Source organism: Homo sapiens, chromosome 4 (assembly GCF_000001405.40).
Source record: "Homo sapiens chromosome 4, GRCh38.p14 Primary Assembly".
Classification (NCBI taxonomy): Eukaryota; Metazoa; Chordata; class Mammalia; order Primates; family Hominidae; genus Homo; species Homo sapiens.
In genome coordinates, this window is record NC_000004.12 from 160,638,787 (window position 1) to 160,710,875 (window position 72,089).

At 35.6% G+C, this 72,089-nt stretch overlaps 2 annotated features.

The window, feature by feature from the left end:
• Positions 46,771 to 47,272: an enhancer, noted in NCBI's record as "H3K4me1 hESC enhancer chr4:161606709-161607210 (GRCh37/hg19 assembly coordinates)". NCBI's record gives its function as "activates a minimal SCP1, AML or CMV promoter by ChIP-STARR-seq in primed H9 embryonic stem cells {active_cell/tissue: H9 hESC(primed)}" and the evidence as "EXISTENCE:reporter gene assay evidence [ECO:0000049][PMID:30033119]".
• Positions 47,273 to 47,772: an enhancer, noted in NCBI's record as "H3K4me1 hESC enhancer chr4:161607211-161607710 (GRCh37/hg19 assembly coordinates)". NCBI's record gives its function as "activates a minimal SCP1, AML or CMV promoter by ChIP-STARR-seq in primed H9 embryonic stem cells {active_cell/tissue: H9 hESC(primed)}" and the evidence as "EXISTENCE:reporter gene assay evidence [ECO:0000049][PMID:30033119]".

The window sequence follows — 72,089 nt, forward strand, 5'->3', positions numbered from 1 at the left end:
TTATTTTAATTATGATGTTAGGGTGTCAATTTTAGATCTTTCCTGCTTCCTCCTGTGGGCATTTAGTGCTATAAATTTCTCTCTAAACACTGCTTTAGCTGTGTCCCAGAGATTCTGGCACATTGTCTCTTTGTTCTCATTGGTTTCAAATAACTTACTTATTTCTGCCTTAATTTCGTTATTTACCCAGTAGTCATTCAGGAGCATGTTGTTCAGTTTCCATGTAGTTATGTAGTTAAGAAACTCTGAGTGAGTTTCTTAACCCTGAGGTACAAACAGAATAAAATACCTAGGAATACCTAGGGATGTGAAGGACCTCTGCAAGGAGAACTACAAACCACAGCTCAAGGAAATAAAAGAGGACACAAACAAATGGAAAAACATTCCATGCTCATGGATAGGAAGAATCAATATCGTGAAATGGCCATACTGCCCAAAGTAATCTATAGATTCAATGCTATCCCAATCGTGCTACCATTGACTTTCTTCACAGAACTAGAAAAAACTACTTTAAATTTTATATGGAACCAAAAAAGAGCCCATATAGCCAAACCAATCCTAAACAAAAAGAACAAAGCTGGAGGCATCATGCTACCTGACTTCAAACTATACTACAAGGATATAGTAACAAAAACAGCATGGTACTGGTACCAAAACAGATATATAGATGAATGGAACAGAACAGAGGCCTCAGAAATAACACCACACATCTACAACCATCTGATCTTTGACAAACCTGACAAAAGCAAGCAATGGGGAAAGGATAAATGGTGTTGGGAAAACTCACTAGCCATATGAAGAAAAATGAAACTGGACCCCTTCCTTACATCTTATACAAAAATTAACTCAAGATGGATTAAAGACTTAAATGTTAGACCTAAAACCATAAAAACCCTAGAAGAAAACCTAGGCAATACCATTCGGGGCATAGGCATGGGCAAAGACTTCATGACTCAAACACCAAAGCAATGGCAACAAAAGCCAATACTGACAAATGGGATGTAGCTAAACTAAAGAACTTCTGCACAGCCAAAGAAACTATCAACAGAGTGAACAGGCAACCTACATAATGGGAGAAAATTTTTGCAATCTATCCATCTGACAAAGAACTAATATCTGGAATCTACAAAGAACTTAAACAAATATACAAGAAAAAAACAAACAACCCCATCGAAAAGTCAGTGAAGGTTATGAACAGACACTTCTCAAAAGAAGACATTTATACAGCAACAAACATATGAAAAAAAGCTCATCATCACTGGTCGTTAGAGAAATGCAAATCAAAACCATAGTGAAATACCATCTCCCTCTAGTTAGAATGGCGATCATTGAAAAGTCAGGAAACAGCAGCTGCTGGAGAGGATGTGGAGAAACAGGAACACTTTTACACTGTTGGTAGGAGTGTAAATTAGTTCAGCCATTGTGGAAGACAGTGTGCCCATTCCTCAAGGATCTACAGCCAGAAATACCATTTGACCCAGCGATCCCATTACTGGGTATATACCCAAAGGATTATAAATCATTCTACTATAAAGACACATGCACATGTATGTTTATTGAAGCACCCTTCACAATAGCAAAGACTTGAAACCAACCCAAATGCCCATCAGTGATAGACTGGATAAAGAATATGTGGCAGATATACACTATGGAATGCTATGCAGCCATAAAAAAGGATGAGTTCATGTCCTTTGCAAGGACATGGATGAAGCTGGAAACTATCATTCTCAGAAAACTAACACAGGAACAGAAAACCAAACACCGCATGTTCTCACTCATAAGTGGGAGTTGAACAATGAGAACACACGGACACGGGGAGGGGAATATCACACACTGAGGCCTGTTGGGGAGTAGGGGTCTAGGGGAGGGATAGCATTAGGAAAAATACCTAATGTAGATGACGGATTGTTGGGTATAGCAAACCACCACAGCACATGTATACCTATATGACAAACCTGCATGTTGTGCAAATGTATCCCAGAAAGTACAATAAAAAATTTAAATTTAAATTTAAATTTAAAAAAAGGTAAAAAAGTACTTTTTGTGTGTGTGTGTGTGACAGAGAGTATCTCTGTATTGCCCAGGGTGAATTGTGATGGCTCATTCTCTCATTGCAACCTCCGCCTCCTGGGTTCAAGTGACTCTCCTGCCTCAGCCTCCTGAGTGGCTGGGATTACAAGCGTGAGCCACCATGCCCAGCTAATTTTTGTATTTTCAGTAGAGAAGAGATTTCACCATGTTGGCGAGGCTGGTCTCAAACTCCTGGTCTCAAGTGATCCACCCGCCTTGGCCTCTCAAAGTGCTGGGATTACAAGTGTGAGCCACCATGCCCAGCCAAAAATAGCATTTTGTTGATATTTTTTACATAGTTAAAATAGTCACAGAAATACTCATTCTTATTTAATACACACAATTAGTCTTTAGGGTTTTCTTGAATATGTACTCATGATTCAATTAAATGTTGAGTTGATTCATGCACACACACGTGTGTAGGTGTGGGTATGTTTTGTGTTTTATTTAACCATTTTAATGCTATTATTGATAGGCTATTCAGTGAATTAAAAAAAATTATCCTAATACAGGTTCTCAAACATTTATAAAGGTATTTTTAAACACAAATGCATTTTTTCAATAATTATATTAAATATTTTATTTGTTCATTAATTTATTTAGCAAATTTTATTGAGTATAATTTGGCACTAGGATGATCAACAGGCAGATAATACAATTAGTAAATAAAACAGATAACAATTTCCTGAACTTCTGGTGATTATAGTCTAGTTCAGCAAGACAGATGCTAATACAATAAGTAATAAAATACACAGTATATTAGAAGCAATGGATACCAAAAATAAATAAATAAAGCTAAGAAGGATAACATTAAATATTGAGGGCTATTTGCAATTTAATAGAATGTTTCCCTGAGAAATTGTCAGTTCACCAAAAATGTAGTAAGGATGAGAACAGGGGCCAAACAGAAGGATATGAAAAGCACTGTTTAGTGAGTCAATCAGTATTGTACTTACAGTGAGGGAAGAACAAAAAGAAGGCAAGAGGTACTGGGATGGATGTAAGCAACAGAGAGGGAGAAGCTGATGTCCATGAGGTAATGCTGTGTGTTGAGGAATCTGATTGTGACAACCTTTTAAGGAAATGTTAAGGGGATTTGACTGTCATTCCAAGGGAGGTAGAAAGCTATGGGAATATTTTAAGAAGCCATGTACCTCTGGCTTCTGATGAGTTTGTACTTTGTTATTCTGGCATTGAGAAAACATATAGATGTGAGCATTGTTTTCTAGCGATTTACAGTAAGTATCCATAAGGACAATGAACCAACCTTAGTCATCATGCTGCACACCATACAAAAACAGCATGCCCTTAACCCATTTTATATCCACATTGGCCAGGGTTTCTTTGAAGAAATCCCCAGAATTACTGAAATTGATTATTTCACACTAAGAAGAAGAAGAAAAAAACTTCAAAATTCTAGCATGAATTTTGTCCAAACCATAAGGAAATTTATCTGCAGATATATGTGCCTAAGCAGAAATTTCTTCCTTTAAAAATAATTTTACCAGCTTTTTTAAACCCAAAAGATGCCGTATTAATGTGGATTAATTTATTGGCTGAATTTTGTAGTAGCTCCTCTACTACTGTATTTTTGAGTCACTGTACATTCTTCTTAAAAGGAAACTGTGAATTGTACTTTGGGATATTATCTGGACCAACTCTCATGTCAAGGAGACAGTGCTTGATATTTCTAAGCTGTCCATGGAACTGCTCTAAGTTCACAGCAGTGACAGATGTTTTTGCTTTTCCATATTTTTATGGCTCATTTATTATTTCAAAGGCCATATAAGAGTAAAGGCTATTTATGAGTGAAGAGGGAAAACATATTAATTTGTAATGTATGTTCACATTGTTATCTTTTTCCAAGTGTTTTCATGACCTAAGAACATTCTGAATCATAGAATAACCTCCTTAAGTCATCTAATGTATATAGTTGCATTTTCACTTTTTTCCTCTAAAATATACATATTTTTCTCCATAAATCTACTAATAGAGAGATAGGAAACTTTATTCATTATATAATCTAATCATATTTTTAACAGAAAAGTATGCTACTCCATAAAGTAACATGATACTTATAAAAGCATGAATGAACTATTGTTTGAAAGATAATAAAACTTTCAGAATGTCCAAGACATTCTTGATAATCTCAAGAGAACTGCCAAATAAAAGAAGTTCTTTGAAGGTGAAAATGTTTTAATATTTCATTACCATCTACTATATGACACTAAACTGAGCTTAGAGACTGAAAAATATTTAGAAATTTCTAAAACAACTCAACTAATGATATCAACATGTTACAAATGTATTTTCATAAATCTCCAAACACGGGGACATGTTTACCTAGACACATTTATGTGTTTGAAGATACACACACACACACATACACACTCACACACAAAATTCTTCTAATCTATAAACAAGCCATGATTTGAACATATATGCTATTATTTCATCCTTGACTCCCTATCCTCCCTAAAGTCACCTGTCCTCTATATCAAATTAATCAAAAGTACAGCAAATGGTAAAGTGGACAGCAATCCAGGCTTGCCACTGAACAAATTGTGCAATCTCAAGTAATTTATTTATATTCCATCCCTCAGTTTCCTCATAAAGTGGAGATAATAATAGCATCTCTCACCCTGGTCTTTTGTGATTGTTAATTACTAGTGTACAGAGAGAATTTGGAATTATACCTGGCACACAGTAAGCTTTTGTAATGATTAACTGTTATTATAATTACCTCTGTTGAGCTAAAATAATGAACAAAAGGAAGAGTTAAAAGGGACATTTTTTTTTGTATTGGTGGTGGGCAACCCATTAGGGATTGAGTCAGTAAATTCAAAGGAAACTACACAGAGCTGCTAGATCCTGTGGAAGTGAGAGACAAAACTAGTATAATTTTATAGAAATAATTTTAATTTTAGATGCAAGGATGAATGTAGCTAAGAACAATGAAATTCTTACCAATTAGTGATTTAGTCTAAAGGGAGCTTCATGACACAGAAAAAAGACTAGAGATTTTATGAATATTTCTGGGCTCTCTATTTTGTGCCCTTGATATATGTGTCAATTCTTTTACCATTACCACACTGTCTTGATTACTGTAGCTTTGTAGTAAGTTTTGAAGTCAACTTGTGCCAAGTGCTCTGACTTTGTTCTTTTTCAACACTGTTTTGAATATTCTGGGTCTTTTGCCTTCCCCTATATTTAAAATCAATTTCTCAATATCCTCAAAATAGCATAGTAGGGTAATCAGAAAACAACTGTAAAATGCAATAAACAGTGTTATATCTAGGATCTATCAGTCATGCATACTACAGGGATGTGGGTAGCCTCACTGAAAAATCTTTCATCTTGTAGATCATGTTTCTGCAACTCCTTGACCACAAGGATTTACAGAAAATGTTTTACTATAAACATTTTCTATAAAAAAGTTTATTTTCTAGGAATATTTTAGAAAATATTAATTAATTAATTAATGCATTAAATAATGAATTATTGATTAGTGGATAAATCCTTGCAATGAATTATGCAAAGCCATTTTGTAAGAATCAAAAGCAAAGCAATTTCTCTAATAGTTCATTTTATAACATATTGTTGATGACACATGTAAATATTGTTTATATATTTTCCAAATCTATTTCCTTAGTTTCTTTAACATGTTTTTTAAGAGAAGTATTAAAACTCTCAATACTTTTCATTTGAAACAAAAATGTTTCAATCTTACCCATTGATAAGGAATCATTATATTCCATCTAACACTCTGTTTCTATGAATTTCATCATTCAAAATTAAGGTTGTCATTGGTTTCACATTTTAAACTCTACTTTCCTCAGCTAAAAACTTCAGGCATTTAAATACTGATAGTGAATGTTATATTCTCTCCCAGCTTTAAACAATTGTTTCTTTTTTCAGCATGTTTATTTCAGTAAATGTTTAAAAAACTATCTTTAGAATTTGAAGTGTATTTTTTTTAACTGCTCATACTCTCAACTATTTGTTTTGTTGTTCTTTCTCCATTTTCTGGTACAAGATAAAAACGAACAGTATAAATGAACATATATATATGTGTGAATGTATATATGTATATATACATTCACATACATACAGACAAAAGAAAGAGTTAAGAAGGCAATTTTTGGTATGGATAGTGGGCATAACATTATGGAATACAGTCAGAAAATTCAAAAGAAGCTGCATAGAGCAGCTGGATTCTGTGGAAGTAAAAGACGAAACAAACATAAAAACTTCATGAAAATAATTTTAATTTTTGATATAGGGATGAATGTAGCAAAGAACAATAAAAATTCTTACCAAGTAGCGATTACACAGCTTTGACTGCATTGTAAATTGTTCACACTATAGTTCTAATTAATCTTTAACTTAACGTTTATACTGATATTTTTTACAAATTTCTTGAGTGATTGTATCTTCTTGGTTCTCTTTTTGTTGATTTTCAGTTGTATTATATATATTAAAATTTATTGAATTTTATTGAGATTTTGTGACATTATGTAATTATGTTTTTTCTAGGCTGTTAAGCATAGTAAAAAAAAAACCCAGTATATTATTTGTTTGCAAAATCCCAATAGAATCTAAGCCCTAAAATATAAATAAATAGTAAAAAAATGTTGTAGGTCTCTAAGATTTTTTTTAATGAAAATCATAATAGCGTCTGTGCTTTAAAAGCTTAATTGGGCCAGGCGCTGTGGCTCACGCCTGTAATCCCAGCAGTTTGGGAGGCTGAGGAGGGTTGGTCACCCAAGGTCAGGAGTTCAAGACCAGCCTGGCCAACATGATGAAACTCCATCTCTACTAAAAATACAAAAATTAGTCTGGCTTAGTGGTGCATGTAAACCTAGCTACTCAGGAGGCTGAGGCAGGAGAATTTCTTGAACCCAGGAAGCAGAGGTTGCAGTGAGCCGAGATCATGCCATTGCATTCCAGCCTGGGAGACAGAGTGAGATTCCGTCTCAAAAAAAAAAAAAAAAAAAGCTCAATTCTATTGCCTTCTTCTAATAGATAATAATGAAGTGACAGTCTGAATGTAATTTTGCTGAAAATATCTGCATTTAGATAATTTGTAAAGAACTAAAATTTAGGAACTAAGATTAGAGAGAGGATTACTTGAGTCTCACCACTGATTGTTTAATTATGTTTTATGTCTATTGATTGATTATATGGTTGTTTTTTCTGGCAAAATATTCATTTTTTAGGATTATTTTCTGAAGATTTATTTTATGGCTTTGTTTTGGCTGTTTTTGTTTCTTTATGTGCCTTGTTAGTTTGAGTTGAGATCCATGAATCTGAAAAAACAACCACATCTCCTGGTCTTTGTGAACTGACTTTATAGAAGGAAAGATCTTCACCAGCCAGTCCAGCTGGAGATGCTGGGGGCCTCCCACACTTTTCTCTCAATGTGCTTTCCCTAGACGTGTATATGTAAATTCTCCACTATAGTGAATTTGCTTCTTTCTTTTTTCAGGTGCTTATATTTCTTGCTCCCTCGGGTGTGTGTCTATGGTCCTGTAGGTTCTCTGGGTCCGCTATATGCCTCCCAATTCATTTTCTTTCTCATCAGTCCCCAGGCATGTAGAGTCCTGTCGATGCTCTAAGACAGGTGAGACAGAGACCAATCCCTCAGGAATCTCTCTAAAAAGATAGAATTTTGAACAAACACTCCATTCTTGTTTTGTTTTGTTTTTTTCCCCATTCCTCCCATTGCCCCTTGAGGGAGAAGCTGTCATGCTCTAACAGCTTTGCCTGCTGTACAGCAGGGCCTCTGAGCACAGCAGGTCATCTAGCTCTGTTTTGTTCTCAGTGGTCCCCAGGCATCTAGCGTATGTTGGGTCTCATCAGCACTCGGAGACAGCTGAGACAAAAAAGAGTCCCTTGGGTGATTTTCAAGAAACTAGAATGTTTGTCTCATGCTACATTCTTTCCTTCTCCTCCAAGAGAAGCCGTTGAGAGCTGGATTTTCTCCCCTGGCTCAATTCTGAGCCAGAGGGAGGGGCGATGGCCAGTGAGTGCCATGAAATTTCCTACAAACATGTATACAGCTAGTTTGTACCTGCCTGTGGTGGTGCAGAATCCTCTCCCTCATTCCCAGAATTTTCACAAAGGGAATTGGTCCACATATTGTTGAATCCGTGTCTCTCTGTGGAATAAATGATCTGAGTCTCCCAATTCTATCATCTTTCTGACATCATCTCTAATCAATGGCTATTCTTGACTTGGACTTTGCACGTTATATTTTCTTCTAGCTTATATAGTGTGGAGAAAAACACAGCCTGTGTCTGTAGCTATGTTAAACAATAAAAAGATGATGAATGGGCTACAAGAGGGAGGGAGAGGAGACAGGCAGAGGGAAAGAAAATGGGAGCAGGGCGGGGGGGTAGAGAGAGAGAGAGATCTCACTTTGTAAAGCAAGGCAGGATATTTCTGGCATCCATATCAAGAGGTTGAAAATTAGGCAGATTTTTTTGTCTGGAAAATAATTGAAGGACACGTTAAGACCTTGTGCAGTTGCCGAAGAATGACATTTATTTATGAGCATAAACACACTGTGTTTTTCAGTGGTGTTCCACCATGAATTAAAAACAGAAAGGCTAAAAGCAGATACCTGTGAATCAGAGCCTAAAATTATGGTATATTCTCTGATCAGAAATATTTCAATAGGCACAGAAGACCTACAGATTAACATTTTATTATATTTGTAATTGAGCATAACTGTCAGATTTTGCCATTATTATAACCAATTTAACATCAGTTCTTAATTTTTAGGCAGAAATATGTAATTATAAAAGTTTCCCTAAGTAGAAATATATGAGCAACTGCAGTAGATATAACAAGAATCTAGACATAAGAAAATGAAATAATAATAGTAAAATTATTGAGAAAGGAAAGATTTTTTAAGATTCTAATGTCTTCCCAGAAGTTAAGACTCTAAAAGTCATGGTGCTGTTACTTGAAAATAAAATATAATGAGATTAACCTTTATCTTCTAAAAGAGATTGCCTTTTAAAGAGGAAAGATTGTAGTTGAATTTTGGACTGTTTAGTCATAACTTTTACTTATTGTGATCTGGAAGGCAAAATGGGACACAAGGATTTGAGATTATATGATACGTTTATCTCATCTTCGTGTTTGCTGCAAAATTTTCTTAAAATCTCTAAACCCAATGATGTCTGTCTCAAAGTTTAGGTAGATTTTAGTGGTTGTCAGAATGTGGTCTATGAATCAAATGTATTTCTGATGAGAAGCCCAGAGATTACTTTAAAATGTAGTAATCTGAGTTTTCAAACTGGCCATCTACATTGTGGGTTGTTGTTCAGGTGGGGCGGGGGGCAAGTCAGGCTTTAAAAGTTGACGTCAAAAAGTTCACTGAATGAGAAATTTGACTTCCAGGTGAAATAAAATAGTATAGCATGGTGCATTCTAGTCATCAATAATAGAAATGCTGAAAAAAATATGAATATATTAGCTTAAAGTCTTCCTTAAGTGCTAAGTCATTAGATATTGTAGATGCTATAAAACTAGAGAAGAAAGACCCTCATAGGCAATCTGACTTCTGCAGCCATTTTACCCTGGGGACAATTGCTTATTTGGGCATGGGCAGGAGGGTGAGGCTGTGAGCACAAAACTATATATGAACAATGCAGGGGAACAGAAAAACCAGCAGAGTTCTGTCCAAACAATTTGAGATCTTGGAGAATTTGACTAGCTTTACTCTCAGGATATTTGGTGAATTCTGGCCAAGAATGCAGCCTACACTTAAATTAGCAAAATCCCTGATGGAATTAAAGTGTTCAGAAACCATATCATCTGACTAGCAGAATGACTTTCTTTCATTAGGGAGGAAGATATTATCATTTAAGACTCTATAATTTTTCTACACAATGATATCTAGATAATAAAATCACCCGGTATGCCAAAATACAATGCAACATGATTTCTTAAAATCGACAGTATAGACAAACACTATAAAAAATTCTTAAGGGATCCAGACCTTGATGGTAACTAACAAAGCTTCTAAGGGCACTATGGTAATGTGTTCAAAATATATAGAAAAAAATAAAGAAAACAGAAGAAATAATGAAGAAGGTAACCAGATAATGAGAATCTACAAAATTATTAAACAGAAGTTTTAGAAATTAAAATTACAATAACTAAAACTAAGATCCCATTAAAGCAATTTAAGAACACAGTATACATAACAGAAGGTGTGCTATTAAACTAGAAGACAGGTCAATGGTAAATGTAATGCAAAGCACTGGAGTAGGGGCAGGGGTGGGACAATGGAGTGCCACATCCTGAAAAGAGGGAGGGGAGGTAGGAGAGAGAGAGGTAAAAGAGTGAAGAGATCAATCATTCTTGGAACTGGAGCCACACAGAAAAGAGTATGAAAAATGCAGAAGAACACTTAAATGATAATGACCAATAATGTTTCAAAAATGGGTGCAACATTAACAGATTTCAGAAGCACAGTAAATGCCTAGCTGAATACCACGCCTAGACACATCACAGTAATAGTGTTGAACACTAAAGACAAAATAAACAAGTAAAAGCAGTAAGGGAGGAAAAAAACATTTTCTTCAAGGGATAAGTGATAATAATAACCATTGTATTATAATATAGCAAAGATGCATGTTGTAATTTACAGGGTCCTTTCAAAAGGAATATTAGACATATGGTATGAGCTAAAATTTAATAGAGAGTAAAAATGGAGCAATAGGAAATTATAGATTAATCCAAGGGCAGGCAAAGGAGAAGAGAAAAAAAAGCATTAAAAAATAAATAAAACAAATGAACAGAAAATTAAGATGGTAGTCACATTACATATGTAGATGTACACACACACACAAACACACACACACACACGTGACTGTAATTATATGGTCGCAGGTAGCAGTGACTACCTAAGGCTGGGGCATGAGAATAAGAAGAACTTACCAAACAGTTGTAGGTAAAGAAAGGCAGATTTATTAGAGAAAGTATGAAAATATGTTGCAAGGTTACAACCGGCAGGCCAGCAGAAAGAATCTGACTGCAAGGAAACAAAGGCTTGCTGAGGATTTTATAGAATAGTGCTTAGGCTATATGTTGAACTTTGTGTGGTACTGATAACACCAAGATTTCAGTGAGCTAACTTGCAAGTGTCTTGTAATAAGTTGGGCACAGGAAGATTGTGAGTTATTTGTGTAGGAGGGCTATATTTCCTGGATCATGAAGAAAGGCGGACTTAGAGCTTATCTGCCTTCTCTTTTTGCTTTGCCTCAGTACTGCCAGCCAGACTCCTTTTCTCTAATTAGGACTCCACATATATGAGCTATAACTGAACTAAATACCATAAGTAAAAGAGTGAGAATGTCATATTGGGTTTATAAAGCCAACTTTGGAAAATAAAATACACTTTAAATATAAAAACAGAGAACTTGTAAATGAAAGAAGAGTAAATGAAAGAAAAGAGACACCATGTAAATATAAATCAAAGAACAAAAATGCTAACAAATACTGCGGAACTATATTCAATTAAAGGGCACACAGGGTCTGGCTCCTGTAACAAAACCTATATATGATTTTTCAGGTCCTACCATAGGCAAGTCCTCACTTAACATTGTAGATAAATTCTTGGAAGCTTCAACTTTAAGTGACACAATGTACAACAGGCCCTCAAATAACTCTGCTTCCTTCAATGCTGTTGTTTTCTTATAACATTGATGAGAAAAAAAAAAGTTGGTTTGGTGATATGTCTTTTCCTTTAAAGTTGTAATTTCCAATAACCTGTTGACATTTGGAAGCCTGTTTATCCGGGGCCTTTGGCTGAAGCCTTCCTCAGGTCCTTCTGCTGAGATTTCTTTATGAGGGAGAAAGTGGGCTTGAGGACATTTCTTTATTATGAGTCAGTACCACATTTCAATGTACTTCACTTCATTGTGCTTTGCAGATATTGCATTTTTACTAATTGAAAGTTTGGAGTAATTCTGCCTCAAAGAAATCTACCAGCACAATTTTTCCAACAGCATGTGCTCACTTGGCATCTCTATCACATTTTAGTAATTCTTGCAATATTTCAAAATTTTCAATTATTGTTGTATCTGTTATGGTGATCTGTAATTAGCAGTCTTTGGTTTTACTATTGCAATTGTGGGGGATGCCACAAACTGTACCCATATAAGACACAACTTAATTGATAAATGTTGTGTGTCTTCTGACTACTCCACTGAACAAGCATTCCCCTATCATCTCTCTTTTTCTCCTCAGGTCTTCCTCTTGGCAGAAATAAAAAATAATAAAATTAAGTCAATTAACCACTACAATGGTCTTTAAATGTTGAAGTGAAAGAAAAAGTTGCGTTTCTCCCACTTTAAATCAAAAGCTTGAGATTATTAAGCTAAATGAGGAAGGCACATGGAAAGCAAGACGGAACAAAAGTTAGGCATCTTGCCCCCAACAGTTAGCCAAGCTGTGAATGCAAAGGAAATGTGCTCAAAGGAAATTAGTATTGCCACTCCAGTGAACACACAAATGATAAGAAAGAAAGGCAGCTTTATTGTTGATATGGAGAAAGCTTTAGAAATCTGGATAGAGGATCAAACCAGCCACAACATTGCCTAGAGGCAAAACCTAATTCAGAAAAAGGCCCTACTTCTCTTCAATTGTATGAAAGCTGAGAGAAGTAAGGAAGTTGAATATGAAGAGTTTGAAGCTAGCATAGGTTGGTTCATGAGATTTAAGGAAAGAAATTGTTTCCATAACTTATAAGTGCAAGGTGAAGCAGCAAGGTCTGATGGAGAAGCTGCAGCACCTTATCCAGAAGACGTAGCTAAGATAATTGATGAGGTGGCTACACTAAACAACAGATTTCCAATGTAGACAACACAGCCTTCTATTGGAAAAGAATGCCATCTTGAACTTTGATACCTAAAGAAGAAAAGTCAATGTCTGGCTTCAGAACTATGAAGAACCAGCTGACTCTCTTGTTAGGAGCTAATGCAACTGTGGAATTTAAGTTGAAACAAATGTTCATCTATCACTCTGAAAATCCTAGGGCCCTTAAGAATTACGCTAAATCTACTCTGCCTTTGCTCTAGAGATTAAATAACAAAGCCTGGATGATTGCAACAATCATCAACAAAGGCTAGATGATTGCTAGCATGTTTTAGCCATAATGTGTTTTAATTAAGTAATGTACATTGTCTTTTAGACATAATGCTATAGCACAGAAAATAGACTACAGTATCATGTAAACATACTTTTATGTGCACTGGTTAACTGAAGTATTTTAAGTCCACAGTTGAGACCTACTGCTCAGAAAGTAAAAGATTCCTTTCAAAATATTACTGCTTATTGGCGATGCTCAAGAGCTCTGACAGAGATGTACAAGAAGATTAATGTTTTCATGCCTGCTATCACAATATCTATTAGAAAGCCCATAGATCAAGGCATAACTTTGACTTTCAAGTCTTATTATTTAAGAAATACATTTTATAAGGCTGCCATACATAGTGCTTTTGCTGGTGGATCTAGGGAAAGTGAATTGAAAATCTTCTGGAAATGATCCACCATTCTTGATGCCATTAAGGACATCTGTGACTTATAGGAGCAGTCAGTGTACCAATATTAACAGGAATTGGAAGAAGTTGATTTAAACCTTCATAAATGGCTTTGAGGGGTTCACAAATGTCATAAAGTATGGAACTGCAGATGTGGTAGAAATAGCAAGAGAACTAGGATTAAAAGTAGAGCCTGAAGGTGTGACTGAATCGCTGAAATCTCATAACCAAACTTGATTGGATGAGGAGTTGCTTTTTATGGATGGGCAAAGAAAGTGATTTGTTGAGATGGAATCTACTCCTGGTGAAGGTGCTTTGAATATTGTTGAAACGACAATAAAGGATTTAGAATGTTATGTAAACCTAGTTGATAAAGCAGCTGCAGGGCTTGAGAAGATTGACTGCAATTTTGAAAGAAGTTTTACTATGGGTAAACTGCTATTAAATAGCATTGCCTTCTACAGATAAATCTTTCATGAAGAGTCGATTACTGTGGCAAACTTCATTGTTATCTTATTTTAAGAAATTACTACAATCACCGCAACCTTCAGCAACCACCATTATGATGATTCAGCATCAATCAACATCGAGGCAAGATCCTCCACCAGCAAAAAGTTTGCAACTACTTGAAGGTTTAGATGATTGTTAGCATGTTTTAATAATGATGTATGTTAATTAAGTTATGTGCATTGTCTTTTAGACATCATGCTATTGCACACATGATAGACTACAGTATCATGTAAACATAACTTTTATATGCACTGGAAAACCAAAAACATTGAGTGGCTCATTTTATTGTGATATTCACTGTATTGTGGTCCTCTGGAACCAAACCTATGATATTTCCAAGGTATGTCTGTACTAAGTTCTTTCCTACTCCTAGACTTTCCTTCTCCAACTCAACAACCCCCAGGTCTGTAAAGCTACAGATGCCTTTACTTTATGGCTCCCTTGGAAGTAAAACAACCCCTGTGTCTGTGCAGATCTAACTGCACCACTCAGTGGGGAAAAATTGGAGCTGGTCAGGAATGGAGAGGGAATGGGGACCAGTGCTTTCTCAGGCTTAGCCTCTTGCTTATTTATACTATCACAGTAAGTGGTTAAAGGCTTGACTGTTACATTCTTTTGCTTGTTTTCTCAATTGGCTACTCCAACATCTGGCAGCTCAGCTCTCTTGAATCCAGCTGAGCTTCTGACATTGTGCATTAAGGAAAGAGGCATTCTAGAGATAAGGAGGGACTGTCATAATGATAAAATCCTCCCTGAAGAAATCCTTATTCCAAATCTGTAAGCACATTCTATGTAAAGTAAAAATTAAAAAAAAAACATATAGAGATAATGGGGGCCATCTTCATACCTTTCTCAACAGCTAATAGAACGAGCTTTGGGACAAAGTGTCAGTAAGGATATAGTACATCTAAAGAACACAATTTACCAACTTTACCTAACTGGTATAAATGGAACACAGTACAAATCAATTTCATAAATGATTTTACAGTAGTAACTACAGCTCAATGTATGAATGGCCTATGACCTAGCTATTCCACTCATAGAAAAATACTCTACAGAATATGTACACATTTTCACCAAAGATACGCGCTAGAATGTTCGTAAGTCTGTGGTAGCAAAAGCATGAAAATTAGTAAATTCTTAAGAGTAGAAAAATGGAAAAATGATTGTAATACATGTTTATGCAATTGATTATAATTCAGCAAAGAAAATAAATACAGCCACTCAACAATTTGAATAACTTGCAAATATGATGTTAAGTGAAAGAAGACAGATATTAAAGCACATACACTTTATGATGTCACTGATATGAAGACCAAAAACTGGAAGAATGAATCTCTGCTGTTACAAGGCAGGATAGTTGTTATCCATTAGCAGAGGATGCTAAAGGGGGCACATGTGTAGCTCTCTTGAGCAGGAATGTTCTTTTTGCTATGTGTGCTGATTGCAAGTGAGGAAAAATATTGAGCTCTTGATAGGTACCTTTTTTCTGTGTTCATATTATACTTCAATGAAAAATTTGAAAATAATAATATTGGAGTTTAGAATTTAAAGAGTTTTTAAAAATTAATACATTACAAATAATTACAGGAGAAAAGTTATTGTGTAGCCCTCAGTGTCCATCTAAGATCCATAGATGGGGCTTTAATCTCTCAGTGAGAGCTGGTTACATGAAGATAACACTGTTACTGGATACAGATACAGCAAGTTGTATTTCTACTGCTATAAACAAGAAACTCTTGACAATAAAAAATCTTGATATAATCATTGCTACTGCTGCATATAGAAAAGTAATGCAGTTGTCAATGCCTCATTCAACCATTTCCTCCCTCTCTCCTCCCATCCACTTCTACTAGAAAAAATTTACTCAGTTCTTAGTCTTTCATGCCACTGAGTTCTGATTCAATGTGCTGGAGGGTGATTCATAGCCTCACTTTCTATCTTTAAGGGAATCTTGCACAGAGAGTCCAGAGCATCTGTGTAGGGATATTTGCTCTGCCTTATGGAGACAGAACTTGCCCATTTATAGGTACTGGGGCCTGAGGAATTGTTAAATAGAGAGTTTCATCCTCACAAATGTTGACAAATGTCCATACCTTAATGTATCTATGATGGATTTAATTTCAATTTGGTTATGCTAAGACTACATTTCCCAGAATCCTTTTCCTCATATACTTCTGGGTTGCAGTTCACTAAAACTGAAGTTGAGAAAAACAGGAGGGTTAGGGAAGCAGCAAAAACTATGCTCTATTGGTTACTGGTGCTGAGAGACAGAACTGTAGAACACACAGAAGCAATAACCATGAAGAGCCAGCAGCTTTCTGTAGGCTTCTACTCCTTCTCCAGCAGCAATAACTTTTTTTTTTTTTTTTTTTTTTTTTTTTTTTTTTTTGAGACAGGGTCTCCCTCTGTCGCTCAGGCTGGAGTGCAGTGGTGCACTCTTGGCTCACTGCAACCTCCCCCTCTCAGGTTCAAGTGATTCTCCTGCTGCAGCCTCCCAAGTAGCTAGGATTACAGGCACCCACCACCACGCATGCCCGGCTAATTTTTGTATTTTTAGTAGAAATGGGGTTTCACCATGTTGGCCATGCTGTTCTCAAACTCCTGACCTTAAGTGATCCGCCCACTTCAGCCTTCCAGAGTGCTGGGATTACAGGCTTAAGCCACTGCGCCCGATCAGCAATCACTATTCTAACAGGGCATTGCTAGCTTCCAGATTTGCAACAAACCCAGGGAAAACTAGTTTAGATGCACCAGGGTGAAAGAATGTTGCATTATCAAATCTAACTAATGCTATGGCATTCATTGATTAAAAACCTGTTTAATTCTTTTATATTAAATGGTTTATATTTAGTGATAACAAATATTTATAGTTTTAAAAACAAATTTTCATTCTTAACTGAAGTAGTTTAGAAAAAAAATAGGTTAAGAGTTACATTACCATTTGTTAAAGGTAATGAGTTTTAATTTGAAAAATAAAATTCAGACACTTGCTAGTCTTGACAAAAAGAATAAATAAATATGAAGCATAACATATTTTGAACAAACAATTTCTAAATGAATTCCATTTTGAGAACAATTTTAAGACAATAACCTTTTGTCCTCTCTAAAAATGGGAGTTGATATTTAAAATATTTAGATGTATCTAATGCATGGAATATGGGAGAATGTTTATTACTGTCTCAATTACAAAAACACTATATTAAATTATTGTTTAAGCTGATTATATAAGTAAGTGTAGCCCTTAATTATTTCATTGTTCCTCTGTAGCATCTTTATTACATTCTGAAAATGCAGTCACAGAATATGACATTTACCTGAGGGCAATGGTTCTATTCCATTTTATGGCTACAGCTTAGGTGTCCAAGAGTGAATATGAGAATCATAAAGCATTTCTCACCCAAAAAGGAAGGTCAAATTTATGATCCAGTGTAAATCCTCAATCAATTGGAAATATCAAGAAATATGCTTCTTACATTTTTTAAACCTAAATACAAAACAAGACTACAACAAAAGATTAAAATCATTTGGTGAGTTTATATTTTTAATTATAATGTTGGATTTTTTTAAAGAACATGTATGGTCAATAACATTGGTATTTTCTGAAACAATTTATTGTTATATTTTCTTAATTATTTTTATTGTGCATATTATTATGACTAACTATTATTCAAGGTTTCATATGATTGAAATATTAAACCACTTTGTTTTATTATCTCTTTTAGTTCTACTTGGATGTATAATGTCTCAAGATAGTATTCTGTTATTACTCCAAGTATTATAAAAATGATTTTGAAATTATTTTGAAGATTAAAATGGATTTTCACTTAAACACAATAAATAATTACTGTGCAAATACCAAGACAATGTGTTGTAAGGTAAGGTATTGTGAGCATTACAAATTTGAATAAGGCACTGCCTTCCCATATTTTCATTTTAATTCATTAATAAAATATCTATAGTTGGTATGCAGTGAGTTTCATCCATACATTATTTTAATAACACATGTAAAGCTTTTTGTAACTTAATGTGTTATAAAAGACCTTGAGTTACCCTGTCTCCTAACCCCTTTTTTCCATGATTTAGAATTAAGTACATATCCTTGAAGGAGGTGGTGTGGGGTTAACAAATGGGTAATTTTCTTTTCTTTTGGGAAAAAAACAGTTTGGTTTCATAAAGACAGTGTTTATGTTAAAAGAAAAAAAATTACGTTGTTTTCTAAATCCATACCATATTTAAATAATATTACTCTATTCCTGAAACATTGGAAAGAAAACGAGCTAAAACTTAATGGCAAATATTTCCAAGATAACTTTGTGATGTAGTGCAAATTGTAGGGAGTAGGGGAGATTTAAAATCCAACAAGTTCTTGAAATTGAGGTACAAACAGCTAACAAAATACAGTCCTTCAGGCTTCAAAACATTGCACACTCTCTGAAATGCCAGAAGCACTATTTATTTCTTCCCTTTTTGCCTTATTGCACACTGTCCCCAGATGATGTTGTATGAGGTATAAATTAGACAGTTTATTGAATATACTTTTAGTCCATCTTCTATCACACACAAGGCATCACTTTCAAGATGTCACTTCAGAAGAATAAAGGCAGACTAGAGCAATATTTTAAGTCTGGGTAAAAAATGGTTTGGAAAAGTTCAAGTACAATATTGTTGTGATAGCTCAGTAAGATACACAGAACACTGAATGCAATTTTAACATGACTATTGAGTCAGTTTTCTGTATTTGCATAAAATCTGCTGTAATAGATGCATTTCACTCATGAAAAATGTGGGGGTTCAGTCATAAATTTATCCCATTCAGCTTATGCTTTGCCTTTACTATCATCATTATTTCCAAATAATGACTTACTCAAATCTCTCCATTTTTGCTGGATCATGGAGAGAGACAATTAATGGTGAGTGTGGAATAATTCACTTATCTTGTGTATTTGATGATTATAACAAGTCAGACTCTACATACTTTACATTTTTAAGAAAATAGTGCTAAAGTTACTTTTAGAATGAGTGGGACTTTCCAACTCACATATTCAGTCATAGCAGGTAACACTTACACAGAGATACAGATTATAAGACGAGTATATAAATGGCTGTTTCAATTCTAACAAAAGTACCAGGAGTTATATAGTAGTGTCTCTAGTGTTTACAATACTCAGGCAATTGAAAGAAAAAAAGACTTTGTTTAGTCTAAACTAAAATGTGTTTTGAGAATACATAACTACTTGTAAGTAGGCTTGGATATCTTTTCAGAAAAAGTTAAGACAGATGTAAATAATATGAAAAGAGAAATGCATATAGATTTTTTAGATGAAAGAGGGGAGCACACAGCATCCCAAATTGTGATATCGTTTTTGCCTAAGCACCAGGGGTTTTAGGGAAAAAGACACGTTCAGTGAATAACACCGTGAAATAAATTCATTGAATGTTTGTTTTTAAATTTTTAAAATAAATCCTGAAAGTTTCTAGTGAAGTATACAAAGAATATTGTCTATTCTAAGGCAGCAGAGAGAGCATGCCTGGAACAGAAATTGTCTGCTGACTACGGGGTTCAAGGTTTCTTACTCAACTGTATGGAAGAAATAATCTGACTGGAGAGAAGACTGAGATGAGGAAAGAAATTTCTGAATCAGTACCATGCCTTTTGTTTGTTTGTTTATTTATTTGTTTTTCTTCCTTCTCAGAATTACTAAAAGAATAGAATACCAAAAAGGGAACAATGATGGCCGAGTTTCCTCTTAGAGGACAGTACTGATCCATCTGTGTCTTTGCGTATGGTTGTGAAGGTGATACAGGCCAGGTTTACCATCCATCTGACCCTTCATCATAACAAACAAACCTATGTTCTTTGTGGGGAAAAGCAAGAGAGATCAGATTGTTACCGTGTCTGTGTAGAAAGAAGTAGACATAGGAGACTCCATTTTGTTATGTACTAAGAAAAATTCTTCTGCCTTGAGATTCTGTTAATCTATGACCTTACCCCCAACCCCGTGCTCTCTGAAACATGTGCTGTGTCAACTCAGAGTTGAATGGATTAAGGGCGGTGCAAGATGTGCTTTGTTAAACAGATGCTTGAGGGCAGCATGCTCCTTAAGAGTCATCACCACTCCCTAATCTCAAGTACCCAGGGACACAAAAACTGCGGAAGGCCGCAGGGACCTCTGCCTAGGAAAGCCAGGTATTGTCCAAGGTTTCTCCCCATGTGATAGTCTGAAATATGGCCTCATGGGAAGGGAAAGACCTGACCGTCCCCCAGCCCGACACCCGTAAAGGGTCTGTGCTGAGGAGGATTAGTAAAAGAGGAAGGAATGCCTCTTGCAGTTGAGACAAGAGGAAGGCATCTGTCTCCTGCCTGTCCCTGGGCAATGGAATGTCTCGGTATAAAACCCGATTGTATGCTCCATCTACTGAGATAGGGAAAAACCGCCTTAGGGCTGGAGGTGGGACCTGCGGGCAGCAATACTGCTTTGTAAAGCATTGAGATATTTATGTGTATGCATATCTAAAAGCACAGCACTTAATCCTTTACATTGTCTATGATGCAAAGACCTTTGTTCACGTGTTTGTCTGCTGACCCTCTCCCCACAATTGTCTTGTGACCCTGACACATCCCCCTCTTTGAGAAACACCCACAGATGATCAATAAATACTAAGGGAACTCAGAGGCTGGCGGGATCCTCCATATGCTGAACGCTGGTTCCCCGGGTCCCCTTATTTCTTTCTCTATACTTTGTCTCTGTGTCTTTTTCTTTTCCAAATCTCTCGTCCCACCTTACGAGAAACACCCACAGGTGTGTAGGGGCAACCCACCCCTACATCTGGTGCCCAACGTGGAGGCTTTTCTCTAGGGTGAAGGTACGCTCGAGCGTGGTCATTGAGGACAAGTCGACGAGAGATCCCGAGTATGTCTACAGTCAGCCTTACGGTAAGCTTGTGCGCTCGGAAGAAGCTAGGGTGATAATGGGGCAAACTAAAAGTAAAATTAAAAGTAAATATGCCTCTTATCTCAGCTTTATTAAAATTCTTTTAAAAAGAGGGGGAGTTAAAGTATCTACAAAAAATCTAATCAAGCCATTTCAAACAGAAGAAGATAGCGTTTCAGTTTCTGATGCCCCTGGAAGCTGTATAATAGATTGTAATGAAAAGACAAGGAAAAAAATCCCAGAAAGAAACGGAAAGTTTACATTGCGAATATGTAGCAGAGCCGGTAATGGCTCAGTCAACGCAAAATGTTGACTATAATCAATTACAGGAGGTGATATATCCTGAAACGTTAAAATTAGAAGGAAAAGGTCCAGAATTAGTGGGGCCATCAGAGTCTAAACCACGAGGGCCAAGTCCTCTTCCAGCAGGTCAGGTGCCCGTAACATTACAACCTCAAAAGCAGGTTAAAGAAAATAAGACCCAACCGCCAGTAGCTTATCAATACTGGCCGCCGGCTGAACTTCAGTATCGGCCACCCCTAGAAAGTCAGTGTGGATATCCAGGAATGCCCCCAGCACCACAGGGCAGGGCGCCATACCCTCAGCCGCCCACTAGGAGACTTAATCCTACGGCACCACCTAGTAGACAGGGTAGTGAATTACATGAAATTATTGATAAATCAAGAAAGGAAGGAGATACTGAGGCATGGCAATTCCCAGTAACGTTAGAACCGATGCCACCTGGAGAAGGAGCCCAAGAGGGAGAGCCTCCCACAGTTGAGGCCAGATACAAGTCTTTTTCGATAAAAATGCTAAAAGATATGAAAGAGGGAGTAAAACAGTATGGACCCAACTCCCCTTATATGAGGACATTATTAGATTCCATTGCTCATAGACATAGACTCATTCCTTATGATTGGGAGATTCTGGCAAAATCGTCTCTCTTACCCTCTCAATTTTTACAATTTAAGACTTGGTGGATTGATGGGGTACAAGAACAGGTCCGAAGAAATAGGGCTGCCAATCCTCCAGTTAACATAGATGCAGATCAACTATTAGGAATAGAACAAAATGGAGTCTCCTATGTCTACTTCTTTCTACACAGACACAGTAACAATCTGATCTCTCTTGCTTTTCCCCACATTATATGAGGACATTATTAGATTCCATTGCTCATGGACATAGACTCATTCCTTATGATTGGGAGATTCTGGCAAAATCGTCTCTCTTACCCTCTCAATTTTTACAATTTAAGACTTGGTGGATTGATGGGGTACAAGAACAGGTCCGAAGAAATAGGGCTGCCAATCCTCCAGTTAACATAGATGCAGATCAACTATTAGGAATAGAACAAAATGGAGTCTCCTATGTCTACTTCTTTCTACTCAGACACAGTAACAATCTGATCTCTCTTGCTTTTCCCCACAGTTCTTCTTTGAGTGAAAAAATACAGTGCAGGCAGTTGTAATTGTCTCTCAGTGAAAGGTAGGCACTAGGATACTGAGTTAGATTTACTGAAATGAGTCCTCAGAACAGCACAACATGGAGTATACAAGTCAGACATGTCTTCAAAGTTCTGGAAGACATTTCATCAAAAGCAGAAACTTAAACCCAATTTTAATCTGCTTTGTGTCCATTATATTTCCTGTCTGTTGACATGGACATCCTCCTTTTCTCTTGCACCTGACTTATTACAACAAGTCTAGGTCTGAATCAGTTATTCCACCAAGAATCCTAGAAAGGTAGATTTTTGAAATAATCACCATCTTTTCAAATTTCAAATATCAAGTCATAGATTTGACAAACTGAATTCAGAGCTCTTTTGAATAAATCCTTATTTTCTGGTTCTTTCATCTCCTGTAACCTCAAGTGAAACTTATCCATCAATTTTTCACTTGTGCCTACATCTAAGTGTGATGTGCTGTCACTCTTGACTGAATTAAACAATACCTAGAAGACTGGTAAAGCACTATTTGGGGCTATGTCTGGGATGACGTTTTCAAAGGAAATAATGTGTGAACCTGAAAGACTAGCCTGTTGTAGGACTTCTCAGCCTCCATAACTGTGTGAGCCAATTCCCATCATAAATCCCTTCTCATAAATCCTTATCTATCTGTCTATCTGTCTGTCTGTCTATCCATCCATCCATCTATCTATTTACATATATATATATATATATCCTCTTCGTTCTCTCTGGAGAACACTAATACATGAAGTCACTATAATTTGTGGATTTCTGACTCTCTAATATTCCTTTTAATTAGTCCAATGTATTGTATTTTTAACTCCTATTGAGAGGTGAAGCCAGCTGGACTTCTGGTTCAGGTGGGGACTTGGAGAACTTTTCTGTCTAGCTAAAGGATTGTAAACGCACCAATCAGCACTCTGTAAAAACGTACCAATCAGCGCTCTGTGTCTAGCTAGAGGATTGTAAATGCAGCAATCAATACTCTGTAACAACACCCCAATCAGCACTCTGTAAAATGGATCAATAAGTGGAATGTGGGCAGGGCCAAATAAGGGAATAAAAGCTGGCCACCCCAGCCAGCAGTGGCAACCCTTACATGCTGTGGAAGCTTTGTTCTTTCTCTCTTCACAATAAATCTTGCTGCTGCTCACTCTTTGGGTCTGCACTACCTTTATGAGCTGTAACACTCACTGCGAAGGTCTACGGCTTCACTCCTGAAGTCAGTGAGACCATGAACTCACTGGGAGGAACAAACAACTCTGGACATGCCACCTTTAAGAGCTGTAACACTCACTGTGAAGGTCTGCGGCTTCACTCCTGAAGTCAGCGAGACCATGAACCCACTGGAAGGAAGAAACTCCAGACACATCTGAACATCTAAAGGAACAAACTCCAGACACACCATCTTTAAGAACTGTAACACTCACCGCGAGGATCCACAGCTTCATTCTTGAAGTCAGCAAGACCAAGAACCCACCGGAAGGAATAAATTCCAGACACACTTTGGCGACCATGAAGGGACTGTCACCAAGCAGTGAGTACCATCAGACCCCTTTCACTTGCTATTCTGTCCTATTTTTCCTTAGAATTTGGGGGCTAAATACCAGGCACCTGTTTGCCAGTTAAAAGCGACTAGCACGGCCACCAGACTAAAGACATGGGTGTCAGGCTTTCTGGGAAAGAGCTCTCTAACAACCCCTGACTCTTCGGAGTTGGGAGCATTAGTTTGCCGGGAACCAGCTTCTGCTTTCCCTGTACTTCTGGGCTGAGCCAAGGGTAGACAGAGAGGAAAGCCATTCAGCTCCGGGGTCCCAACAACAACTTGGGTGACCCTGTGACCATGAGTGGAACTCTCAAAGTCATGTCACCCAAGCGAGACTCGCTCATCTATCCTATCTATCCTGACCCTTGCCTCCTGGGTCCTAATGCCTGTCAGACAAACTTCCTCTCACCTCTCTTCTCTGAGGCTAGTCCCGCTTCCGAAAACCACTCCCTGTTTCTGGTGCTTTTCTAGTTTCTCCTATAAGAATGATTTCTAGTATAAACTCCAGGACTCTATTCCCTTCATTAGACACCCGGGCTCACTAATCACAAAGACATAATTTTTGCCCAAAGTCCCATCGGGGTGGTGGGGACTATCTTATCCAGAATTTTAGGATCCCTCCTCAGACTAGCAGGCCTAACAAAAGCTATTCCTGGAGCTAGGATACAGGGAGCTTCAGAAATGGTATCCTTCCTATTCAAGTGAGGACAAAAGGTGTCACTCTTCCAACCCTGGAGATCCCTTCCCTCCCTCAGGGTATGGCTGTCCACTTCATTTTTGGGGTATAACATCTTTATAGGACAGAGGTAAGGTCCCAATACTAACAGGAGAATGCTTAGGACTCTAAAAGTTTTTTGAGAATGCATCGGTAAGGGCCACTAAATCTGACCTTCCTCAGTCCTCCTTGTGGTCTAGGAGGAAAACTAGTGTTTCTGCTGCTGCGTTGATGAGTGCAACTCTTCTGATCAGCAGGGTCCAGGGACCATTGCAGGTTCTTAGGCAAGAGGTGTTCCTGCTGCTGTGTTGGTGGGTGCAACTATTCCAATCAGCAGGGTCCAGGGACTGTTGTGGGTTCTTGGGTAAGAGGTGTTTCTGCTGCTGCGTTGGTGAGCACAACTATTCTGATCAGTAGGGTCCAGGGACCATTGAGGGTTCTTGGGTGGGGGAGAAACAAACAAACCAAAACTGTGGGCTGTTTTGTCTTTCAGATGGGAAACACTCAGACACCAACAAGCTCACCCTTGAAATGCATCCTAAGCCATTGGGACCAATTTGACCCACAAACCCTGAAAAAGAGGCAGCTCAATTTTTTTCTGCACTATGGCTTGGCCCTGATATTCTCTCTCTGATGGGGAGAAATGGCCACCTGAGAGGAGTATAAATTACAATACTATCCTGCAGCTTGACCTTTTCTGTAAGAGGGAAGGCAAATGCAGTGAAATACCTTATGTCCAAGCTCTCTTTTCATTGAAGAAGAATACACAACTATGCAAAGCTTGCAATTTACAACCCACAGGAGGACCTCTCAGCTTACCCCCATATCCTAGCCTCCTTATAGATCCCCTTCCTATTAATGATAAGCCTCCTCTAATCTCCCCCACCCAGAAGGAAACAAGCAAAGAAATCTCCAAAGGACCACAAAAACCCCTGGGCTATCAGTTTTGTCCACTTCAAGCTGTAGGGGGAGGGGAGTTTGGCCTAACCAGGGTACATGTCCCCTTCTCCTTCTCTGATTTAAAGCAGATCAAGGCAGACCTGGGGAAGTTTTCAGAAGATCCTGATAGTTATATAGATGTCCTACATGGTCTAGGGCAAAACTTCGATCTCACTTGGAGAGATGTCATGCTACTGTTAGATCAAACCCTGGCCTTTAATGAAAAGAATGTAGCTTTAGCTGCAGCCCGAGAGTTTGGAGATACCTGGTATCTTAGTCAAGTAAATGATAGAATGACAGCCAAAGAAAGGGACAAATTCCCTACTGGTCAGCAAGCCATCCTCAGTATGGATTCCCACTGGGACCTCGACTCAGATCATGGGGACTGGAGTCGCAAACATCTGTTGACCTGTGTTCTAGAAGGACTAAGAATAATTAGGGAAAAGGCCATGAATTAGTCAATGATGACCACCATAATTCAGGGAAAGAAAGAAAATCCTTCTGCCTTCCTCAAGTGGCTATGGGAGGCCTTAAGAAAACATACTCCCCTGTCACCCAACTCACTTGAGGGTCAATTGATTCTAAAAGATAAGTTTATTACCCAATGAGCCACAGACATCAGGAGAAAGCTCCAAAAGCGAGCCCTGGGCCCTGAACAAAATCTGGAGGCATTATTAAACCTGGCAACCTCGGTGTTCTATAATAAGGACCAACAGGAACAGGCCCAGAAGGAAAAGTGAGATCAGAGAAAGGCGCAGCCTTAGTCATGGCCCTCAGACAAAAAAACCTTGGTGGTTCAAAGAGGACAGAAAATGGAGCAGGCCAATCACCTAATGGGGACTGTTATCAGTGTGATTTGCAAGGACACTTTAAAAAAGTTTGTCCAGTGAGAAACAAGCTGCCTCCTCGCCCATGTCCACTATGCTGAGGCAATCACTGGAAGGTGCACTGCCCCAGAGGACAAAGTTTCTCTGGGCCAGAAGCCCCCAACCAGATGATCCAACAACAGGACTGAGGGTGCCCGGGGAAAGTGCCAGCTTATGTCATCACCCTCACTGAGCCCCAGGTACATATAACCATTGAGGGCCAGGAAATTGACTTCCTCCTGGACACTGGTGCAGCTTTCTCAGTGTTAATCTCCTGTCCCAGACAGCTGTCCTCAAGGTCCGTTACCATATGAGGAATCCTGGGACATCCTGTATCCAGGTATTTCTCTTACCTCCTCAGTTGTAATTGGGAGACTTTGCTACAGATAGTAAGTATGCTTATCTAATCCTATATGCCCATGCTGCAATATGGAAAGGAAGGGAGTCCCTAACCTCTGGGGGAACCCCCATTAAATACCACAAGGAAATCATGGAGTTCTTGCATGCAGTGCAAAAACCCAAGGAGGTGGCAGTCTTACACTGCTGAAGCCATCAAAAAGGGGAAGGAGAGAGGAGAACAGCAGCATAAGCAGCTGGCAGAGGCAGGGAAAGACCAGCAGAAAGGAAAGAGAGAAAGAGAAAGTCAGACAGAGAGAGGAAGAGACAGAGACAAAGAGGGAGTCAGAAAGAGAGAGACAAAGAAGAAGTCAAAGAGAAAGAGAGATGGAAGTAGTAAAGAAAAACACCGTGTATCCTATTCCTTTAAAAGCCATGGTAAGTTTAAAACCTATAATTGATAACTGAAGGTCTTCTCTGTGACCCTGTAACACTCCAATACCACCTTGTTGACAGTGTAAACAAGGGCATAGCCCGAAAGCACTGAGGCCACTGACAACCAGTAGCCTTCCTATCAAAAATCCTTAACCAAGCAGGTTTCCTAACAAGGGACCTAAATCTTAAGGTCCAACCAGACATAGGAGGAGCTCCCTTCAGGACAGGATGATAGATGGTTCCTCCCAGGCGATTAAGGAAAAAGACACAATGGATATTCAGTAAGTGATAAGGAAACTCTTACAGAAGCAGAGTTAGGAAAATTGCCTAATAATTGTCTGCTCAAACATGCAAGCTGTCTGGAATCAGCTAAACCTTAAAGTACTTACAGAATCAGGAAGGAGCCATCTATACCAATTCTAAGTTAATATAGACTGAATGAGGTTTTATTAATAGCAAAGAAAAATTAAAATCCCAGACTTACAAGGTTTTCAACTACAGTAAAGTTTGCTAAAAGTTAACAGTGTAACATGTATTATCCTACTACCACACACTCTCAAAGGATTTCTTAGACAGTTTACAAGAAATGATGAAATCTATCCTTACTCTACAATCCCACATAGACTCTTTGGCAGCAGTGACTCTCCAAAATTGCCAAGGCCTAGACCTCCTCACTGCTGAGAAAGGAGGACTCTGCACCTTCTTAGGGGAAAAGTGTTGTTTTTACACTAAACAGTCAGGGATAGTACGAGATGCCACCCGGCATTTACAGGAAAAGGCTTCTGAAATCAGACAACACCTTTCAAACTCTTATACCAACCTCTGGAGTTAGGCAACATGGCTTCTCCCCTTTCTAGGTCCCGTGACAGCTGTCTTGCTATTACTTGCCTTTGGGCCCTGTATTTTTAACCTCCTTGTCAAATTTGTTTCCTCTAGGATTGAGGCCATCAAGCTATAGATGATCTTACAAATGGAACTCCAAATGAGCTCAACCAACAACTTCTACCGAGGACCCCTGGATCGACCCACTTGCTGTTTGGTTGGCCTAGAGGGTTCCCCTCTGGAGGACACTACCACTGCAGGGCCCTTTCTTCACCTCTATCCAGTAGGAAGTAGCTAGAGCGGTCATTGCCCAATTCCCAACAGCAATTGGGGTGTCCTGTTTAGAGGGGGGATTGAGAGGTGAAGCCAGCTGGACTTCTGGTTCAGGTGGTGACTTGGAGAACTTTTCTGTCTAGCTAAAGGATTGTAAATGCACCAATCAGCACTCTGTAAAAATGCACCAATCAGCACTCTGTGTCTAGCTAAAGATTGTAAATGCACCAGTTAGCACTCTGTAAAAACGCACCAATCATCACTCTGTAAAATGGACCAATCAGCACTCTGTAAAATGGATCAATCAGTGGGACATGGGAGGGGCCAATAAGGGAATAAAAGCTGGCTACCCCAGCCAGCAGTGGCAACCCTCTCGGGTCTCTTCCATGCTGTGGAATATTTGTTCTTTTGCTCTTCACAATAAATCTTGCTGCTGCTCACTCTTTGGGTCCGCACTACCTTTATGAGCTGTAACACTCACTAGGAAAGTCTGTGGCTTTACTCTTGAAGTCAGCAAGACCACGAACCCACCAGGAGGAACAAACAACTCTGGACGCACCACCTTTAAAAACTGTAACACTCACTGCAAAGGTCTGCGGCTTCACTCCTGAAGTCAGCAAGACCATGAACCCACCAGAAGGAAGAAACTCCAGACACACGTGAACATCTGAAGGAACAAACTACAGATACACTATTTAAGAATGGTAACACTCACTGCGAGGGTCCACGGCTTCATTCTTGAAGTCAGTGAGACCAAGAACCCACTGGAAGGAATAAATTCCAGACACATTTTGGCAATCCAGATGGGACACACTACTAGTTATTAAGAAAATTCAAAACAGTAGTCAATATTTTCCAAAGAACATTTCTTTAAATTCATCAATCTAATTAAAACATGTTTTTCCCCAAATGTGACACCAGTTTTGGGGTTATATTTAAAAGTAGAATTTCATTATCCTCACTTATAAAATATAAATATCCTCATTTATAAAATATATCTGTCCAAAGAAGGTAAAACTTTCTCTCACCTCTTCATCCTGGCACATTTCTCATTTTTTTTAAACTCTCAGTCAATAGTTTTTCCTTGACACACACACAATATCATGTTAGATATATATATAATATATCATATAATATATAAACAATATATAATATGTAAACAATACAATACATGTAATATTATATATTATTTATAAATAAAATAGCATATATAGCAACCAAATTTCTTGAGAAGGTTTGCAAATGTTTAGGCTTTCTCAAAGCCACTATTTCCAAAGTGAATTTCTCAATCAAACTTCAGTGTATGGCATATAACTCACTCTATTTCGTGATGAATTACTACCATAAACATTGATTTTGAGGTTCAGCCATTGATGCCCATTCAGGCTTCTGGGAACTTAATGGAGGGTCACTATGGTATCTAGGAAGCAAGAGAGTAAGAGGGTGAAAGCATGATTTGTGAGCAGAGCTCTCAGACTCTATTTTTCTAACCAATCACATCACCACTTTGTTAGGGTACTTTCTGTTAGTATGCTGTATCCGGAACTCCTTTTATCCACCCTAGAGTTTCAAAATATGAGACAAGAAAACAGGGATCAGGGACTGATTTTAGTGTCTAATATTGATTGATTTCCTCTTTCAGTTCTTTTCAAAGAACTCCCTGTACCTTTCTAAAGGATAAATATATATAAAACACTTACCAGACAGCTCTCCATTTTATCTGGGGTTGCACTTCAAAATCTGGCAAGAATGGTAATTCCTCCATCAAGAGTCCATTTCAGAAATCAATAGTTAAACAGCTACACAGGGGTCCTGTATTTTGTGAAAAGACCAAATCTAGAGTCTGATTTCTAGAAACACACCCAGAAATTAAGGCGATTATGTTTTATTCTGTTTTCCTCATTCATAACATTTTGCTTTTCCATAGAAGTGCTACTTTGTAACTTTCTTTAACTTTATCACATATCATTTCAAATTAATTTATTTTCTTATTTTATTTCTACTGCTTCAGCCCCTTTTTGCTTTCCCTAGAAGTGGCTTCTCAGGTGCCAAGAATGTAATAAGCCTCCAATAATATTAATTGAATAAAGGAATAAACCACCCATGCTTCTGACAATAAACTGAAGTCTAATTATTCTACCATAAAACTAGACTTTGTAAAACAAGTCCATTACTTCTTCTGAATATCCTTTGTTCAAAATATTCTTAATAATGTTATTTCAAGTATGTTACCTAGCAATTATATTTAGATTCATAACTTCTTGAGCCCATTTTACAATAACAGAGACACATTTTTATTCATAATTATTTTGCATATTCATTTGACATGTTTGATATTTTTAAAGTTCTTTATATTTTCACATAAATAATTGCGAGACTGCATTGTGTTTTATTGGAAAATATAATGTATTCTATTCATTCTCTGGATTATTTTTATCAAGGACAAAACAATCTTTAAAAATGTACTTGATAAATTGGGTTAGTTTGTCTGTAATAACCTAAATAGTAATTCTAACTCAGTACTATTGTTTGTGTGATCAGTACTATTGATTCATTAACATACTAAATCTTAAATTATTAGAGAAATCTAATGCAGTTTGAAAGATATGATAGACTAGACTGAAGTAGATACAGTGAGGAAAATAAGGGATTATTACATGGAAGAGTATTTGAGCTATTTTTGTTGGAAAGAGGTATGCATAGCATACTTGAAGCTGATAGAGAAAGCCAGCAACAAAATTGTAAATGGCTTAAGTGTGTGTTTGAATTGATAAAATTCTCAAAAAAAATTTGTAAAAAAAAAAAAAACGATGCTCACAAGCAAAATGAAAATAATTGTTGAAAAGGTATGTTGCACATCACCATCTCTAAATAAATATATTCAATTTATATTTTTGTCTTATCATGGGGAATGCCCACATAGAAAACAAAAAAGAAAACTAATGGACAAGTGGACAGACTTAGAAACAATTTTAGAATAGCCTACAGTGGGGAAGAAACTGGAGAATCCAGACTAAGAATAAAGACACAGCTAAAAAGTTAGAACAAGATATCCAAGGTACCAGACAATTTTTAGTGAGAATGCAAGGAATTATAATCAATATAGCTCTAGAAATTAGCACAAAGGTATCTGAGTCTAAGGTTGCAGGGATGGTAATGCTCACAGACTACATAGAAAAGCACATGCGTTCTTGGAATTGGTAGCATCACATCATAGCATGTCAGTTCCAGGGGAGGCACATATGTAAGAGCAAAATGAGTCTCAGTCTACAAAGAGGTTTTAACTATTATTACAGATGCAGACTAGAAATCCAGATACAGAAACTAAGAGAATAATAGAGTCATTTAATCTGGGACTTCCCAGAAATCTGGAATAGAAAGTTTACAGCTGGAAAATCTGTAATCTCTTATGCAAGATAAAGAAAGAGGTAAGCATCAGTGATATCTGGAGTTTACTTCTAAAAACTTGTAAGAACCAATGGTTAAATTTTCAGGAATTTGGAAACTAGTTGTTAAGCATGGCATTTTGTGAAACCCAGATAAAGATGAACTCAGGAGAGGACACCTAACCTCTCTGAACTTCATGTAATGCATATTGTTTTATTTTTACTTTTACTTTGGGTGTTTTGCTGTAATAAACGTTGGCTATGAGTATAACCAGAGTTATACAGATGTGAGTCCTCCTAGATATTTCCCCAACTTTCAGATGGTTGTGGGATTTCTGAAACAGACTTGAATATTCCTTTCTTCCTTCCCTCTCTCCCTCTCTGCCTGCCTGCCTGCCTGCCTGCCTGCCTGCCTGCCTGCCTGCCTGCCTGCCTTCCTTCCTTCCTTCCTTCCTTCCTCTCTCTTTCTATCTCCTGTCTCCCCCCTGCCCCCCTCTCTCTCTCCCCCGCCCTCTCTCTCTCTCTATCCGCTTTGCCTCTTTTGCAAATTTTCCCCGCTGCCTCTTTGGACATTTGCAAAATACCTTCAGAGTAACACGCAGGTTAGGGATTCAATCAACCCTGTCTCTCTCCCTCTCTCTGTCTTCCCTCCCCCTCCCTCTCCCTCCCCCCTCCCTTCTGTTCCCTTCCGCTCTCCCCGCTCTCCCCTCCTCTCCCCTTCCCTTTCCTTCTGATATGGATTGGGTTCTCACTCTGTCACCCAGGCTGGAGTGCAATGGCACAATCTTCGCTTACTGCAACCTCGATCTCCTAGGCTCAAGTGATGCTCCCACCTCAGCCTCTCGAGTAGCCCAGACTGGTCTCCAACTCCTGAGCTCAAGTGATCCACCCGCTTGGCCTCCCAAAGTGCTGGGATAACAAGCAAGAGCCACCGCGTCTGGCCAGTTCTTTGAAAGTGTAATGTACCTTGTTGCAGGTCACCTTTCATACTTTACCCTTGAACACCTGCTGTGACTTGAATCTGATTATAGGTCTAGAAGTAGACTCACCCGCAGGGGTAGGTCCTGAGGAGAATCAGTAGTGTGTGCAAGGCACTTGCAGAGGCCATATTTCAGGGGAGGCTGACATGCTTAGGCAGGAATGAAAGGGCTGCTTCTCCTGGCAAAGAAGGCTCGGCAGAATTTAGGAGTTGATATTCCCAGCTCCATCGGGATGCTCTATGTCCCCATTCCAATTTTCAGTATCCAATTCCTTCCTAATCAGTGCCCTACCTTTAAAATAACACAACCTGTGAAATTGGGGCTTGAATTTGCTTTATCATTCACCCATTCACAGGATGAGACTCTGGATTTGGTTTTCATAAATCTCATCACTGCAGGTACAGGTCATAAGGGATTTTTCTAGGAAAGATACAGAAATTTGGGGATCACTAATGAGGAGCTTGTGTGGGGAATTTTAAGACCTGAGCTCATTAGCTCATTATTTTCTTTCATCATTGTTTTCCAATACACTTACGACCAAACATAAAATACCATGATATACCCTAAGTTTAACTAAAATGTTCTAAGGCTACAAATAGAAGGACATCCAGAAGTTTACCATATATATATATATATATGTATATATACACACACACACACACACACACATATATACACACACATATATATACATATATAAGATATATTATACGTAAGTACATATATATTATGTAAAATAAATATATAAAATTTTGATATTTTATATATAAAGTATAAAATATTTGATTAGGCATATCTAATAGCAATATTTTGTGTATCTTGATTGCCACAATATGCCTTGTACAACGAATGCTTTCTTTATCACTGGAAATAGAGTTATTAGTACCTTTAAATCTAGTCACATTCTAGAGCCAATTTTTATTTATTTATTTATTTGAGATGGAGTCTCGCTCTGTCACCCAGGCTGGAGTGCAGTGGTGCAATCTCGGCTCACTGCAATAACCGCCTCCCGGGTTCAAGCAATTCTCCTGCCTCAGCCTCCCAAGTAGCTGAGACTACAGGCTCATGCCAGAAGAGCTGGCTAATTTTTGTATTTTTAGTAGAGATGAGGTTTCACCATATTGGTCAGGCTGATCTCAAACTCCTGACCTCAGGTGATCCACCCACCTCAACCTCCCAGCGTGCTAGGATTACAGGTGTGAGCCACCACACCCAGCCGGGTATAGAGCCAATTTTTAAACAACTACAATGAATTCAGAACATATAACCTCAAGATTCTGTTCCTGTAGAACCACATCCAGTACTTAAATTTGGGTTAGAGTTCAACCAGAGAAGAAGAAGCAGTAGGAGATGTATTTAAACAGATTTATTGCAGTAACTTGGTGTGTGTGATTGTGGGGCTGTTCAAAATTCGTAGAGCAGACCATCTAGAAGGGCAGGCTAGCATTCTTGGGCATGAGCTGAAGCTGCCATAGAGAGGAAACATTTTTTTCTTGTTCAGGAAAAACTCAGCTCTGATTTTAAGGCCTTTCAACCAACTGAATCAGGCCCACTAATATTATTCAGGTTAATGTTCCTTACCTAAAATCAATTGCTTATGTATTTTTATCACATTTACAAAATATCTTCAGAGTAACTCATAGATTAGGGATTGACTGAATCACTGGGGACTGTAGGTTATTTATATTGACACATTTAAAGACTATTGCATGTGTTTAAAAAGGAAGTTATATTCATGTTACTGTTCTCTTCACTAGTCGCTAGTTGAAATATGACAGGGGTTGACAATATAACACTTAAATTTTTTCATGTATAAGTACTTATTTTGAAGATGGAGTTACATTTGCAAACTTAGATTGGCTTCAGAATATCTTTTGAGACTTTAAAGAAATATTGCAAGTCAGGCTGGGCATGGTGGCTCACGTCTGTAATCCTAGGACTTTGGGAGGCCAAGGCAGGAGGATCCCTTGAGCCTAGGAGTTCGAGAACAGCGTGGGCAACATAGGAACACATGGAGACCCGCTCTCTTAAAAAAAAAAAAAAGAAAAGAAAAAAATACTGCAAGTGATATTGCCATAAAAAAGGCCTTATTTCTGTATAACCTGCCAGAAAATCCACATCGTAAAAGAGCCTTCTCTTGAAAAAGGTTGGGACAGGGACAAAGTAAAGCAATTGCTAGATTAAGTAACTATTATAGCCACTATTCCCCTAATAAAAATATTGTCTTTTCTAATTCCTGAATGAATAACACGGTATATTTTTATGTTTCAGTCCTATATCATGCTTCTCTACCAAGTCAATATACAGTGGATCTTTAAAACTGAAGCAACAGAAGGAATACACGGGGTGAAGTTTTCTATTGACATAAAAGACATCCGTTTTTCACAATTCTATGATTTATAAAATAAAGAAAATCATTATTTTTTTTCAATAGAACATTTGAGGCTTTGAGAGAGAATATTGGTATTTTGTTGTCAACAATGGATTAGGAGTGTGATGACACGCCAGGTATTAAGTTAGTTGCAGCAAAAAGCAAATGGATACTATTTGAAAAAGCTTAAAATGTTTGCAGTTTGTAGCTCTTAAAATCGGTAAAATAACTTTCACTTTGACTACACTAGAAATTTGACAAGAGCAAACACACAGAAGCCATAAACACCTTCGAAAGTAAAATATTTAGCTCAAATTAGAGTTGAGCAGATAGTAATGGAAGTGTGTGTAAATATATATGAGTGTGTGTATATATACACATATATGTATATACATATATGTGTACTATATATGTGTACACAGATAAACATATAATTAAAAATATTATATTGAATTTGAGGTTGGGACTGAAATTTCTTGAAAGACAGTATTTCCGCATTTCACATTAAAATGCATATTGGGATTTAATGGAGTTATAGGAAAGAAGTGAAACAATTACTCAATCAATCAATGAAACACTAAAAAAAATACCTGCTGATGAAGAATAACCACAGGGGACTAATTACAGAGACAGAATCATAGAAATATACCTGAAGAGATTTAAATAAAATATAGTAAAAATATTCAAGATTAAGGAGAATTCAGGTCTTTAACAGGTTATTTGATTTATTTAAAATAGATTAATAATTAGTGACACAATAAGAACACTTACAGGTAACTAATATTATGATAATTTTAAAAGAAGCCAAAGAATTGCCCCCCCAAAGCAAATTCTGAACTTAAATATAAATAAATAATCCTAACTTTATACCCATTTTGTGCCAAATTTACATAAATATGTGGAAAATAATTCATGTAATTTTCAACACTGTATTTTAATTGTATACCTTTAATGGAACATATTTTAAGGACAAAGAGAACTGCAAGACAATCTTGAACTTTATTTAGTATTCTTGTTGGTATGGTATTCATTTTGTAATTCTGAAATCACTTCATCAGTACTGAATGAAACCTCAAATTAATAAAGATATATTGATAAGGTTGGAAACCAAAATTTTTACTGAAAAAGCAAGGAAATAAAGAAAAATTTGGTAAGATAGCTGAAACTGGAGCATCGATATGAAATTCAATATGAAATATATATAATATATTTATATATATACATATATAGTGCTCAACAAGTAATAGGGTCATGTCCACAAGAAAAGCAGCCAATTTGTAATGGTTTCTACTGGTCTAAGTTTGGATACCATAAGCCTCAAAATAAGATTAATAATAATAATATTTATGGTATATTCAATAATAACTTGAACTTTCAAAATCTGTTAGTCTATAGTTATACTCAATAAAAGATGAAGGCGGAAAGAAAAGTACTTCTTTACTGAAGAATATCCATTAATTAATAGATGAGGAATGATAAAATGAGAAACTCCCAATGTAGTTTACTCAGACAGAGATCACCAATAGATGTTAAAACCATGGAGTGAAAGATTGCTGGGGGACAGGATATATATACAGTTTCAAAATGTCACCTCACAGATTACTTAGTAATTACAAAGGGAAGTATATGCTTTTTCCTAGGAGATAGCTGTCACTTGGCATCTTAACCAAAAAGAGATCAAGCTTGGCACCACCTAATCACCAATAGCAGAACATCTTGACATTACATAGTTTTAGATGTGACGCAATAGGAAGTACGGAATATCCACTCTATGGTGTTTTGTCAGCAATGTTGGACCTAAATCAAGCCTTGAGGAATAGCAAGATGAGTCCACAATGCAGAATGTTCTGGAATGGCCTGGATCCTTCAAAATTTTTGTGCCAAGAACAATAAAGAGAAATTGGGATGGGGCAGGGGGGTTTCAGATATTTAGAAATTAAACAGTCATCACTTATGTGATGACTTATGTGAATATTTATTGGTTTCTGAATAAGAAATCAGGTAAAAATAGGGGAAAATCGGTGAACTTTGTTGATTTACCATATATTGTGTGCTGTTAAATAAAAGTCGATGTTCTTCAGTGTGCTAATGGTGAATGCATTTGCGTACACAAATGTCCTTCTTTGGAAATTTTGCTTAATTATTTAGAAGTAACGTTGCACTATGTGTGCATCTTAGCCTCAGATAGTTGGCAAGAGGGAGTGGTTTATGTGAGACGGTCTATAAAGAGAATGTATTTTTTCCAATATCGGCCATCAAGTTGCAATATGAAGAGAATAAATATATAATGGAGGAAGAAAAAACTTGGTCAAGGGGCATGCATCAGCATTCTTTTAAGGAAGTTTTCAGTAATTTTCTTCATGATATCTCTGTTGATTCCATTGACCAGAATTTTGCCATACACCTACATGTCCACAAGAAAGACTGAAAATATAGGGCTCTACTCTGGTCCTGAGTAAGGATAAATGTGAAGGGTCTATCATTGAGATAGAGGAGAGAATAGATATTGGTACTAAATTAGCAACATTAAGACCTGTATAGAAATTACGAAACTTGACCAGGTGTGGTGGCTCACACCTATAATCCTAGCACTTTGGGAGGCCAAGGCAGGTGGATCACGAGGTCAGGAGTTTGAGATCAGCCTGACCAATATGGTGAAACTCCGTCTCTACTAAAAACACACACACACCAACACACACACACAAACACACACACACAAATTAGCCAGGCGTGGTGGTGTGTGCCTGTAATCCCAGCTACTCAGGAGGCTGAGGCAGGAGAATTGCTTGAACCCAGGAGATGGAGGTTGGAGTGAGCTGAGATCACGCCATTGCACTCCAGTCTGGATGACAGAATGAGACTCCATCTCAAAAAAAAAAAAAAACAAAGAAAAGAAATTACAGAACTTACGAACAACTAAGTGTTCACAGATGTTCTTTCATATTCCTCCAGTTTCAATAAAAACTCTTGCTCCTTGGTTAGGTCCTATGTTCTGTTTCTAACAAAATTCAGGTAAATGACAAGTCCGTGGCAGTGCTTTTCTTATTTTTGAAAAATCAAGTTGATTCTTCCACAGAAAACATATTTCAAATAGATTTAATTCCTCAGGGGGATGACACAGCACATAAGAAGGAGGCTTAGTGCAGTGAAGGAAGATGAGGAGTTGAAGAGAACAGCGGTGTCCCGGGAAGGACTGAGAAAGAAGTTCTTGTCCATTTCCATGAAGGAGAAAATTTAGAGGAGAGAAGAAAAAAGGGCCTGCCCAAAACTAGATTTTCTGGGAGATTTTTGAGTTAGTATTTGGAAGTGAGGGAAGGAGGAAGGAAGGGAAAGAGGGGGATAATTTTTTTTTCTGTATCTACCTTTAACAGTGGTTGTGAGTTATGCCCGTGGCATAAAATTCCTAGAGCTCTAGTCTACTAAATTGTTGAACAGCTTAGAGTTCATCTGAGATGGTAGCCTTTATAATGAGCAGTAGTTAGAAAGGATATAGTCCAACAGTTTTCAATTAGTGAGTTCATAGTGATACCCTTGATTTAATTTGATATTTATTGAATGTCTGCTTACATTCTTGGTGTAGTACTTATTTGGGAATTTGCAGACTAAAAATATGCATTTCCAGATTTTAAATTGCTTATGGTCTAGTGGAAGAAGCGCTACTTCCAAATCTAACAGCCAAGTGTATTATGAAAGCACAGAATTAGATATGTTTTCTGAGCAAGTAAAGAACCAGAGACGTCTTTTAAAAAATAGAAGCTGAACTAGACTATAAAAGGATGAAAAGCTGCCCATGGTGGCTCACGCCTGTAATCCCAGTGCTTTGGAAGGCCGAGGCCAGAGGATTGCTCAAGGCCAGGAGATTGAGGCCAGCCTGAGCAACATAGTGAGCCCTCATCTCAACAATAAATACAAAAATTAGCTGGATGTGGTGGCACGTGCCTGTGGTCTCAGCTACTTGGGAAGCTGAGGTGAGAGGATTGCTTGAGCCTGGGAGAATCTAAGGCCACAGTAAGCTGTGATCGCATCACTGCATTCCAGCCTGGGCGACAGAGCAAGACCTCATCTCACGTAAATAAATCAAATAAAGGATGAACCAAATGAGCTAGGAAAAAGCTACAATATATAGTCACAGAAGACAAAGGACATGAAGAGAAAGTATTACACGTTAGAAAAAAATGTAAGTGACTTGCTGCAGGTACAACATGCAATATTAGACACAGACTGGCAAAAAATAAAGTTGCATAGGAAAGTTGTGACAATATAAAGAAAGGCTTTGAAGTTATTCCAAAAAATTTGCCTGTGTGTGTGTGTGTGTGTGTGTGTGTGTGTGTGTGTTTTGTTAACTTCTAATTTCTAGTTTTCTGAGGCATAGAATTGGGCTATTCATCATCTAATTCCTGACATTATTTTACCATTGATCAATGCATTGCTCACTTGCTTGAATATAAGTATGTTTATATTTGTTTGTTTTTAAAAATATAATTATCAATATAACACTCACCCAATATGACAAATAAAATATTGACAATAATTCATTTACTCCAATATGATACAACCCAACTCTATTTTCCTACCTTCAAGCACCCAGGATAACCATGATCTTAAATCTGTTGTTGTCATTGTTTCTCTTAAAAATTTTAGTTTGGTTACATTTCTAAGTATTACTATGAGGTGTCTTGGTTTCATATTAGATATTTTAATTTTGTGGAAATAGTAACACATTTTATGTAGTCTTTTGTGATTTTTAAACCAAATATTATATTCATATGATTCATCAACATCACCATAGATAGCTGTGGTTAATATTTAATTTTTCATTGTTTTAATGTCTCACACTTGGTTTAGCCATTCCCCTGTTGATAGGCATATTTCTGCTATTCTGAAGAATGCTGCTATTAACGTGCTTATTATCTTAGAATACATTTATATTTGTTTTTCTTTTATATGTACTAAACAGTGAAAATCATGGATAGTAACAAGTATAAAATCTAAAATTTCCAAGCTAATGTAAAATTATATTTAAAAATGGCTGTACAAACTGGTACAATATCTGCAGTCTACAGTAAATGAGTTTGTGATTAATCACATTCTTTCAAGCACGTGACGGTCTCATACTTGATTTTTGTCTTGAAAAATATGTGAAATTAAATCTTGTTCTGGTTTCAATTTCCATTTATCTGATCATAAATATGATTGAGGTTTTTATTTTCATACTGATCTGTAGGAGTTTTTTTTATATTTCTTTATTGGTTATATGTGTTGCAAATATATTCCTCTACTGTGAAACTGGTATTTTCAATTTCTATGAAATGCTTTTGATTTAGAGCTTTCTCATTTCAATGTCATCCCAGTTGTCATTTTTTTTTGTTTTATAAATGAAATTTTTTTTTTATTTAGGAAATGCTTCATTACCACAAGCTCAGAAATACATCAATTAAATTTTACAAAATTTCTTAAAATACTACTTTTACATTTAAATTCTTGGTTTATATAGATTTAACTTTGTTAATGATGTAAGAAGGGAATCCAAGTGCATTTATTTCATAAGAATTTTTTTTGCTCTATGTATTAAAAATAATTTTTAACTGAACTTCCAAGCTAATTCTGCCATGCTACAAAGAGCTGCAAATGACTGTCTTTGAATTCTAGTCTGTAAGTAAAATTATTCAACTATGTTCCATTAATATATTATATTATAATTAATACTATATTAATTACTGTGGTTTTATAAGTCTTGATATCCTGTAGTGCAAGCATTCTTTCCTTGCTATTCAGAAATGTCTTGGTTTCTTGTCTAATTTACCTCTCACATAAATCTTTGAAATATTTTATCAAATACTACAAAAAAAGTATTAGCATTTTTTACTTGAATTGCATTAAATCAATTAAATGGAAATAATTGCGAAAAATCAGTAGCTTTACAATATTTGTTTTTTCTATTCATAAACATGAATCTTTTCCTATTTCCTTAGATTTTTATATTTTCTATGAAAATTTGCATAGTTTGTCACATAAAAATATTAAACATTTCTTGTATTTTTTCAAAATATATATATTCTTTGGGGTTATTCTCATAGTTTACTCTTAGTTTGTTTCAAAAATATAGAATTGCAACTTACGTCTGTATATAAATCACATATTAAGAAATGTTACACATTTTCTTATTCTAATAGTTTTGTTTAGTTTTAAAATGTATACTATTGATTTTTTGAGAATAATGACAACTGAATTTCCTCTTAACCAACATTTATGACTCCAATATCACTGAGATAGTTGTTCTGCAATTATGAATTTATATTGCATTTTGTCATATATATTTTTGTTTATTGAAATTATCATACAAGTTTTCTACCTGATCTCTTGTTGTGTGAATTTCATTCTAAATTCTTTACATAATAAAACATCCTTGTCCTACTGAGATTAACCTAACATAGTCATTGTGTATTTGCTTTTTTATAGTTTTGGAATCAGTTTGCCATAATTTTGTTTAAGATATAACCTTTTTTCATAATAAATATTAGTATTGTGATATCAGAAGTGTGTTGGCCATCCAACCTATGAAAATAATGCATCTGTCCAATTATTTAGGACTTCTATAATTCCTCTCATTAATGTTTTGAATTTTCAGTGTAAAGATGTTGCATATACTGTGTTAAATGTATCTCTAAGTATTTTATGTTCATGCTATTTTAAATGATATATTATCAGCCCCATAAAACAGAGTAAGAAAAAAATAAATGCTATATTAAAATTTTAATTTCCCTTGATAATTGTTAGTATAAAGAAAAAACGAATTTTTCATATTGACACTAAATCTTGCAAACTTGATACTAGTAACTTTTTTGGAGATTCTTTAAGATTCACTAAGTATACAATCATATCATCTACAAATAAAGACAGTTTCTTTATTTCTTTCAATCTGTGAAATCTGTATGTCCTTACTTTCTTTTTCTTGCTTAATTGAAATAGCTAGTATCTCTAATATAGTGTTGAGTATAAGGTCTGGGAGCAGATACCCATGCCTTATTTTTGACCTCAGAAGGAAATAACTTTGTATTTCCTCATGGGTATAACATTAGCTATGAGATTTTTATTGATGATCTTTACCTGTTTGAGAAAGTTCCTTACTATTCCTAATTTACTGAGAGTTTTAAAATTATATTTTTATTTAATTAGGTGGAACTTTATATTTGTGGATTATATTGAATTTTCAAACATTAAGCCAACCTTGATTTATTATCCTTTTTATTTATTATTGGATTCTATTGGGTAATATTTTGTTTGTGATTTTTGCATCTGTTTTAGTGGTTTTCCTTACTTGGTATGATTTTGGTTTATAATGGTAGTGTGAACCTTATAAAATAAGCGAGACAATACATCTTCTGCCTTTACTTTTCAGAAAGAGTTTTTGTGTGATTGATATTCCTTCTTTCTCAGATTTTTTCATAGAAGTCACTATTGTATTATCTGACTTAAATGTTCTTTGTGAGAAGCTTTTTAATTACTAATACAAGTTTGAGTTTCTTTTTAAGTTAATTTTGTCTATTTGCATCTTTCAAGGAATCTTTCCAACTCCCTTATCAAGTTTACTAGAATAAAATTCCTCATAAGCCTCTCTTATGATTCTTTTATAGTCTATAGGCTTGTTGTGAGGTCTTTCCTCTCATTATTGATACTGCTTATTTGTGTCTTCTCTCTTTTTATCTTACCAGATTAGCTAATGGCCTATGAATTTTTATTAATTTTTGTTTCAAAAAATAGCCTTTGGGAATATTAATATTTTTCCTTTTCTATTTTCTATATCAATTATTAATATTTTTAATTATTCCTTTCCTCAAAAAGCCTTGGGAATAATTTTTTAATCTACTTTCTAAGGCAGATGGTTTGATTATTGACAGATACAGTCCCCTTTTTTTAACATAAGAACTTAAACTAAAAATCTTCCTTTAAACACCTCACTAGCTATATCCCACAAATTTTGATATGTTGTGTTTATATTTTTAATCAGTCCAATATATATTCTAATTTATCACAGATTCTCCTTTTTTCATGGGTGATGTATTCTGTATCATATATTTAAATATATGATAATTTTCTAGGTAAATTTATGTTACTGATAATTTAATTTAAATCAGTTGTGATCAGCATGATCTGTATATTTTAATTTCTTGAGTCTTGTATTATGGCACAATATGTAATCTATAAGAGTGGATATACCATGTACAATATAAAGCATATGTATACTATAGTTTTGGGTTTAATATAATAAGACATCTATTGGTTAAGGTCAATTGAAAGAACTGTTCAAATATTCTATAGGCTTAATGATTTTCTCTTTGTTCTATTAGTTATTGAGAAGAGTATTGAAATACTAAACTATAATTGCCAGTTGGTCTATTTTTCCACATGTTAATATTGCTTTATATATTTTGACATCTGTAATTTCATGAAACACATTTAGGATTGCTATTGCTTTTTAATAAAATGATACCTTCATCATTATACATCATTTTTCTCTAATAATTTTTTTTCTCAAGTCCATGTTATCTGATATCACTATAACCATTTCAGATTTCTTGGGTTTGGCTGTACTATAATAAATGTTTTTCTTTGTTTTATTTTTAATCAATGTATATCTTTATATTTTAAATAGGTTTCTTAAAAATATTTAAAAGTGGATTTTTTTCACTCTGGCAAATTATTTCTTTTGCTTGGATTTATGTGATTTATATTTAATGTAAAATTCAATATAGTTTCATTTAATCTAACATCTTACTCTATACTTTGTATATGCTGTAAACATTTTTAAAATTTTTTCTTCATTTTTATTATTGTGGTAATTTTCAAAACTGTTTCATCTCTAATATTGGATTCTTAACTATGCTTTTTTCTTTTTATTCATTGCTATGCAGTATATAATTTTTATTTTTAAGTTATCATATCTTACTTTCAAATATTATTATATTACTTTATCTATGATATAATTGTTTATTGTGAAAGGTTAAATACATTTCTTGCCATAACATTCTGACCAGAGTGAACATTCATGACAGCTATGATTAATTACAGTGATAAAATTGACAGAATCATAAAAGGTAAATTACAAATGCAGGCTGATAAATACTAAATCTGTTGAAGTAATTCCTCAGTTCCTAAAGAAAAAAGTTTTATTGTTTTAATGTTCTGTGTCTTTTAATGCAGACACTATGTTCTGTATAATGAATAGCTTTTAATAATGGTCCATTGAAAGCAGGAAGTCACTCGGTCCCAAGAAAGCCAGAAAAGAATGGTCCTTGTAAATACTACAGACAGCCATCGGGGTCCTGGCACAACTGCTGAGGAAAGCTCTGAATTCACTATACTACATAACAAGGGCAATCTCATCCTGTATTGGATGTAGAAAAATAGCATATATCTTTAGCTGCTCTATGGGTTTATCTATATATTTTCCAGAAAAAAAAATATGTCACATTAAAATGAATGCATAATAGTTTACTTGAGCATTATACATCTAGGATACTGGAGTAAGAGTTCTGTAAGGACTCTTTTTGGTTAATCTTACCTGCCATACATATTCAGTAGTTATAGAAGTATCTAACATACACTAAACACTTTAAACACTTAATGTTTATGATAAATGTCTGAATATGAATAATTAAAAGTAGATACACAGTGAGTAAACCTTGTCTTAATCACAAAATTGTCCTGTTGACAGCAACTTTTGTTTGATGATCTATGTACCTAAAATACAGGTACACACATAAAATATGTTTGTAACTATATATGGAAGTTTAAAATGGTCAAAACAATTTAATTAATTCACAGACAATCACATATCACATATAAAGACTCATTCACTGATATGTTGACAGTCTCTGGCTAAATTATTGTTTTGTAATCTTCAACCTACCTAAACAAAATTCTCTATTTCTGGAAAATTATTGTAATCAATTGCAGCACTAAAGTTTGATAGCCTGTGATAGGCAATTTTCATTCAGCACTCTCCTATATTTCTTTCAGGGGAAAAAGATATTACAATAAGAAAGAATCTGGGACAATTAGCAAATCAAACTCAAGGATCAATCCAGTCCAATTATACTTTTAATAGTGTGGAAGATGTTTTCTTCTACATTCGTCTTATTAAAGAGATAACAGAAAAGAAAATTGAACATGACAGTTCCACTTTTGTGGCAATTATTAGTGAAAAAAATGTTGAATGTAAAACTTTCCATTCTTCTTGTTGGAAATTTAAATCTGATTTTCTAATGATAGCTTTTTTATGAAATCATACTTTGGGTAATCTCCAAGATGAAATAGAAGAGTCTTACAAATTAATTGCTATTGTCATCATTAGTGACTTCAAATAATATGTAAAATGGCTCCTTTAATGTAATATATTTAAAAAATGATATTCTGTTAGTATACATAAATTATTGGTACTATGAGAAAAAGAGCAACTATACATTTTAAAAAATATTGTATTTTTTAAACAAAATACTACTTTTAACCTAATAATAAAATCTAGGAATATTAACTGAATAATTATTCTTTTTATAGGCAATAGGAAATAGTCAATAATCATTTTTGGTTGAGAAAGTAAAAAAAAAAACTAAAGATAATACATTAAGCTATTATTTTTTATTTCATTGAAGTATAGTATACATACTAAAAATTGCATATTGTAACTGTTTGAGGTAATGTGTTTTCAAAGAGTGAACAAATCCATGTAATCAGCACATAGATCATGAAAAGGAAATTGCCAGCATTTCTCAACCCTCTCCTACATCCATGTAGTCACCACTTGAGTAAGGACAATCACTCTCTGAAGTCTAAAATGATATATTACCCTTGCCTATTTTTAATTATATATAATGCTGTCATAAAGCCAGTATACTTTAATATCTGGTATCATTTCTTCAACATGACTGTGAGCTTTATTAATGGTATTGTTGATAATTTTGATTTTCAAATTCTCAATTCTGTATACTATCACATTTCATTAATTTACCATAAATTAATTTTCCATACAGCTTCCGATAGATGTTTGAGTCAATTTAAATATTTGGTTTCTGAATAGTGGTGCAATTAAGATTTTTGTGTATGGGGTTTAAATAATATATACACACAGTTTTGTTGGGTTAATATTGCTAAACATTTTTCTTGAGTTACTGTACTATTTTTCACTCTTTTCTTCAATGTGGAATTACAGTTGTTCAACATTTTCTTTCACAGTTGATGTTAATTTCTTTTTATCTATTTACTAGAGGCTTTAGTAGCCATATACTGACATCACAAGCAAATTTAAATTACACTTTCATAAAGACTAATAAAGTTGGATATTCTTGTTTGTAAAATATCTCTTCAGGGTTCTTTTTGCCAAATTTTCTATTGATTTTCTACATTTTTGTTACTGATTTGAAACATTCTTTATATTCTGTACATAATTATTTTCCAAACAAGGAACAGACAACTGTGAGGAAACTCATCAAGTTTCACTGAAGGGGAAAAGCCAGAAATTTCTAAATGCCAGAGAGAAAGATACATGTGGTTTTGATAAACAAGTACAGAAACTAGCACACTGGAGAGCTGCTTAGACAGGTGATAGAGGCAGAACTCCAGGCAGTGCAAAGCCTAGAGGGTTTGGTGCAAGAGGGCCTGTAGTGGAACACAGCCTGGGATATCCACCCCAAGGTTTGCCATAATTCCCTAGGAGATTTTAGCCTTAGGAGAATTGTCAAAGCTGAACAGAGCAAGGGCTGTCTTTTCCATGAGAGATCTGGTCTGACCTGAGCATCCCTTTGTCTGCTGGCCTCTCATGGGGCCCCAGCCAGGTCAAACTTGCTTTCAGTGTAGCCTTGGGTGCCCAGCAAGGGGGCTTCCTGGGGGCCTGCATCATAGCTCCTGCAGTGGAAGACTACACCTCACCATCAGAAAGCCCCAGCAAAATGGCACTTGCCAATGTACACCAGCTCACCAGCACCTTCCCCACACCACAGCCTCCTATGTGCTGCTTTGCAAGCATGCAATCACCCATGGCCACCCCCCACATTGCTTGACCAGCACACATGCACATAGGTAGACCTTGCCTCCATGTCCTTGCTGGTGCATGTGTGCATGTGCCTCCTCACTGTGCCAATGCTGCTGGCATCAGTGCTCCCCACTGTGATGCCATTGTCAATGTGAAAGTGCACCAGGAGACCAATAGCTCTGCCCCCCCTGCCCTGTGCCACCATTGCTACCCATGTGATCACATGCACGGAGACCACCAGTCCCATGCCCACTGGTTTCCTGCTTCCACACAGACACTATTGGCCCCATCTCTTCACCCTTCGTGCCATGCCACCATTGCTGCCACTGTAAACACCCACAAGAGGGCTGGCACCCTATGCCTGCCAGCAACCCCCGTCAGCTGACAAGTGTGCACCAGACTGCACTGCTACTGCTACTGGCAAATGTAAATGAGCACTGATTTTGTTGCCACTACCAGACAAAGCACTTTGGCTAGCCCCACCCATCAGAGTGTTGTGACCAACAGAGAACACCTTGACCTCTGTAGAATAGCAGGTTCCCAACATCAAGGTGCCAGAGAACAAATCAGGGGGCCTAATATTAGCCCCCCAGATTTAGAGCACACAGCACAGGAATCCAGAGCTGAGCCTTGACCCCCTAAAATCTTCCAGAAACAAAGCCAGCCAACTAAACCTACTTTATTCAGTGATCAAACCCCCAAGGACATCAAAGAAGATAAAAGAAACAACAACAAAAAAATAAAATTTATCCATTAAACATCAACTTCAAAGATTGAAGGGATATCAGCCTACAAATATGAGAAAGCATCAGCACAAGAACTCTGGCAACTTGAAAATCCAGCGTGTCTCCTAACCTCCCAAAGACTATACTAGCTCCCCAGTAATGGTTCTTAGTAAGACTGAAATGGCTGAAATAACAGAAATAAAATACAGAATATGGATAGGAATGAAGATCATTGAGATTCAGTAGAAAGTTGAAACCTAATTCAAAGATTTTAAGGAATACAATAAAACACTACAGGATATGAAGGACAAAATGGCTACTTTAAGAAAAAACAAACATCTCATAGAGCTGAAAAACTGACTTCAATAATTTCAGAATACAATCAAAAGTATTATAAGCACAATCGACCAAGCTGAAAGAATTTCAGAGCTTGAACACTGGCTATTCAAAATGACTCAATAAAGACAAAATAAAGAAAAAAAAATAAAGAAGGAAAAACAAAACCTCCAAGAAATATGGAATTATGTAAAGAGACCAAATCTATGACTCAATGATGTCCCTGAAAGAGAAGGACAGAAACCAAGCAACCTGAAAAACATATTTCAGTATATCATCTATGAAAATTTCCCCAACCTCCCTAGGGAGGTCAACATTCACATTTAGGAAATACAGAGGACCCTTGCAAAATGCTGCACAAAAAAAATCATCAACAAGACATATAGTAATCAGATTCTCCAAGGTCAAATAAAGAAACACGTTAAAAGCAGCTAGATAGAAGGGGCAAGTTACCTACAAAGGCAATCCCATCAGCCTAACAGCAGATCTTTCAGCAGAAATCTTATAGGCCAGAAGAGATTGGGGCTTATATTCACCATTCTGAAGGAAAATAATTTCCATCTATGAATTTCATGTCCAAGCAAGCTGAAATTCATAAGTGAAGGAGAAATAAGAGGCTTTATGAACAACCAAATGCTGAGGGATTTTTTTTTTTTTTTACCACCAGACTTGCCTTAGAAGAGGTCCTGAAGGGAGTGCTAAATATGGAAAGGAAAGACTCTTAGTGGCCATTACAAAAACATACTTAAATGCATGGATCTTTGACACTGTAAAGCAGCCACACAAAGAAGTCTGCATAATAACCTGCTAGCAACATTATGACAGGATCAAATCTTCACATATCAATACTAACTTTGAATGTAAATAAGCTAAATGCCCCAATTAAAAGGCACAGAGCAGCAAGCTGCATGAAGAAGCAAGACCTAATGGTATGCTGTCTTCAAGGGAGACATCTCACATGCAGTGATGCCCATAGGATCAAAGTAAAAGGATGGAGAAAAATCTAGCAAGAATATAGAAAAAAGAAGATAGAAAAAGATTGCAGTTATAGTTTCAGACAAAACAGATTTTAAAACAAGAAAGATGAAAAAAGACAAAGAAGGGCATTTCATTATGGTAAAGGGTCACATCAACAAGAAGACCTAACTAATCCTAAATGTATACAAACCAAACACAGGAGCAACCAGATTCATAAAGCAAGTTCTTAGAGACCTACTAAGAGATTTAGATAACCACACAAAGATAGTGTGAGACTTTAACATCTCACTGACAGTATTAGACAGATTATTGAGGCAGAAAACTAACAAATGTATACGGGACCTGAATTCAACATGTGACCAAATATACTTAATAGACATCTATAGAACTCTCCACCTCAAAACAACAGAATGTATATTATTCTCATCTGCACATGGCACATACTCTAAAATTGACTACACAATTAAGCAAAAAACAATCCTGTGCAAAATATATATAAAAAAATAAAGCATGAGATTATACCAACCATACTCTCAGACCACAACACAATAAAAATAAAAATAAGTGCTTAGAGAATCATGCAAAACCATAGAATTGCATAGACATTATTATGTAACATGCAGTTGAGAGTTAAGGACAAACTTTCAGTGTTAGAGTATACTTATGTCAGAAAAAAAAAATAGAAAAAGTGTAATTCCCTAAAGCTACATTAAGCAACATTTTTTAAAAAGTAAAAGAAAACTCTTAACAATGCCTCTCAGGCTGCCTTAACTGACATAGTAGAGATGTAATAAAATGTTCCTGAAAGCTAAGAGAAGCTAAATGACTATAATAAAAATACAGTAGACAGCATATTATACTAATCAAAAAGATTAAATGCACTGCTTTTAGAAAAATACCACTTTGAGAAAATAATTTATACATCTCGATTGACAACAAAATAACTGTATAAATTGCTAATAATATACAAGCCATTAATCATGAAGAAGGTAATGATGGTGGTTAATATTTCCCAAGCACTTTGTGCTATTAGTTTTTTAGATTATTCATTTACTTTTCACAATAACTTATGAGATCATTATTATTATACCTATTTTACAGATGAAGAAACTGAGACACAGAGGAGTTAAGTCATTTTTCCACGGTCACAAAGCTAGTAAGTGACAGTTGCAGAAATCAAATCTAGGAAATCTGGCTCTGGAACTCCTGCTCTTTATCAGTATACTTAAATTACTCTTTGGAGACTGAGGTGGCTGATATTGAAGAGTAAAACAAAGCTGCATTTCTTTTTCTTTCTTTCTTTTTTTTTTTTTTTGAGACAGAGTCTTGCTCTGTTGCCCAGGCTGGAGGGCAGTGGTATAATCTCGGCTCACTGCAGCCTCCGCCTCCCAGGTTCAAGGGATTCTCCTGCCTCAGCCTCCTGAGTAGCTGGGACTACAGGTGTGCACCACCATGCCTGGCTGATTTTTGTATATTTTTAGTAGAGACGGGGTTTCACCGTCTTGGCCAGGATGATCTCAATCTCTTGATCTCGTGATCTGCCTGCCTCGGCCTCCCAAAGTGCTGGGATTACAGGCGTGAGCCACTGTGCCCGGCCTTCTTTTTAAAAAACAAGTTTGATAATACTGCTCAATTTCAAAATAATAAGAAATCTAACGTTGCCATGGAATTCCAACAAATAAATAATATATAATTTTCACTCTCCATTTGATGGGATAATTTGCTGATGGGACAATTTACTATGCAAATTGTCTACAAAATAAAATTATGCAAGCTAAAAAAGAAGAAATTACATAACCTGCTCCTGTATGACTTCTGGGTAAATAATAAAATTATAATTACAATCAATAATGTTTTTGAAACAATGAAAACAAAGATACAACATATCAGAATCTCTGGAACACAGCTAAGGCTGTGTTAAAAGGTAAGTTTATAGCACGAAATACACACATCAAAAAGTTAGAAAGAATTCAAATTAACAACCTAAAATCACAATCAGAGGAAATAGAGAAACAAGTACAAACCAACCCTATAGCTAGCAGAAAACAAGAAATAAGCAAAACTAGCACTGAACTGAAGGAAATTGAGATGCAGAAAACCATATTAAGATCAAATAATCCAGAAGCTGGTTGTTTGAAAGAATGAATAAGATTGATAGACTGCTAGATAGACCAATAAAGAAAAAAAGGGAGAAGATCCATATAAACATAATCGGAAATGACAAAGAGGACATTACCATTAACCCCCAGTAAATACAAAAAAAAATCAGGGATAACTATGAACACCTCTGTGCACACGAGCCAGAAAACCTAGAAGAAATGAAAAAAATTCCTGGAAATATACAACCTACTAAGATTGGACTAGGAAGAATTAAATCCTTAATAATGAGTTCCAAAATTGAATCAGTAATAAAAAGCCTACCAACAAGAATAAACCCCTACCAACCAGAATGAAGCCCCAGACAAGATGCATAGCTGAATTCTACCAGATGTATAAAGAAGAGCTGGTACTTTTCCTACTGAAAGTATTTCAAAAAATTGAAGAGGAAGGTCTCCTCACTAACTAATTCTATGAGGCCAACATCATCCTAATAGTTTAATGTGGCAGAGGTACAACAAACAAAAGAAAACTTCAGGCCAATATCCTTGATAAACATAGATGCAAACATATTCAATAAAATACTTGCAAACTGAATACAGCAGCACAACAAAAAGCTAATCCACCATGAACAAGTAGGCTCTATCCCTGGGATGAAAGATTTGTTCAACATACGCAAATCAATAAATGTGATTCATTACAAAAAGGGAACTAAAAACAAAAACCACACGATTATTTCAATAGATGCCAAAAAGGCTTTCAATAAAATTCAACATACCTTCATGTTAAAGGAACATACCTCAAAATAATAAGGACCATATATAACAAACCTACAGCCAACATCATACTGAATGGGCAAATGCTTAAAGAATTCCTCTCAAAAACCAGAACAAGACAAGTGTGTCCTCTCTTATCACTCCTATCCAACATAGTACTGGAAATTCTAGCCGGAGGAATCAAGCAAGAGAAGGAAATAAAATGCATCCAAATGGGAAGAAGGGAATGAAACTATCTCCGTTTGCAGATAATATAATTCCATACTTAGAAAATCTTACTGTCTCTGCCCAAAAGCTCCTTGATCTGAAAGGTAACTTCAGCAATGTTTTAGGATACAAAATCAATGTACAAAAATTAGTAGCATTCCTATACACCAACAACATCCAAGCTCAGAGTCGTCAGGAATGCAATCTCATTCACAATAACCATAAAAAGAATAAAATACTTAGGAATACAGCTAACCATGGAAGTAAATGTTCTCTACAACAATAATTACAAAACACTACTGAAAGAAATCAGAGAAGACTCAACAAATAAAAAGACTTTCCATGCTTATGGTTAGGAATAATAAGTATTGTACCATACTGCTCAAAGCAATTTACAGATTCAATGTTATTCCTATCAAACTGCCAATTACATTCTTCACAGAACTAGAAATTTAAAAAAGAATTTCAGGTGTAAAAAAAAAAAAGCCTGAATAGCCAATTCAAATTTAAGCAAAAGAAAGAAAGTTGGAGGAGTCACATTACTTTACTTCAAACTACACTATAAGGTTTCAATAATCAGAACAGTATGGTACTGGTAGATAAATAGACACATAGACCAATGGAACAGAATACAGAGCCGAGAAATAATGCTGCACACATACAACCATCTGATATTCAGCAAACCTGACACAAACAAGCAATGGGGAAAGGACTTCCTATTTACTAAATGGTACTGAGATAACTGTCTAGCCAAGTGCAGAAGATTGATACAGAACCCCCTTCCTTTCATTATATACAAAAATCAACTCAAGGTGGATTAAAGACTTAAATGTAAAACTTAAAACTATAAAAACCCTGGAAAATTACCTAAGAAATACAACTCTGGACACAGAACCTGGAAAATATTTCATAATGAAGAAGACAAAAGCAATTGCAACAAAAACAAAAATTGACAAATGAGACCTAATTAAAGAGTTTCTGCAGAGAAGAAGAAACTCTCAGCAGAAGAAACAGACAATCTACATAATGGGAGAAAATATTTGCAAACTATGTTTTTGACAAAGGTCTAATATCCAGAATCTATAAGGAATTTAAACAAATTAACAAGCAAGAAACAAACCTCCCCATTGAAAAAGAGGCAAAGGACACAAAAGGACATTTTTCTAAAGAAAACACACATGCAGCCAACAAGCATATGAAAAAATCCTCAACATCACTAACCATTAGGTAAATGCAAATCAAAACCACACTGAGATACCATCTCACACCAGTCAGAGTGGCTATTATTAAAAAGTCAAAAAGTAACAGATGCTGGCAAGGCTGTGGAGAACAGGGAATGATTATACATTGCTGGTGGAAATGTAAATTTGTTCAGTAACTGTGGAAATCAGTTTGGTGATTTCTGAAAGAACTTAAAACAAAACTTCCCATTGGGTATTGTGCTTATTACCTGGGCTACCCAATAATCTGTATACCAAGCCCCTGTCACAAACAATTTACCTATACAACAAACTTGCACATGTACCCCTGAACCTAAAATAAAAGTGAAAAATATATAAGTAAAAATTAAAATGAAGATAAAAAATAAAATAAAATTTGTATTACCATTAAAAAAAGAATTAAAGGAAACTGAAAATAGGATCAGTCTAAGAAGCATGATTAGTTAGAATGATGTGTCTGTGACATTTAAGTGTGAGTCAAGGCTCAGGGATTGAGCTATCTTCCATACACTAGAATTATATAATAATATGGTTTTGTGATATAATCATTTATAGCATTATGTTATAGTATTATAGCACATCATAATATAGCATGATATTAATAATGTAGGCTGCAAGGCTCGTGAAGTTGAAATTTAATGCCAGAACAGGATATTTTTTATGTAACAATGAGTCAAAAGTGTAAAGTGGCATCAAATAAAGGGGAAAACACTTTGTTCCAGGAGACACTACATTTTGGTTTCTCTATTTCTTCATTTATTCAATAAACATGCCACGTTTCTTTCTTTCTTCATAAGCAACTATTTGGGCCATAATAGATTGGAATGCTGAAACAATAAAATATGCCCAACACTAAAAAAAGAATGAAATATCTTGAAATACAGCTAACTAAAGTGCCATTTTTACATTTTTATCAAATCGTACCAAAGATATAGACGATCTCCATTATTTTTTATTTTATTTATTTTTTTTGAGAGGGAGTCTCCCTCTGTCGCCCAGGCTGGAGCGCAGTGGCGCGATCTCCGTTCTCTGCAAGCTCCGCCTCCCGGGTTCAAGCCATTCTCCTGCCTCAGACTCCCGAGTAGCTGGGACTACAGGCTCCCGCCACAACACCTGGCTAATTTTTTGCATTTTTAGTAGAGACGGGGTTTCACCATGTAAGCCAGGATGGTCTCGATCTCCTGACCTCGTGATCCTCCCGCTTCGGCCTCCCAAAGTGCTGGGATTGCAGGCCTGAGGATCTCCATGATTTTTGAGTTTTGATGCTAACGTTGATCACTTGTCTGAAGTGCTGTTTGCCAGTTTTCCTGCTGTACTGTAAAGGTGTTCTTTGTTGTTGTGTTCCATCTAGTACTGTTTGAAAGGAAGTCACTATGTGCATGGCAAATTTAAGGGGTGGGAATTATGCTCTCCCTCATGTAGGATGGAATATCTACATAAATTATTTGGAATTTTTTGTATAGAAGAGTTATCTCTTCTTCATTTTAAAATGTATTTAGTCATTTATTGTTATTAGTATGGACTCATGGATATCTTACCAGATTAAGAATGTTTGACATAATTCCATAGTAAACTTTTAATATCAACAGAGTTGTACTGTTTTTAGAAATCAAATTTATATGCACTTATCTTATAAGTATTTGAATGATAGTATATTTGTTCTGTGCTAATATACATATTTAACTACAGACATTTGAGCTAATAATATACAGAGGTAATCAATGGGTAATATTTTAAAAACTTAAGTGAAAATAATTTAGTCTTCTGAAAACATTTGTTATCTTTGTGCTTTTGTCTATATGCAAATGTGTTAGCTCTTCATAACATTTAAATTAAGGGGCAAATAGGTGTAAGAAACAGGCATTGTCATAAATATATTTTCAAGATTATATTTATAATTTTCTAAATGGTATCTACTATTATTTAGTGTGTACTATTATTAGTGACTTCATAAAAGTTTATAATTAAACTATATGCATATTAAAATGTATTTCAGTTTGTTTTCATAAAAGAGGGAAGTTTATCGGTAACAGAGTAGAGAAGACTGTTAGCACATTACAAAATGTTATTTGGATTAAAAAGAGAAGCTAAATTTTCTAATATCTGTGCATTTATTTGACATTGCAAGTGGATTGTAGGACCCTCTATGCATGCACTATCCATAAAGTCTTCTAAGTGTTTACAAAAGAGTTACATAAGCCCTCATCTTATGCACTACACTCCCAATAGAGGTGTCTATGCTTTTCCGTTTTCATATTGTTATTTACAAAAACATATTAACTGAATCATTCAGTCTTGTCATCATCTGCTGATTTTTGCTCTTCTCTAACACTAGCCTGAATTTTCCTGCTGTACATTAAAAGCCACAGATCAGATATTCTAGAAGAAACATCAGGAAGTATAGTTTTTCATATTTTATTTTGTGATAAGTATATGATGAAGGTCCTTTTCCTTTCTTTGTTATTCTGGTTTCAACTGTGCTTTTATAATGGGTCAGGCTTAGAAAAACCACCATTGTCCTTTGATAAATGCCATTGAATTAAATTTTTAAAATTCTAACAGCAACAGATTTGTGAAAAATCAAACCAAATTTGCAGATAGTGTCACTGCTAGAGTTTATATTGATTCTAATGAAAGTATTATTTATACCTGAATTTATATCTATGTATAGGTGACCTTGTTTGCAAAACTACTCAGATGGTTGCCAGATATTTTATAGTTATTTTGTTTTTATGTAGATACAACTACTCACATAGGTGAATATAAATCAGCTCTCCTTCACACCAGGGTCTAATTACATAAAACCACGTGGGTAAAACTGAAGATGACTAAAGCATAATAGTCAAAGAAAAGTCTTATTTAATTAAGTATTTTAAAGTCCCTGTTTTATGTATGAAAAAAACAGTGTCTATAAAGTCCTGTCCCTCAAACTTGTACCTGTTTTGTTCTGAGTGTGTATGTGTGTGTGTGTGTGTGTGTGTGTATATATCATCTTCAATTGTCTCAGATACATATGTCATAATGTAAATTAAGTCATAATGTAAACACTACCATATATATAGATATATATACACACACGTTGAGACAATTGAAGGAATCCAAAATCCATTTCTGAAGTTTTATAAAATATCTCCAGAAGATAAAGTTACTTTTCTGTCTTTGGTATGTTTAACATTTACATATGACCCTTGATATTTATTTTGAACATCAATAAAAAATTATTTGTTTCATTAATAAAATTTATTATACCTACACTGTATAATCTATACATATTTTTAAATAACAAATATAGCAATATATATGCTAGAAAAGCCTAAGTATAAATAAAAATTTTCCTGAAACTAAGTCATTCTCACAGTGATAAGAATTTGCCTGGATAATCTGCATTAATAAAGCAAGAAGCTTAAAGAATAATATCAGTTCATCAACAAATTTTGTTTAGTGTGTGTTGTTTTATAAATAAGTCTAATTTCCACAAATACAGGAAATGTTAATATAGATTGACTCAAATTCAATTCATGACACCAGCGCAAAATGCATACATACCTTTCTTTACAAAAACAAATTTATCTGCATTAAGAGAGGAACTTTAGATATACAAAAAGATGCTCAACATTATTAATTATTGGGCATATACAAATCAGTTCCACTAACGATATCATTTCACACCCATTAGAATGGCTATTATCAAAAAGTCAAAAGATAAATGTTGAGAAGTGTGTGGAGAAAAGGGAAGTCTTGTACACTGTTGATGGGAATGTAAATTGATACAGTCATCATAGAAACAGTATAAAGGTTTCTACAGAAACTAGAATTATCATATGACCTGGCAATCCCTCTCGTAAACATATAGTCAAAGGAAATAAAATTATCACGTCCTAAAGGTATCTATACTCCTATCTTTATTTCAAAATTATTCACAATAGCCAAGATATGAAAACAACCTAAGTCAGTCGATAGGTTAATGGATGAAGAAATTGTGGTGCATGTGCACAATGAAATATTATTCAGCCCTGAGAAAGAATGAGATGTCCTTTTTCACAACATGGATGGGCCTGGAGGACATCATGCTAACTGAAATAAGACAGACACAAAACGAGAAATCTTGCATGATCTCTCTTATAGGAGGAATATAAAACAAAAATGAAAAATATACAGACGGTTTCTGGCTTATGATGGTTTGACTTACAATTTTTTGACTTTATATAGGTGCAAAAGTGATAGATATTTAGTAGAAATTTTTTAGTAGAAATTTAGTAGAAATTTTATTTAAAATTTTGCATGTTGATATTTTCTGGGCTAACAATATACAGTACAATAAGACTGGCTGTGCAGTGGCTGGGCATGGCTGTGATGCTGGGCAGTGGTAGTGAGCCACGGCTCCGTTAGTCCTATGATCATGAGGCTAAATATCAGGTACTGTACTCTGCCATATACTGTATTCAATAAATTATATGAGATATCAAACAGTTAATTATAAAATAGCCTTTCTGAAGGATGACTTTGCCCAACTGTAGGCTAAAATAAGTGTTCTGAGCAGGTGCAAGGTAGGCTAAGCCGAGCGCAGATGTTTGGTAGGTTAACAGTATTAAATGTATTTTCACTTTAGGATTTTTTTAATTTATGATGGCTTTATCAAGGCTTAACCCCATGAGAAGCTGAGGAGCATCTGTCCAGAGATAGAAAACAAAACAGTGGTTACCAGGAAAGAGGAGTTACAATAGAAGGAAATGAGATGTGGTTCATAGGATACAAAGTAGCAGATATGTAGGATGAACAATTCTAGAGTTCTAATGGTACAACATGACGACTATAGGGAATAAAACTGTACCGTATTTGAGATCTATGCTAAATGAGTAGATGTAGCTGCCCTTGACTCAAAACCAAAACCAAAATAATTGGTAACTATGTGAGATGATGGATACGTTAATTTGCTTGAGTACGGTAAAGCTTTTACTATATATACATGTATGTATTTCATAACATCATGTTGTTTACCTTAAATATACACAGCGAACGTTATTTGAAAAATAAAAATTAAAAGAGGGACTTCAAAAATTGTTCCAGTCTTAAAATGGGATATAACTTTGTGGTCTAATGTGATTAGCTGATCCTCTGGGAACAAAATTAACATTCCTGAAATGATGCTTGAGCAATTTCCTGATGGACTCTAATGAGCGTGCTAGACCTTCTTGGAAATTCATTCAAAGAAAGTCCATTTTGCCAAGATCCTTTAAAGACCTTTAACCAGTCTTGCAAGGAATCTAATGACCTTTAAGCGATGTGTTTTGTTCTTATTGCAGCCTAAAAATTGATATGTAACATTTTTTACTACCACGATCAACAACTGCCAAAAGGGGATCTTTTTCGGTTAGCTTTTACATAAAGCCTCTACTTCTAGCAAACTTGAAATAAAATTGATTCATGATCAAAATTAACTAAGACTTGGTAATCTTTAATTATTACATGTGTCACCATTATTGACAATTATTTTAAGTATCTAAATCTTTTGCCTGCATATGTTTTATAATATTATTCCAAATTGTTATTTGCTTTCAAACTTTATTATTTCCCAATTTATAACACTTTATTTCTTTGATTTAAAGCAATTTAGATTTCTAAATCATGAGGTCCCTGTTATGGTTATAAAAATAAAAATAACATTTTTTTCACCAAATTCAGTTAATATAGACTGCTAAAAAAAACAAAAAAAATGCAAATGAGCAACAAGAACAAATGAACTAACAAGAACAAATAAAACACAACTTCCCCGTCTAAGGCCAGATGACAAATCACAGCATATCTTGTTTTTTCCATTAAGTAGTGCATCTACTCCGTTAATGAGATAAAGGCTTTACAGATAATAATTATGACTACCAAGATAATATAAATAAACAATATCACATGTTCTTCAAACAAGATGATATAAACTACCCCCAAAGTCACTCACCACAATTATGAGCAAAATAAACATTTTTGAGTGATGTTCAAAATCAGAATAAACAAAACTTTTCAGTTGGTATTTTAAAACAGAACATTAATTACAAATCAATTTTAAAGAAAGCAGAAAAAGAAAAAAGTGACAAAAAGAAAGAGAGAAAGGAAACAAATATTTTGAAATGTTAATATATTAGGTAGGCTAAAATAATTTATAGTTGCAAACTGTTGAAACTATCACAAAATGCTACAAATAAATTTCTTCTAAATGAAAATATTTTACCTTTTAGAAAATATCTGTAAGAAATGATTTTCTATAATGAATATTAAAAGGATACATTTTATGATTATGTGACACTATGCAATAAATTTGATTTCTTAGTACAGTAATACTATACTATATTACTCTATGGTAATAATATAGAGTTACATATTTCTGTGAAAAAATAAATATTTGTGCTGTGTTATTCAAAGATAGAGAAATGTTTGTCTTCCTCATATCAATTTAGCAATACTTTCTTCTACTGCTCCCTTCTTGCACTCTCTCTCTCGCTCTGCTTTTATTTTGCAACTTATTTCTTGTATTTATCTCTTCTTCCCTTTGCCAAAGACACCCCTCTTTTTAGGAAAAATCTTTAAAGACCTTTATTGGATTTCTAAGGAATCTACTGATTTCTTATCAAACGTTTTGTTTGTTTGTTTTGCTCCAGGTTAACAGTTGATTGTAGTCATCTTTTCACCTATAGTTTTGTTTTCTCTCTTTTCTATTATGCTTCTTCCTTTTTTTCACTCTCCTCCTGTTCAAATACCTTATGAAATTGTATTGTCTCTTATACCAAATACAATTCTATTCTATCTGCTGAGCATGATTGTATGAAGTTTGGAATTTTGAGCTTTTGATATTGTGGTAGTCTTTACATTATGATTTAACTTATTTTGTATCTATAGACTAGGTGTTAATTTTTATAGTAATGTTATCATCTACAAATAAAATAATGACCGTTTCCTAAAACTTATTTGTGTAACTGCCTATTTGCATTCATCATCTAGACCTTCCAGATGAATGCAGTAATGATGTAGTTGAACAGACGCTCTTAACTCTGGGAGGCCGAGGCGGGCAGATCACCTGAGGTCAGGAGTTCGAGACCAGCCTGAACAACAAGGTTAAACCCTGTCTTTATCAAAAATACAAAAATTAGCCAGGCATGGTGGCGGGCGCCTGTAATCCCAGCTTGAACCCGGGAGGTGAAGGTTGCAGTGAGCCAAGATCACACCACTGCATTCCAGTTTGGGTGACAGAGCAAGACTCCATCTAAAAAAAAAGAAAAAAGAAAAAAGAAAAGAACAGACACTCTTACAAAATTCCTGAAATTTTACTAAATTAAAGGCACTCTTTCAGCTGCCCCCAGGGTTTTAAAAAATCTACTTTTCTCAGAACTTTGGCCTTTGAAGGAAGACAGTTTCCCTTGTAGAAGGGGTCAAGTGTGAGCCTCAAAGTTAGACAACGACACTGAGAATTGTCTCCATCTATGGTTGTTAAGAAGAGACCAGAATGGTCACACAAAATTCTTCTCCAGAACTTACAGCTTTCTATCACCATTTGTGTTGAAGACCAACCATTGTAATTTTATTACATGTTTTATACCTGCTTCTTCCTTCACCCAAGAAGGATTAAACTCCCTTCATTTGCTCCAATCTGGTCACTATGCAGTCAACATAATCTCTTTTCTGTCCTTTCTCTTTTTACCTACTTCTAAAATCTTTCCTTTCAGTCCTTAGAAACCAGTGATTGTCAGAAAAATAATGTAACCAGGCAACTTCTCTTAACATTGATATTCTTCCTCAAAACGTGTCTTTCTCTGGAGTCGCTTTACCCCCTGTAAGCCTTATGCAGTAGATATATTTTCTTCTCCCTCCCACATTGCCATTGGAGTTTAGGAGAGATAAGTACTCTAGATTTTACATAGCCACCACCTGGGGTACCTTAAAAACAATAATGACCTCTAAATTCTAATTTCATCAGAATCACTAGGGATGAGATTTACACATTCGTATTTATTAAACTATCCAAAAGATTCCCCTGTGTAGCTACGTTTGAGAGCTACTGCCTAGGTTCTCACTACCATTTGAAATTTATTCTCATTCTCCTTCCTCTAAACACTCTCACTTTTAATTTAGTCTCAAAACCGTACATTGCTATCTGATTTTTTTTTCAATTGCTGTTACCCACTCTCCACCAGAAATTTTCCTTCGTTTTTCATAAGATTTTATCTTTTGGATCACTATCACTCTTAATAGCACTATTATTTCTTAATATTAGTTAATTTTAATATATATTTTGTAATTCTGATGAAAACTTGTCTTCTGCTTTACGTATCAACCATTCATTTTCATAATAATTTCTAGCTTTTTATTAGCAATAATAAAAACATCTACATAATTTTAATTTCAAATGTTACATTCTCCAGCCACACAGTTTGGTCTTTCTTGTTCTTTCTGTGTAGTATCCCAACCTGAGCAGTCTATTTTTTTTCTAAATTATCTCTATTGATTCCAATTTTATTATACCTTTCACTCCTTCATCACCAGGTAACATATGTGGAAATAGGAGAGAAAGAGGAACAAGACTCCAACATTTAGAGTAAAAGAGTTGAAAGGAAATTGGCAAAATAATAATAATAATAATAATAATTGAGAATCAACATCCAGTGAGATAGAGAAAAAACACGGAAAATTAAGTGGGGGAAACATTTCATGGAGGAGAAAGTAATCACTCTGTCAATAGCTGCTGACCCGGTAAACAAGAAAAAGACCTAGAAGAAATTATTTGGTTTGTCAATGTGAAAGTAAATGTCTTTATGATAAAAGACTTATTTATTTGGTATAAAATTGGGATTAAAATGAGTTTACAAATTAATGTGGGGAGAGAGATTGGAAATAGTGAATACAGATAACTCATTTGAGATTGTCTACAGATGTTTTTATGCTGAAGAAGGAAGGATTGCTGATGCAATATACTTTATTAAAGTGACAGGAAAGATATTTGTGGATGCTCTTATTTACAAGACATTTATATATTTTACAACCATTTCTATCTTAATAGATCTGATACAAAGCTTATTTTCTTTACTCATGATTTATCCTAAGAATGACCCTAAATCCCTCTGGTACCTCATATGGAAACACTTGGAGTCATCTTTGAGTCCCTTCTTTCTCTCACATTCTAAATCTAATTCATCAACAAGTCATACTGGCTCTTATTTAAAATATATTCAGAATAAGACAACTCCTCTTCATCTGCACTACTATTAGTAGTTTCTGCTTCCCCATATAATTATTGTTTCTGCTTCCCCATATAAATTCTAGTCTCAACAAAGCTAAGTGAACCAGGTAAACTGTAAGTTACATAATCTTATTTTTCTTCTCAAAACACTTTATTGGCCACTTTGCAATCAGAGTAGAAATCAAAGTCCTTACACTGAGCTCTAATTCCTTGTCTAATTTGTCCTTCATCAGTTTCTTCTATGTGCTCTTGGCTCACTTACCTCCAGTCACACTGGCTTTCTTAATGTTTCTTTAACTCACCAGGCAGGTCTTACCTGCTTCGTAATCTTTGCTCTTGTTTTCCTCCACGTATAGGAGTGGCTTTTAAAAAACAGAAATTTATGTCTCATAGTCCTGGAAACCCGGAATTCTAAGATCGATGTCCCAGGAGATTTAGTGTCTGGTAAGAGCCCTCTTGTTTTTTCATAGATGACTGTCTTTCTGCTTAGTCCTCACAAGGTAAAAGGGGGCAAGGAAGCTCTCAGGAGGTCTCTTTTCTAAGACCACAAAACCTATTAATTAGGCTCCGCCATCATGATCTAATCACTTCTCCAAAAGCCCATCTTCAAGTGCCATCACATTGGGGATTAGGTTTTAACACATGAATGTGAAGGGGGCACAAGCATTTAGTCTTCAGAAAATCTTCATGAAGCAATTCAATCTTTCATCTTCTTCAAGTCTTTGCCAAATATCTTATTCTCAGCCGGGCGCGGTGGCTCACGCCTGTAATCCCAGCACTTCAGGAGGCTGAGGTGGGCGGATCAAGAGGTCAAGAGATCAAGACCATCCTGGCCAACATGGTGAAACCCTGTCTCTACTAATAACACACACACACACACACACACACACACACACACACACACAAATTAGCTGGGCATGGTGGCACGCACCTGTAATCCCAGCTACCCAGGAGGCTGAGGCAGGAGAATCGCCGAGAGGCGGTTGTTGCAGTGAGCCGAGATCGCACCACCGCACTCCAGCCTGGAGACAGAGTGAGACTCCGTCTCAAAAAGCAAAACAAAACAAAACAAAAAACAACTATCTTATTCTCAAAAGCTTTTCTCGACTGCTCAATTCAGAATTGTACTGTATACTTTATCCATCCTTTCCTGTCCGTACTCTTCTCAAAGACAACTACGTCCTTCTAAAATAAAATTTACTTTTCAAAATTATTTTCTGTCCACCCTATACCCTGTATAATGCAAGTGCAATTAGGACTTAAATTCTTTTGGCTACCTTTTCTTTTTCACTGCTATAACTTAAGCTCTTAGTGCCAATGCCTATGTCATGCTTTTACAAAGCTAAGTTTCAGCAGTTGCTGTAAGAAAAAGTGAGTGGCACATGAAAATCAGTGTGGAACAGGAAATAAGGTTTTCCATGAATAATTGGATTCCAGTGTTTGTTAAACAGAAGCTAAGTTATTATTAGTATGTAAGTACATATTAAATTCTGTGGGCTAACACCATAATACAGGCAACTATAATACATGATATTGATTTTGGCTTAGGAGTTTCACATAAACATTACCTAAATACTAAGAACTCTCTTGTCTATAAGTGTTCTGGGAAACCTACATCAAGATCAGTTCTCTTAGAAGATGGAACCTAAGGAATAATCATGAATTAGCTTGGCTGGCCATTGGGTTAGAAGGATTTCTGTTTGCCTGATGCTTATAGAAATCCCAGAATCCTGTTTCTGGCAAGTTGTTTGATGTCTTACATGAAACTTACACTCTAGGTGTGGTCAGTACATCAGAAAGACCAGAAAGCTGGGACTTCTTCAAGTCAGATAAGAAGTTATACTTACATGTTTTTTTCTTTCCTGATTATAATGATTTGTATAATATCAAGCTTCTTAAGAGTTGTATATGTCCAAATAATTTTCAAAAAGCATGCAACATCTGATTGAAATCTAACCATCCTTCAGAAAACAACTAAATATTTCTTTAATAAGTAGTAAGTTGTCCTTATTACATACTTAACAGAAAGAACAGAGTACTTCTACAGCATTACAGGATTGCACACTTTATGAACTCTGTAGCTAACATTAGAATTCCTTTTAGAAAGGGAAATTCTCTAGAGAAATAATTCTTGAGTTTAGAAAGTTGTTACCAGTCCAGCTAATAAATTAGTGTTATTGTACCATGAAATTCAAGAATCAAATTTTTCTTATGAGGGAAAAAAGAAGAAAAGATAGAAAGAGCAAACATTGTGACTGTGTTTCAGAAAAAAAGATGTAGGTGATTTATGGATGGCCGTGAAGTGCAAAATTTATTTATTTTTTTTCATTCTTCTACCCACATTCCATGGCTTATTAAAATGTTGAGAAGAAAAAATATATATATATATATATTTATTTTTATTTTTTATTATATATATTTTTATTATACTTTAAGTTCTAGGGTACATGTTCACAACGTGCAGGTTTGTTACATATGTATACGTGTGCCATGTTGGTGTGCTGCACCCATTAACTCGTCATTTACATTAGGTATATCTCCTAATGCTATCCCCCCTCCACCCCACAACAGCCCCCGGTGTGTGATGTTCCCCTTCCTGTGTCCAACTGTTCTCATTGTTCAAATCCTACCTATGAGTGAGAACATGCAGTGTTTGTTTTTTTTGTCCTTCTGATAGTTTGCTGAGAATGATGGTTTCCAGCTTCAACCATGTCTCTACAAAGGACACGAACTCATCATTTTTTCTGGCTTCATAGTATTCCATGGTGTATATGTGCCACATTTTCTTAATCCCATCTATCATTGTTGGACATTTGGGTTGGTTCCAAGTCTTTGCTTTTGTGAGTAGTGCCGCAATAAACATACATGTGCATGTGTCTTTATAGCAGCATGATTTATATTCCTTTGGGTATATACCCAGTAATGGGATGGCTGGGTCAAATGGTATTTCTAGTTCTAGATCCCTGAGGAATCGCCACACTGACTTCCACAATGGTTGAACTAGTTTACAGTCCCACCAACAGTGTAAAAGTGTTCCTATTTCTCCACATCCTCTCCAGCACCTGTTGTTTCCTGACTTTTTAATGATCGTCATTCTAACCGGTGTGAGATGGTATCTCATTGTGGTTTTGATTTGCATTTCTCTGATGGCCAGTGATGATGAGCATTTTTTCATGTGTCTGTTGCCTGCATAAATGTCTTCTTTTGAGAAGTGTCTGTTCATATCCTTCATCCACTTTTTGATGGGTTTGTTTGTTTTGTAAATTTGTTTGAGTTCTTTGTAGATTCTGGTTATAAGCCTTTTGTCAGATGAGTAGATTGCAAAAATTTTCTCCCGTTCTGTAGGTTGCCTGTTTACTCTGATGGTAGTTTCTTTTGCTGTGCAGAAGCTCTTTAGTTTAATTAGATCCCATTTGTCAATTTTGGCTTTTGTTGCCATTGCTTTTGGTGTTTTAAACATGAAGTCCTTGCCCATGCCTATGTCCTGAATGGTATTGCCTAGGTTTTCTTCTAGGGTTTTTATGGTTTTAGGTCTGACATGTAAGTCTTTAATCCACCTTGAAATAATTTTTGTATAAGGTGTAAGGAATGAATCCAGTTTCAGCTTTCTACATATGGCTAGCCAGTTTTCCCAGCACCTTTTGTTAAATAGGGAATCCTTTCCCCATTGCTTGTTTTTGTCAGGTTTGTCAAAGATCAGATAGTTGTAGATGTGTGGTATTATTTCTGAGGGCTGTGTTCTGTTCCATTGGTCTATATCTCTGTTTTGGTACCAGTGCCATGGTGTTTTGGTTACTGTAGCCTTGTAGTATAGTTTGAAGTCAGGTAGCATGATGCCTCCAGCTTTGTTCTTTTGTCTTAGGATTGACTTGGCAATGCAGGCTCTTTTTTGGTTCCATATGAACTTTAAAGTAGTTTTTTCCAATTCTGTGAAGAAAGTCATTGGTAGCTTGATGGGGATGGCATTGAATCTATAAATTACCTTGGGCAGTATGGCCTTTTTCACGATATTGATTCTTCCTATCCATGAGCATGGAATGTTCTTCCATTTGTTTGTATCCTCTTTTATTTCATTGAGCAGTGGCTTGTAGTTCTCCTTGAAGAGGTCCTTCACATCTCTTTTAAGTTGGATCCCTAGGTATTTTATTCTCTTTGAAGCAATTGTGAATGGGAGTTCACTCATGATTTGGCTCTCTGTTTGTCTGTTATTGGTGTATAAGAATGCTTGTGATTTTTGCACATTGATTTTGTATCCTGAGACTTTGCTGAAGTTGCCTATCAGCTTAAAGAGATTTTGGGCTGAGGCGATGGGGTGTTCTAGATATACAATCATGTCGTCTGCAAACAGGGACAATTTGACTTCCTCTTTTCCTAATTGAATGCCCTTTATTTCTTTCTCCTGCCTGATTGCCCTGGCCAGAACTTCCAACACTGTGTTGAATAGGAGTGGTGAGAGAGGGCATCCCTGTCTTGTGCCAGTTTTCAAAGGGAATGCTTCCAGTTTTTGCCCATTCAGTATGATATTGGCTGTGGGTTTGTCATAAATGGCTCTTATTATTTTGAGATACGTCCCATCAATACCTAATTTATTGAGACTTTTTAGCATGAAGGACTGTTGAATTTTGTTGAAGGATTTTTCTGCATCTATTGAGATAATCATGTGGTTTTTGTCTTTGGTTCTGTTTATATGCTGGATTATGTTTATTGATTTGTGTATGTTGAACCAGCTTTGCATCCCAGGGATGAAGCCCACTTGACCATGGTGGATAAGCTTTTTGATGTGCTGCTGGATTCAGTTTGCCAGAATTTTATTGAGGATTTTTGCATTGTTCATCAGGGATATTGGTCAAAAATTCTCTTTTTTTGTTGTTGTGTCTCTGCCAGGCTTTGGTATCAGGATGATGCTGACCTCATAAAATGAGTTAGGGAGGATTCCCTCTTTTTCTATTGATTGGAATAGTTTCAGAAGGGATGGTACCAGCTCCTCCTTGTACCTCGGGTAGAATTCAGCTGTGAATCCGTCTGGTCCTGGAATTTTTTTGGTTGGTAAGCTATTAATTATTGCCTCAATTTCAGAGCCTGTTATTGGTCTATTAAGAGATTCAACTTCTTCCTGGTTTAGTCTTGTGAGGGTGTATGTGTCGAGGAATTTATCCATTTCTTCTAGATTTTCTAGTTTATTTTCGTAGAGATGTTTATAGTATTCTCTGATGGTAGTTTGTATTTCTGTGGGATTGCTGGTGATATCCCCTTTATCATTTTTTATTGTGTCTATTTGATTCATGAAGTGCAAAACTTTAATGTGTCTTAAGAATCATAATGTGTAAGGTGTTTGCATGAAGGTGATCTACAACCATACAACCATTTTCCATATCTTCATAAATATTGAATCAATTACACTCTATTAACAAATGCTTTTTGTAAAAATGTTAGATTAATTTTCATCTCTTTATTTCTATATGCTTAATGTGGAAATTGGGGAAAGGAAAGCTGTTTTATTGTTCATCAATTACTAAAGCATAAGACCAGACACAGTTCTGAATTCAAATAATTTTAGAGAATTTAACTTCTATAAATTTAAAATTGTTGCAAGGGTATAAGTGAAAACAGGATTACACCATTTTCACATTTTATAGGTATTTCACATGATATTTGATTGATTCTTTTTTCCTTAATAAACTCTAATTTCCATGAGAAAAGAACTTGTATCTATTTTGCTAACCATTTTAACTCTACTGACTGTCACACCCCCTGGTATATTGTCAGAATTACATTACCTCAAAGGGATATTGAATGCTGTCAATAATTTTTGTGGCATTATCAAGCCCTCAACTATTATGTTTTCAAGAATCTAATATTATTTATAAGCCTGTTATACTACAACAGATGTTACACTGTAAGCCAATTTCTCATATTTAAAATACACTGAAAGCTCCTTGATACCCATGAACTATGATTGATCAATCACCCTATCTCTAACACTTAATGCTATACCTGGCATTAGCAGGCCTCTGTTAACTTTAGTTTATTGAAATGAGTTGAAGCGGGGAGGAAGTATGTAATTATTCTCATCCATTGGCACCTGACTTCTTTCGTATTTCTCAGAGTTTATGATATAGTGATTGTTCTCTACTTATTATGGTTTCATATGCTTTAACTGGAGTATGATATTTTTATGCAATATATTTTAAAAGTTAATCTATGTCTCAGTAGAAACACAGCAATTTTAAATGACGTGGCTAAGAAAAACTCATCTTTGGGCATGAGGAATTTTTATTAATAATAATGAATTAAATTGATTGAGCCTGCATGTCATTTCCAATTATGCATAAGAAAATTATTCTGTAGCACACATATTAACTAAAGAAATAAATGAATTTACTATATAGATGAAAATGATGCAAATTGGACAAATTTGTCTCAATAAAATTTCACTAAAGAACACCGATTTTTTCAGATAAGCTAATTGAGTATAAAAGAAAAAAAGCAGAAGTAAAACAATTACTTGCAAACTTAGCCTGTATTATTCTAGTTCAGACAATAGTTTCTGAAATTATTGGAAACTTTTTAATGATAAATATATTTTATAATAAATATTGTTGAGTTCAATTAAGTTTCCCTTTCAGGAAATGTCATTTCATTGTAATATGTATTTCTTAGCAAAAATCGACTCTTTCCCTATATATAAAGGGTGGTCCCCATTAGTCCTGCATACATTTTCACTGAAACATGGTCATTCTATTTAATTTAATTTAATTAATTCATTTAATTTCTTACCTATTAGAAAATAAATGGAAGAAAGTGGTTGAATATTGATTTTGCACCTAACATGTGCATCTATATAGGTATGTATAAATAATATATTAATACATAGGTAATAAAATTTTTAAAATGAAAATCTGAATGTATTTGTCATAAGAAGTGTCAAAATTAGTTCTCTTTACCTTTCATTCTACATTACCTAATCTTACTCTTTTACCATCATGCTAATTTGCAAAACTGATGATAAAGAAAACAAACCAAAAGCAAACTTCTATTTTCTAATTATTTAATACTTATTAGAATTAGGAATTAGAACGTTTCTAATTCATGAACGGAGTAATGATTACGTAAGGAGAAACAGATAACATTTCTTGTAAAACTTTAAATGAAAAGAGAACAGCCCTTTGTACTTAACAAGTAATAATGAATGATCATTAAGACAAGGTCACTTCAACCGATTATTTATGAACATAGCTATCTAATGACTATTTATATTTAGCTGTTAGGTCTAATTTCAAGGGGCAAAACCATGTTTCATGGCCATTTTATTAACAACCAATACAGTAGTATAAAAACAATGAATTATGTTGAACAGTACTACAATTTAATAGATCTATTCACAAATCTCCATCTATTTAGAAGCAATTCGTTTATTAAAGCCATTGCTATTTTAAGTTGCATTTTGAACTATTAACAAAAATTGAACATTAATTAAATGCTAGCATGCCCACTTCTTTGTGCTTTTTCCCCTGTCTCACGGCAGTCAGCCACAGTAGTGCTGGCTTTCATGCAATGTGAAACGTTGCTATTATTAAGCTTCCAAACACTCATCTTCCTGGATCCTTGCTGAGGAGTTAAATCTTGTGTTACAGGGCAGTACTCCAAAGCAAAAGTTTCTTATCCAATTTTATATTAACTCAAGCCTTTAGGATCTCCCAAGGCAAACTTTCCTGAAATGTTTGAGCTGGATCCTGTGAAAACATTGCCTGAGGATCCCTCTTCTCACTTTAGCCTTTCCAGCACTTCTGAAGTCAGGTGATGATGAGATTTGGCCCCTCAACCCCACCATTGCAGGTCTGATGGCCAGGAGAGGACATGGGAGCTGATCCTAAGGAAGATTCTCATTGTTATAAGACACCAGTTTTATTTGAGTTATCCTTATCAAAATATCAAAAAAAAAAAAAAAAAACATGTCGCTATCTTTCGGCAAAATGGAAGGAGCCAGTTCAACAGGCTTGGAGGATCCAAGAGATTCTAGGGATTTAATTTTCTTTTTAAAAAGTTCTATATATGTCTCCATCACAAATGTTAGTATCTCAATATTCCCCTATAATGGCCCTGACTTTGACATAAGAACATTCCCTACCCTAGGAATTCAGCCCTTTTTGAAATTCTGCCATTCTTAGCAATTATGTTATGTATCTGGCTTTCAGCTCAGTTGACTCTCCAGCTGCAGGAAATGAGTGTCCTTAAATGCTGCCCCAGAAGAGTTGTGGTACTTACACTTTGCTTTAATTTGCTGATTGATTGATCTAAGTCTGACATTTTATCTCTTAAATACATCAGTGTCACTTATCCAAAGCCATTAAAAGTGACCCAATTCCACAATCCTTATAGTTGCTCTTTCCTCTATACTCCTCCAGCACAAGAGATAATGCACAGGCTCTTGTAAAGAGTATCTCTTTATACTTCTATTCCATTCCAGGTCACCACAGATGAAAATTGTACTTCTACAAATCGTAAGACTAGCCATATTCTACCCACTACCCGTGATTTGGTCCTCTTGGCAATCGAGTTGGAGAATGACCCACTTCCAGATCGATCTCATTGTTTGAGTTTGATCCTAGATCTGTTTGAGATTTCAATGGTCTCAGATCAGATTCGTCAGCAGTAGTCTTGGGGGAGTATTATGAAAGTGATCTAGTGAGGGAAAGATGTCTAGGCTAAAGGAAGTGACAGAAGCAGAACAGGGTGACAACGCCAAGTAAAGGTTTGTCTTGTCTGTAGGGTAACATCACCCTGGTCCCACAAGGAGGTCTCAGCACAGGGTCTTCACACTTTGAGACAAAGGAGGTACTTTAACTCCTGTCAGTTAGTCACTGAGTACTGAAAGCCTAGATGAGGACTAGGGTGCTTAACTGCTCAGGGTAGGTTATCCCAGCCGGAGAGTAGATAGTGAGTCTTTAGAAAATGAGCATCTGTATGCTCTAGTAGCCAACCTGCACATCATCTAGGGGATGGGTGCACAGCACAGGGATGGGGGTCTAGTTAGGCGGCATAACATACCCCAAAGACTTCACATCTGAAAATGTTTGGCCATTGGAGACATGACCAGAAAATCCCCTTAGTTTTCTCAAAAAAATAATAGAAGGAAGATCTCCAGTCAACTTTTCCAGGATTCAGAATAGATTTCAAAGATGTGTCAGTGACATAAAAAAGACGAAAGTTATTGTAAAACTCTAGAAATATTTTTTAATGCTAGAAACTCTTATTAAGCATGCAGAACTTTACAACATAACATTGTCTCTAATAC